General features: G+C 34.9%; 8 protein-coding genes and 1 long non-coding RNA gene across 12 annotated transcripts; 7 read left to right on the forward strand and 2 right to left on the reverse strand.

Annotated features, from left to right (window-relative positions):
• Positions 1-4657: 4657 nt before the first annotated feature.
• LOC130723473 (uncharacterized) lies at positions 4658-5931 on the reverse strand. Its single transcript, XM_057574544.1, has one exon. It carries the CDS (start codon positions 5875-5877, stop codon positions 4807-4809), a length of 1071 nt encoding a protein of 356 aa, XP_057430527.1. The 5' UTR covers positions 5878-5931; the 3' UTR covers positions 4658-4806.
• A 12939-nt stretch (positions 5932-18870) lies between these two features.
• Positions 18871-21238, reverse strand: LOC130726880 (uncharacterized). 2 transcript variants are annotated; one of them, XR_009015036.1, is made up of 4 exons: positions 21042-21238; positions 20806-20929; positions 20622-20692; positions 18871-19232 (listed from the first exon to the last, which is right to left on the reverse strand). It is a non-coding gene; the product is annotated as an uncharacterized LOC130726880 (long non-coding RNA). The 2 variants fall into 2 exon arrangements; XR_009015035.1 differs by having other exon boundaries at positions 20796-20929.
• A 2661-nt stretch (positions 21239-23899) lies between these two features.
• LOC130724263 (probable purine permease 4) lies at positions 23900-25495 on the forward strand. Its single transcript, XM_057575457.1, has one exon. The coding sequence runs from the start codon at positions 24036-24038 to the stop codon at positions 25281-25283; it is 1248 nt and encodes a 415-aa protein (XP_057431440.1). The 5' UTR covers positions 23900-24035; the 3' UTR covers positions 25284-25495.
• A 2632-nt stretch (positions 25496-28127) lies between these two features.
• LOC130724590 (probable purine permease 4) lies at positions 28128-29456 on the forward strand. The gene has a single exon (XM_057575862.1). It carries the CDS (start codon positions 28187-28189, stop codon positions 29363-29365), a length of 1179 nt encoding a protein of 392 aa, XP_057431845.1. The 5' UTR covers positions 28128-28186; the 3' UTR covers positions 29366-29456.
• Positions 29457-32701: 3245 nt separating this feature from the next.
• Positions 32702-33671, forward strand: LOC130725605 (L10-interacting MYB domain-containing protein-like). The gene is made up of 2 exons (XM_057576820.1): positions 32702-33028; positions 33126-33671. Exons 1-2 carry the CDS (start codon positions 32702-32704, stop codon positions 33669-33671), a joined length of 873 nt encoding a protein of 290 aa, XP_057432803.1.
• Positions 33672-36043: 2372 nt separating this feature from the next.
• Positions 36044-41540, forward strand: LOC130725848 (DNA replication licensing factor MCM6). The gene is made up of 18 exons (XM_057577039.1): positions 36044-36236; positions 36317-36463; positions 36571-36696; positions 36813-36975; positions 37142-37335; positions 37450-37645; positions 37733-37807; positions 38275-38504; positions 38580-38694; positions 39359-39433; positions 39514-39654; positions 39748-39951; positions 40052-40213; positions 40290-40345; positions 40432-40586; positions 40672-40797; positions 40948-41078; positions 41159-41540. The coding sequence occupies exons 1-18, from the start codon at positions 36160-36162 to the stop codon at positions 41285-41287; spliced, it is 2502 nt and encodes an 833-aa protein (XP_057433022.1). The 5' UTR covers positions 36044-36159; the 3' UTR covers positions 41288-41540.
• A 2303-nt stretch (positions 41541-43843) lies between these two features.
• LOC130722934 (plasma membrane-associated cation-binding protein 1-like) lies at positions 43844-45464 on the forward strand. Its single transcript, XM_057573823.1, has 4 exons — positions 43844-44165; positions 44271-44360; positions 44446-44530; positions 44780-45464. The coding sequence occupies exons 1-4, from the start codon at positions 44055-44057 to the stop codon at positions 45163-45165; spliced, it is 672 nt and encodes a 223-aa protein (XP_057429806.1). The 5' UTR covers positions 43844-44054; the 3' UTR covers positions 45166-45464.
• A 1-nt stretch (position 45465) lies between these two features.
• On the forward strand, positions 45466-51769 carry LOC130722933 (transcription factor GTE1-like). Of its 2 annotated transcripts, none has more exons than XM_057573821.1 (9): positions 45466-45590; positions 48236-48467; positions 48841-49026; positions 49253-49330; positions 49568-49792; positions 49954-50043; positions 50144-50202; positions 51010-51160; positions 51281-51769. In XM_057573821.1, exons 1-9 carry the CDS (start codon positions 45520-45522, stop codon positions 51419-51421), a joined length of 1233 nt encoding a protein of 410 aa, XP_057429804.1. In that variant the 5' UTR covers positions 45466-45519; the 3' UTR covers positions 51422-51769. The 2 variants fall into 2 exon arrangements, with proteins under 2 accessions (XP_057429804.1, XP_057429805.1); XM_057573822.1 differs by lacking the exon at positions 45466-45590 and adding an exon at positions 46124-46281 and having other exon boundaries at positions 51281-51766.
• An 801-nt stretch (positions 51770-52570) lies between these two features.
• Positions 52571-60740, forward strand: LOC130723284 (uncharacterized). 2 transcript variants are annotated; one of them, XM_057574272.1, is made up of 17 exons: positions 52571-52734; positions 52851-52995; positions 53079-53177; positions 53384-53475; positions 54370-54470; positions 54668-54758; positions 55074-55132; positions 55248-55368; positions 55634-55702; positions 57386-57438; positions 57530-57638; positions 57872-58039; positions 58117-58275; positions 58878-58970; positions 59078-59260; positions 59703-59902; positions 60098-60740. In XM_057574272.1, the coding sequence occupies exons 2-17, from the start codon at positions 52863-52865 to the stop codon at positions 60465-60467; spliced, it is 2100 nt and encodes a 699-aa protein (XP_057430255.1). In that variant the 5' UTR covers positions 52571-52734; positions 52851-52862; the 3' UTR covers positions 60468-60740. The 2 variants fall into 2 exon arrangements, with proteins under 2 accessions (XP_057430255.1, XP_057430256.1); XM_057574273.1 differs by having other exon boundaries at positions 52854-52995.
• Positions 60741-60948: the final 208 nt, after the last annotated feature.

Raw genomic sequence — 60948 nt, forward strand, 5'->3', positions numbered from 1 at the left:
AACTGCACCAGTTGCATAAATTGCATTATCTATGTGAAAATTCCAATCGCAACAAGGGCTAAGCTATCTTCATTTTGAGCTATTGCAGTACCTAATAAATTGGGATTATTATTTTTGTTTAAATATAGACATTTACAAGCATTTTCGTCTATTTGTTTCAGAGTCAACGGGTCAGCAGTGTCACAATAAACTTAGTGCATGTTTGGTTTCTCATTCATCCATTTGACGCTTCATAACTAAGAATTGGGAGTTCTAAGAGACCAGACGTAAAAGAGGCTTCCTAGCTACCTCTGTCCACTCACTTGGCATCAACAGAAATCCACACATTGATGATTATAAAAAGATGAATTATATTCTTCCAAGTTCTTCTTTCTCAAAATCTGATGCCATGTGACAAAGGATTAATAATATGCACAAATTGATAAAAATAAATTATATGAACCCTCCATGTTTCTTTAGTTTATAAACAATGGCTTTAGATTTAGCATAAAGTTAAGCGTAAGACACTATGAGAAACCTGAACTTGGATACCACCTTTCCCTGTTAGGACCTCCTCAAGACCTTCAATCATTCAAGCAAAGAAAATGGACTGTTAAAATAAACACTTAAACAGTACTAATTGACTATACCTAGAAAGACGGAAGAAGATTTTTAGTATTGTTTTAGGAAACCAAATTGGTCCTACACGTGTCCTTTCATCGACACAATTTGATTCCCATAACACAATATTTTTTTCTTGATCAATCAAGTGAATAATTCAACTGGCCAACCAGATAATCCTTTCTAGCTTTATTTATTTTGGTTGTTATAATAAGACCATTTTGCCACAATTATGTATCTTTGGCTGCTACAATAATCGAAGAGGAGGTTTGTTTTTCATGTTCATGTGGAGGGTTGTTCTTCTTTGCTTTTGATGCTCTCCTTTCAGTCGCTTATTTTATTATGTATCCGTAACCAATTCTCATAATGTATATGTATGTGTTGCCAAAGAACAAGGCCAAGAACAATACTAGTCATGAGTCATAATAGGTGAAAGGGAAATATACAATAGATTGGAATTAATTAGAAAGCTGGTTTATGTCATGCTTTGCTGTTTCTGTAATAAAACATAATCATAATTTGTGAAAGGGAAATAACATGGAAGTCAAAGACTTCACCTTCGAAGAAATTTACTCCCGGGAATTTGAGCTTGGGTAAAATAATCCCTCTAAGGTCTATAAACAAGCTATGAAGCATGGTGTCATGCTAGATTGCTAGGTGATTGTGCATTTGTGCAATTGTGCTTATATCATTCACCAAGTTTTTCAAATTTCAGTAGGTGGTGTTGCGCTTAGTTACCAAACAAAAGTACGTAGGTGGTGAAAGGAAGCTCATGGTGATTTTATTTTTATTTTTGTTAATACATGAAATTTTAGCTTTCTATTGTGCTTTATTTTTTTGACAATACTTCCTAATGTGACTTGGTAGGTCTGAATTTGCTGTGGTGATTTTTTCGCCTAATTGTTTTTTTGTTGTTGTCAAATAGTCTAATTGTAATTCTTCTTGTTTTTTTCTTTATGGGTCACAATTTCTGTTCAAACATACTTTTGTGTCATACTTGGTTTGTACTTAGGTTCTACTTACTGAGCCCATCTCAGAAATGAGGCCCAGGTTTGTGAATAACTGGAACTCGGACTGTGTGAGAAGCCCATTTGAGGGTTTATTTTCTGAAACCTTATGGATAAAGGAATTAGCAGGGGTATCATTTATATTACTTGCTAAAAAAAAAAGTAAATAGAAAATAAAAAGAAAACAATCACATAGCACAGTAGTATAATAATGATGATCACAATTGTAACACATATATGTCGAATAAAAGGAAAAAAAAACTTCCACACAATGCAAAACTATTGAAGTATTGAACCACTATAATGTCCTTGCTGAGGAGAATGGCTGGGAATTGATCACATTACAACATGGTAGAAGGAAGTTCAAAGTAGGAACTGAGTGACTCATCTTCATTGTTTCTACCTTGTGTTGTGACTCCTGAATTAAATTCAAAGGAAAATGCACTAGACACCACAGGATACACCGAATGATCCATTTCAATATTTCCTCTTATTTTTCTTGCTTTAACTTGCTTTGCTTTACCAAATCCTGGAAAACAGCATTTGAATCCACCATCCTCCATTCTCTTCCCACCTTTAGAACCCTCTTTGATAAATTTTTCAGTTTTGGAGAAGTTTTCATTTTGCCTGTTGTTAGATTGTTCACTCAGCCTCAGATCAAATTCATCTGGGATTGCATGTGTTTTCCCTTGGTTACTAGTTAACAATGATATGCTCCTCTTTTGCATATGTTGATTCTTGAGGGCCAAGTCACTAGCCATACTTGGTGGTAATTCTAGGCTCTGGGACATTGAGGTTGCTGAACCTGGTAGCGTGGGACTCAAGAATCTCTGCTTTGAAGGTTGAAGTGTGTTGTTTTTCAGTGATTGTGGGTCAACCACAATCTGCACTTCTTTTTGAAACCTCATGTTTGATTTGTCCACCATTCTGCTTCAGCTTTCTCTACAATGCTTGCTTCAATTTGGTTTTTAGTGGTTTTTTTCTCACTGTATATGAAAATGGGGAATGTGGCTGACATGACTATTTATAGAAGAAACATGTTTGGAGTGATGATGATCTTTCTGTCTCTAACATTCTGATTTGGACTTTGATTTAGTATCTTCATTTAGATTAATTAATATGATTTTGGTTAATTCTTGGGGTCAGTTGACTTTTGTACTTGGCCGGCAATGTACTTGGATGATTGACTTTATGAGATATCGATGAGGGATTACACACCTTACAAAATGTATATTTTTAGGAATTGGACGTGTGTTTTGATTGAACTTTTCATTTCTTTTTCTATTTTAATTAGTGATGGTGGCAGTTGAATCTATGGTGCATGCGCAACATTCACAAATTAAACACAACTTGTGACGTGCTGATATCAAAGTGATGATACTCATGGTAGGAAGCAGACAAATCTTAGAATCTACGGCCAACCATAACAATTAACAAGTATCTAATGGCATCATCATGCCTTTGTTAGCAAGATGTGAGACAGAGGCACAACGAAATGCTAGAATTATTTGTGCAAACACTAGCTGTTTCTAAGAAACTTTGATGTTGAGAAGCAGCACATTGACCAAAGATATAGTCAAATAAGTTAAAATATAGCAGGATTGAGCAATCCTCACCTTAAGCTAGCTCACAATTCGGTTTAGACCTAACTTTACCTCAGCAGCTAGATTAAAGATTAGGGTTGTTCTAAACCTATATACAAGTTATTTCGCCATATCTCTGGTCAATGTAGACTTTAATATCATCTTAGAATTTGGGTTTAGGCCTACTAACTCTACCCAATAGCTAGCTTAGGGGTGAAGATTGTTTTAACATTTGACAATGATGCATTTACATTGAGCATTTGCTTACATTTTTCCAAGCACTCAAAGGTCTTGGATTCTGTTATTGCTGTTGAATTGTTGATCAGTCATCCTTCACTAGTAGGCAGTTAGGCACCCCTCTAATTGTGGTGCACCTTGCCTTGGTGGAACAACTTATCTACCTCCTAAACTTATATTTCTGCCCAAAAATGGGAAAGATTTATATTTGCAGCCATATGAGAATTGATTCCAGAGGCTAGTGGCAACTACATAGAGGGATGAAGCCAAGCTAATTATTTCATAAACATGTACCTGAAGCAGATGTATCTTTACAATCAGCACTCGGCTGAAGTTTTCTGTGTATACTAACAAACATTCTGTTTATTATAGTCTTTTCTTCTCTATCCCTTAGGCTCTCTGTCCTGCTATCCGGCGAAGCAGAAATTGAATAGGAAGAAAGCTGGTAGTGTAGATTCAGGCTCCCTAGTAAGACCTTAATAATGCTTTATTAGTATCATTCCGCCGCATGTATAGAATATCAATGCTATCTGATCATTGATTGCTTTCTCAGGCTTGTGAAAAATTGCATGACAATAAGACTAACTTCATGATACAGACTTACGGATAGAACAGTTGGCATTAATATCCTTTGCATGGTCAATTTGTGACTTACCATATTTATTCTGTTGATCAAATTTCAAATCAGTTTAGATCACAGTGTTTGGTTATCAACTAACCTAAAGTTTGCCTTTTTGTTAGAATTTGTTGGTAAGCAAAAAATAGCTACAAAACCACCCTTTACCTTTCAGGCTTCTTTCAGATGGTATTCTGCTTGCATCTAATAAGGTCACTTCCCCTAAGAGTGATAACTTTTGTATTTGGGCCTTATGAATCTGAAGTGGGGAAGTTGTTTTGACATTTTGTTTAAAGGTAGCATTCAGTGAAAATCAATTCAAGTTGCTCATTGATTGTATTCATCATTGTAAATAAGTTTCTTTGTGGTTCCTAAACTGCAACTCTCCCTGCTTTTCATACTTTATACAAATAATGAAATACAATTTTGACTGATAGTGGAAGAGATTTTCTGTTTTATTGGTGTATAAAAATTATATAAAACAATCAGGACAAAATATAAAAAGGTACCACTTTGATTCCTCATATTGCTTCTGTAACCCAAATGTGTGCAAAAATAAGTTGTCTCTAGTTTGAGATTACAGACTTCAGATAACCAGATTACTAACTTGAATACAGTTTAAACATGGTAAATAGACTAGCTCTTGCAAAACATTATGCAGGCAGGTGAATACTAAGGTAACATAACCAGCTACAAATGAAGTTTTTGAATACATATTAAGTCTAAATTCAACATATTTCCATAGGTTCAATCTCCATCACTCTCATGCACTTTGTGCTGCTGCTAAAAAGGAATTAAAATCATCCCTCGCTTTTCGCAAACGAGGAGTGATGCAAGATGCTGGAGAGGCAGGGTATGATCCAGAAGAAGATGATGTAGTAAACCGAACGTGGTGGCGAGGCGATGATGTGTCTGATTTTCTAGCACTGCCTCTTGAAGAACTATTCTTCAGGACCCCTTTAACAGGAGAACATTCTTCACTGGCACTGTTGTGTTTCATCAGTTCAATTGGCAGATCAAAGTAGTAATTATTAACCGAGTCTCCTTCAATCTCATGGAACATTGCTGCAGAAGCCCAAGAACCACATTCAAAATTCTCCAAGGAAACTGTCCTAGACATCACAGCTTCCCTTTTTGACCCTTCCTTTCTTGTTTTAACTGGCTTCACTTTACTACCACCAAAGCCTGGTAGATAGAGGCAAAGAGCACTGCATTTCAATCCATCATTCTCTGGTGTTTTCATGTGCTTAATGCTCTTATTACTCTTTGGACTTTCTTTAACAGCTTCAGTTTTGGAGATTTTGCCATCATGGTGCAATTTAACTTGCTCCACTGCACTTGTTTTTGACAACCAGTGATCAAATGATACAAATTCTTCAAAGGGTGTCAATGATCTTGCTTCACCACATGACTTGCTCTTACCTAAATGGACTTCATGAAGCAGATCCTGAAGCTTGTTATCAAACTTACTAGCTTCACATTTTGGTTCAGGACTCCCACTTTTTGATTTCTTCTTGGAAAGAGCCGAACCGAACCGCGGGGATGAGTTTGCTGAATTTGGAAGACTCAGGCTTAAAAATCTTTCCGTTGGAGGTTGAAGTGGTGGAGGGTGGAAAAGGGTGGCGGCGGTTCCAGAATTTGTGATTACAGTTGGAAGCATGAGATGTTTGGTAGGAGAATGAGAATCTTTCAAGGAAAGTGGATCCACCATGATCTGCTTTTCTTTTTGGAAGCTCTCCATGATTGAGATGATGGGGTAGTCCATGTCCAACATCCATGTAGAAAAATCACCTTGTTCCATGATTTTGTGTAGTTCTTGCAGGGAATTAGACATGGTTTTTTATGATAGAGATTTGTGTATCAGAATCAAGACATAGACTTGTGGAACTCCAAGAGTTGCTCACTACTTATAAAGAAGTGGCATACAATGTAAGGAAAATGTGTAGCACATCTTAGTCGTGAAGACCATGTTCTATGTCCACTATGGTTTATTTTATCATATGTTTTTTCCGTAGGTATGATCTGATTGAGAACATTGAGGATTTTTTATATTTTGTTGTAAATCACCCGTTGTTGTCACATTTGGATACCGACTATTCCAGTTTCAGAATTTAATCATATTTAAGGCTCTTCATCCCTCTTCATGGGTGTATTATAAGATCGAATTCGAAAGTTCTTCCAGCACACTCGATCTGTGTTGCCAACTTAGCTACCCCGTTGTACATTTAGGATGATAATTATGGTACATTGTACCTTCTATTCTAAAATATATGGTACATGAATGACTTGAAAATAAACTATATGAGCACGTCCTAAGATGAAATTGTATACGTGCTGGGATCAATCAGGAAAAAAAAAATCATGTCAAAGCATATAAAAGAAGGTAGGTCAAGTATAATATGAATAATTGATGTCAACATATAAGATACAAAACTACAGTTGCAGCAAACATAAGCCTTTCTTTCATCAGCATCTTTTCTCAAAATGACACATTTTATGTTTTAATACATTGATGTACTTATTCATGTTCAAATGTTGCAATTGTTATACACGCTGAATTTGGATGAAAAGTCAGCTCCAAGTGGGGGAATTGTAAAATAGAACCAAAAGTCAAAACTTCTGAAGTCTGAACTCTGAAATACCAATCCTAGAAATCAGCCGTGGGTATATTACTGTCAAAATTGCAACTGGTTCAACTGAATTGTTTCATTTTGATGGGTTAGAAGTTAGAACCAATGTATAATGTTTTCAGTCTTCAATGCTTATTTATAACCTAGCTCTCCATGCTGTCTGTGGTTGTTGCCTATGTAAGAAATATCCAATATGCATTAACCATCCTTGTATTCTGAATGTGTATAGGGGATGATTTTCAAGTTATTAGTTCTAGGCTCCTTCTAGCAGTTTTTTAGGTTTAGCTAGTGAAGTGAATTTTCTTTTTCAGTGCTTTTATGTTTTTGGTCATTGGGCTCAATAATAAAAGAGACATAAGCAAAGTTATCTACCTCATATATATGATAGCTGCAGAAGTTCTGGGCCATTGGCGGGCAACACATCTAGGCCCAAGAGGATAAAAAAAACTTTTTTTGGCTGAAAGACTTATTTTTATTAAGTTTTTTTATATATGATATGATGTGCTATTCTAGAATCGTCCTAATTCCAATAAAGTGTTGAGTATCCCATGATTAGTAACAAAGTGTAACAACTATTTAGAAATGAATATAAAAAAAAATTCAGCTTTGCTCCTAATTGAGTATCCCATGAATGTTATTGATCCGAAATTTCTCTTGACAACTCTCGATGAAAATAAAAAAAATTCTTGTCAATAGATATCAAATGTGTATTAGTTTCACTTTGAATTATAAAGACAATTTCGAGTAGTTTGTGATGATCCATAAACTTAATACCTTAAGGTTTTGAGTGAAAAATGTGACGTCCAACTCACTTGTGGTTTGCTCTTTAAACTAATGTGATGATACTCCGTGGTTTAAATCATCTCCTTTTCTTGACCAAAAAAAATCATCTCCTTTAGTCCAACAGTGTTATCAAAGTCAATGGTTGTTTGGCGAAGATGACCGACTCCTTGTGTCGAAAGTCTTCGTAGCAATGTTGTTACTAGGTGGCGTGTCTTGTCGATCAGCCTAACGACGAGGTAAGTATTTGAAGGCTTCCGTTTTCCTTTGAGATAAACTCACAATTGAGAGAGAGAGAGAGAGAGAGAGAGAGAGAGAGAGAGAGAGAGAGAGAGAGAGAGAGAGAGAGAGAGGAGAGAGAGAGAGAGAGAGAGAGAGAGAGAGAGAGAGAGAGAGAGAGAGAGAGAGAGAGAGAGAGAGAGAGAGAGAGAGAGAGAGAGAGAGAGAGAGAGAGAGAGAGATTGTTGTGATATCACATATGAGTAAGTCTTGATGACCCGGGATTTAAGACTATTTTCCTAGTTTATTTGCATGCTTTATAATATATTATTTAGATCATTTTAGTCTTTTTAGGCCACCTTAGGATTATTTCATGTATTTTATTATTATTTATGTGTTTTTAGTATTTTTCTATAATTTTTATGATTTTTATTATATTTTTATTAGGATTTTCGGATTAATAAAGGGAGCTAATATGTTACTGATGGTCCATGGAAATTACAGTGCACAAGCGGAGATGGACGGCTGCTGTTCCGCTCGTTGACACATGGCTCAATCATGCTGAAGGTCCACCATAAGGCCGTAGTTCGTGACACAATAGATTTCAACCTTAAAGCTAGGACCAATTGCTTGCTGACACATGGCATAAGTAAAATATAGTTTGTTTTAGCTAGTCTGATGCACAAGTCACGTGATTTGAAAACAAAAAGAGCAAAAGGATATATAACAGAGGTTTCTGTAGCGTTAGGAAGGATATATATATATTAGGGTACAGGCTACAGCAACAGATAGAGGGGACGGGAGAAAAAGCAGAAACGGCGTGAATAGAGAAGGAGGGAGACACGACGGTCAAAGGTTCTTCTTCTCCTTCCTTGTAATTTTTATGGCCATGTTAGGCTAACTCCCTCTTTTTAGCACTTGAGGTGTGAATCCTTTTTATTTTTATGTCTTAATATTTCAGTACTTTGTATGACTATTGGGTTTTCAATCTATGTATTCGTTTCAGTTAATTTGTGCTTGAATCGATGCGAGTTTTTTACTAATTCTTATAGGAACGAAAGTTATATTAAGAATTAGGGAACCACCGTAGCGCGAATTTATTAGACCTTCCCTACTGCTTAGGAATAAGAGTAGAATCTAATAGTGGTGGCTAGTATATGAAATTTTAATCTTCAATTCAAGGGTCTAAGTGCTCGTAACACAGACGTAGTAATTGAATTGAAAGTCTTGCTTAGCTATTAATTTAGTAAGTAAGAATATAGGCTAAATCACCATAGAGAGGACTCTAAATTTCATACAAACACTGTTTTGTTTAAGGCAAAGATTAAATTGGTGAAACTATACTCAGGTGCTATCTTTCTCATCTAAATTAAAAAATCTTTTTAATTGCTTTAGTTTATTTCTGCGAAATTGAACAACTGAATCAAACCACCCCAATCGTATTTACTTTTATTCTCTAAATCATAGAATTAGTTTGAATCGACAATTGAACACAATCCCTTGGGTACGATATCTTTTATATTACTTCGGGCAAATTTGTATACTTGCAAATTGGCTTATCAAGTCTCACATTGGAAGATAAAGACAAAAGTGTGATAACCCATAAACTCAATGCCTTTTGGTTTCTGGTGAAAGATTTGGAGTACAACTCACTTGTGGTTTGTTTTTTAGTCCAATTTGATGATCCCTTGTAGTTTAAATCATCTCCTTTGCCCTAACAGTCTCAACATCAAGACTCTCTAAAAGCGCACATTGACGCTAGAGAACAAGTCATAACCTTTGCTCTGGCTGACCTAATGGATAAGGTAAACATGATCTTCCTTCGGCCATCATCCATCCCTCCCAACCTCCTTCTTATATGTTTCCCATCTCTTCCTCCCACCTTCGCCCTCTTTATGACTAAACCCAACCTCACACTCCCAAACCCCACCAAAAATACATAAATTATAATTAAACCCTTTTGAGGGGATCGGTCTCTTGAACCGGATCTTCCAAACTTATTAGTTCTTCCCTTTCCACTAAACCCCACCGGCATGACGCCTTGAGCTAGTTTCTTTTTATATGAAAGTGAAGTCCTAACTGGTTCAAGTGGATGCAAATGAACAACCAGCTAGCTTAACACGTAGAAGGAGTTTTCCATGGAACCTTCTATTCGTTTTAGACCTTCTTCGTACGAGAACCATCAACAAGAGCTATTTGAATTGCCGAAAAATAAAAGGGTATTGTGATCCCATCATATTTCTAAAAGGGTCAATATTAGATTCACTAGATGGTAGACCTTATGTTTAGATCAAATTAACCATACCTTGGGCTAAACCTAAGGTCTACCATCCAATGTTGATGGTGCATTATGTCGATTGACCCATTTTTGAAATTTGATTGAAACATTCGACTCGATTCATATTTGATTGAGTTAACTGATTGATCTGTAAAAAACTTTAAAAACTATAATTTGTTCTCTAATTTGAAGCCTCGTGGGTGTACTTACAACACACATTTTTAGAAAAGAAGGTGGTGGTGGCCTGGGTCACAACAATTTGGATTTTTATTGAACTTAATTAACGATTCACATTAAAACAAAAATCTAGCATGTTAGATTCTATCTTATCCATATTGGTGTATTGAGACATCTTTAAAGAGTTTAATCGAAGCAGTCATGTTGTTCCTGTCCGCGTGACAAGTACATACCATACAGAAGGAAAGACGAGGATATATATATATATATATATTGCCGGAAATACTAGGCCCACTAAAGGCACAAAAATAGAAGGTAAGTTTGTCATAAAATGGATTCCGTGGACGAGCCTCGATTGGGCCAGCATTGATGGGAAAAAAAAAACTTATCCCATCGCATCATTAACCGGTGTAGGATTAAAGATCAGGTCCAGGATTTTCCAGATATATTACTCAAAAGAATCGACACAATACGCCCAGTCGATTAGAATTAAGAAAATTATGTCCTTGTTGTCGCAAACATATGATTCACGCAGAGATAAAGAAATAGCTATTTTCTAGGTTTGGAAAAGTGCGGATTTTCAAGAAAGGGAATCATATGATATGTTAGGAATCTCGTATGATAATCATCCTCGTCTGAAACGTATTTTAATGCCCGAAAGCTGGATAGGGTGGCATTTGCGTAAAGATTATATATATGTGCACATTGAATGAATATGTCATCAATGTCGTCCAAACCCTGACAGAAGCGGCCTGCACATTCCCATGTTGAAGTACAAGCTTGTAAAATAAGCCTCATAAATCACCAACATCAGGAGCTAGACATACTGCCTTATCCAGCAAAGTCTAGGCTTTGCCCGCCTCCCCGTCATGCCAATACAATTTGGCCCTCGCAGCAATAACACGTGGACCATGACCACATTTTTCAAGTGCATCACTAAGCTTGGATTTACGGTTGGGTTAGGGAACCATTTCAATATAAGTTGCCCATAGAATACCACTTCGAGGACACTCTTGTAGTGCTTCTTCCATCAACTTATATGCTTCTTCCTTAAATCCATGCTTTAATTTTGAGAGAACTTCCCTAGCTTCACTTAGTCCACTCTCCCTTACAAGTAGCTTAGCAAGAGAGAGTCAAAGTGGGATACACGTAGGACATTTTTCTGGTCCAGTACGATATGTTTTTTTAACCTCATTCGAGTGACAAAGCTGATTCTCAATATACTAAGCCATTTGGCATCCTCAGCAAGTCATTCTTTGAATTGCCCAATCATCAAGCAAAATTTAAAGGGAAATGACTCAATCCACAAAAAACCAATTCTCCTCCACCTGAAACCATTTCTTCTCCTCAGTAATCATCCCCATTGCTCTCGTAAAATTTATTGCTTTCATCCAGACTCTTGGCGGGAAACTTGTTTCCTATAGGGTAAATTTAGACAGCGCTTCAACCCTCTTATAGTCCTTAAATTCAAATTCTAGGTCGAAAGCTTCAAGGAGTATGTCAACAGATTTGGAAAACATAAGCAAAGCTGCTTCGAGTGCAGTACGAGTTTTAGGCAGATCTCCAACAAGTCGGTTCGCTTTGGCATACATTAGCTGGATAGCTTCAGATTCCGGTAGGAGGATAATAGCTTTGGAAAGTATATTGTCAAGTATTCCTTTGGTACCATATCTCTTTTCGAGATGCGCAGCTTGGATCCATAAGCATTCCTTCGCCCGGGTTTGCAAGGCATGAAGATATATAGCTTTGCCATTATTCATATAACCTCTTTTCATGCAGTATTCCACATCAGCAAACCAGGTATTTTCTACAACTTTGATTTCAAAATTTTGGAAAATTATCAATCTGCAAGTTTGAGTGAACCTGATGACAACCAAAGGGGGGCACTTGAAGATTGAAGAAAAATTCATCAAGAAGTCCAAGAACATTAGAATTTTCCAAAGGGGCACTTGAAGATTGAAGAAAAATTCATCAAGAAGTCACTAAGTGTATAAATATTAAATAGGAAACCATATGCCTTTGAAAATCATATTTTGAAGATTAATCAAATTGAAACTTTGTTTCGTTGTGAGAGTGGATTCTCACTTAGGTTCTTGAGTGAACCACTTATCGATGTTATCAAGAAATGTTTTTCTTGTGGCGATCCTCATTTGACTTATCAATATTTGATTGTGGGGCCTTCCTCCATCCCTTGTCTATCCATCTTTTTGTCTTTAATTTCTCATTGTCCTTGTTAAATTTTAGATCAGCGTTGACCAAACAATTTTGTGCCAGTTTCCAACCTAGATAGATCCAAAAATTGAATCTCAGATAAAATTTGTGGTCAGCGTTGACCAAACAATCTAACGATAAAATTTGTTACTAGAAAATGAACGCACAAACAGCCACTGGGTTGAGAAATATCGCCTCAATTCCAACACTAGAACAAAGCTCTGAATACCAAATGATAGGAACCTCAAATCTAAGATTCAATTTTTGGATCTATCTAGGTTGGAAACTTGCATCATTATGCCCAGAAAGATAACAAGAAAAATGAGAAGTTAAAAATTAAAAGATGGAAAGACAAGGTGACAATAAAAAAATATTTGATTTTTAATTTACTTTAATTAATTACTTAAAAAAAATTAAACATCTGAATAAAACCGAGAAACTTAGGGTAGGAGGTAGAAAGGGGTTTGTGTAAGGTTGCCGAAAATGAAAATTGTGCATATTAGATTTTCCCTATCCTTAGTGGCTTCTATACATTTCACCAAGTATTAGTTTTCCCACTTGCAACACTCCCCTAGTATTCTACCCTTAAGTAAAAATTCACTATCATAATGATAACTTAATGACTCTTAAAAGACACTAAAAACCAACTTGGGGAATACAAAACTCATCAGAAAAATCACCACAAAATTACATACGAAAATAAAAATAGAAAATAGAAAATTATAATGTTCTTGGACTTCTTGATGATTTTTCTTCAATCTTCAAGTGCCCATTTTGGTTGTCATCAGGTTCACTCAAACTTGCAGATTGATAATTTTCCAAAATGGTGAAACCATAGTTGTAGAAAATACCTAGTATGCTGATGCGGAACACTGCATGAAAAAAGGTTATATGAATACAGGCAGAGTTATATATCTTCATGCCTTGCAAACCCTGGCGAAGGAGTTCTTATGGATCCAAGCTGCGCATCTCGAAAAGAGATATGGTACTTGACGGTATACTTTCTAAAGCTATTATCCCTCTACCAGAATCTGAAGCTTTCCGGCTAATGTATGCCAAAGCGAACCGACTTGCTAGAGATCTGCTAAAACTCATACTACACTTGAAGCAGCTCTGCTTATGTTTCCCAAATCTGTTGACATACTCCTTGAAGCTTCCGACCTAGCATTTAAAGTTAACTGAAGCACTGTCTAAATTTACCCTAAAGGAAACAAATTCCCACCAAGAGTTTGGATGAAAGCATTAATTTTTGCAAGAGCAATGGGGATGATTATCGAGGAGAAGAAATTGTTTTGGGTGGAGGAGAATTGGTTATTTTGTTGATTGGGTCATTTCCCATTCTCGTTTGGTTTATGTGGAGTACTGGTCTGGTTTGGTGCCAATAGCTTTTATGAGCATAAAGGTGGAGGATTCTCATTTTCTCGAAAACACCACTTTTGTATTTTTGTATTTCCATTCCCTTTCTATTTATTTTTTTCATGTACTTCTTGTTTTAGCTCTTGTTCTTTTTTACTAGTCCCTTCCTCTATTCATTGTATTCGGGTTAGCACTCCTTGTACTGTTTTGAATGCAATGACTTGACTTATAAAAAAAACAGATATGAGTAGTTCAAATCAGATAAGCACCACAAACCATGAAAAATTGAAACTTTAAGGTGTAGAAAAAATTGAACCAAAGCTTCGATCTCCTTTTTGGGTTGCTGGTGCTGGGAACCTTCAATCTTGGAGCTTTTGTTCGAAGCTCCTTCATATCAAAGAAGCAAAACCCCCAAAAAGGGGAGAAGAGAGGTGGTTGAGTCAGAGGATGCAGGGGATGGCGAATTTGTGTAACTTGCTTGTGGTTGTGCAGCGTGATGAGAAGAGAGGGAGAAGTGATCGAAGAGAAACAAGAAGAACGAGAAAGAAGAGACATGGGTGAAGTTGTGATATTTAGGTTTTGTGCTACAGATTGAAGGGTGTAATTTGTACGAAAGTTCGGTGCTACACATTAAAGAGTATAGATGAAGAATGATGAATTTAATTTGGGTTTATTGCTTTTTTTTGAACGTATTGTTGGAGCAGCAAAAGTATTGTAGTGGAAAATATAAGAGAATGACTTGCACTTTTTATTTTTCTAATTTTCTTGATGAGGAACTTACAATGTTTCTCTATTAATACTAGTGAATAGAAAAGACAAAAGGATGTAACTTATGCAACTACATAAAAGACATTAACCTCTAGCATTATTATGTTTGTAACCACTAAGCATTAATATGCTTGTAACCCCTAAGAAATGCAGAAAGACACTTAAACAAAATGTAACCAACAATTGCAAATTAACATTTCATTTAACACCCCCTCTTAATTTGTAATCATCATAGCATCCTTGAATTTCTGAAGCTTCTCAAAAGACACCGGTTTGGTAAGGATATCTGCAGGTTGTTCTTCGGTATTAATAAAATCCAGGTAAATTTTCTTCTTTAGCACCATGTCACGAGTGTAATTGTGACGCAACTCAATGTGATTTGACCTTTCATGAAAAACAGGGTTCTTTGACGTTGCTATTGCAGATTGGTTGTCACAAAAGATATGAGTAGGATCTTCAATCATTTGCTGCAAGTCACACAAAATTCTTCTTAGCCAAATAGCCTCACTGGTGGCTTCATTTGCTGATATAAATTCAGCTTCAGCTGATGATAAAGCAATTGAGTTTTGCTTTTTAGAACTCGATGAGATAGGCTTAGAGCCGAGACAAAAAAACATAGGCTGATGTGCTCTTTCGGTCATCAAGACTTCCGGCCGAATCACTATCTGTATATCCAACAAGCTTGTTGTCTTCTTCTTTCACATATTTGATCCCAAGCTTCTTAGTTCTTCGAAGTTAGCGAAGAATCCTCTTGGCTGCTGCAAAATGAAGCTTACTTGGTTCATTCATAAATCTAGAAACCAAACTAACTGAATGCACTATATTTGGCCTTGTATTAGTGAGATAAACTAAGGAACCAACAAGACTTCTATAGATTTTGAGATCTGATTTTTATGCACCATCATCCAGCTGAAGTTTCTCATTCGAGGCCATGAGAGTTGGAGCTGGATTAGAATTCTCCATTCTGAATTTTTTAAGCATGTCTGAAACATACTTCTCTTGAGTGATAAAGATCTCCCATTTTGATTGCTTCACTTGGATTCCACCATGTTAGATCATTACCTCCTTAAAAGAGTCCACCATGTTAGCATTGGTCCCTGCATAAATCAAGTCATCAACATAGAGACAAACCATTAAAAAATCTTCTCCATTTTTCTTCACATAAATAGATGGTTCAGATGGACTTCTCATGAATCAACTTCGCAATAAATAAGCATCAATTTTGCAATTTCATGCTCTTGGCACTTGTTTGAGGTCATAAAGTGCTTTCTTCAATTTGTAAACCTTTCCTTCTCCCCCCTTGCTTCAAAACCTTGAGGTTGTATCTGAAAAGAAACTGGTTGAGAAGATTCTTCGGAGTCTTCCTAAAAAATTTGAACACATTATTGTTGTTATTGAAGAAACAAAAGATCTTTCAAAGCTCACTCAATATGAGCTTATGGGGTCTTTAGAGGCTCATGAACAAAGAGTGAACAAATACAACAACCAGACTCTGGTACCAAACTTGTTGGAGCAGCGGAAGTATTGTAGTGGAAAATATAAGAGAATTACTTGAACTTTTTATTTTTCTGATTTTCTTGATGAGAGAACTTATAATGTTTCTCTATTTTTTTTTTTGAAAGTAGTTTCTCTATTAATACTAGTGAATAGAGAAGACAAAATGATGTAACTTATGCAACTACATAAAAGACATTAACCTTTAGCATTATTATGTTTGTAACCACTAAGCATTAATATGCTTGTAACCCCTAAGAAATGCAGAAAGACACTTAAACAAAATGTAACCAACAATTGCAAATTAACATTTCATTTAACACCCCCCTCTTAATTTGTAATCATCATAGCATCCTTGAATTTCTGAAGCTTCTCAAAAGACACCGGTTTGGTAAGGATATCTGCAGGTTGTTCTTCGGTATTAATAAAATCCAGGTAAATTTTCTTCTTTAGCACCATGTCACGAGTGTAATTGTGACGCAACTCAATGTGCTTTGACCTTTCATGAAAAACAGGGTTCTTTGACATTGCTATTGCAGATTGGTTGTCACAAAAGATATGAGTAGGATCTTCAATCATTTGCTGCAAGTCACACAAAATTCTTCTTAGCCAAATAGCCTCACTGGTGGCTTCATTTGCTGATATAAATTCAGCTTCAGCTGATGATAAAGCAATTGAGTTTTGCTTTTTAGAACTCGATGAGATAGGCTTAGAGCCGAGACAAAAAAACATAGGCTGATGTGCTCTTTCGGTCATCAAGACTTCCGGCCGAATCACTATCTGTATATCCAACAAGCTTGTTGTCTTCTTCTTTCACATATTTGATCCCAAGCTTCTTAGTTCTTCGAAGTTAGCGAAGAATCCTCTTGGCTGCTGCAAAATGAAGCTTACTTGGTTCATTCATAAATCTAGAAACCAAACTAACTGAATGCACTATATTTGGCCTTGTATTAGTGAGATAAACTAAGGAACCAACAAGACTTCTATAGATTTTGAGATCTGATTTTTATGCACCATCATCCAGCTGAAGTTTCTCATTCGAGGCCATGAGAGTTGGAGCTGGATTAGAATTCTCCATTCTGAATTTTTTAAGCATGTCTGAAACATACTTCTCTTGAGTGATAAAGATCTCCCATTTTGATTGCTTCACTTGGATTCCACCATGTTAGATCATTGCCTCCTTAAAAGAGTCCACCATGTTAGCATTGGTCCCTGCATAAATCAAGTCATCAACATAGAGACAAACCATTAAAAAATCTTCTCCATTTTTCTTCACATAAATAGATGGTTCAGATGGACTTCTCATGAATCAACTTCGCAATAAATAAGCATCAATTTTGCAATTTCATGCTCTTGGCACTTGTTTGAGGTCATAAAGTGCTTTCTTCAATTTGTAAACCTTTCCTTCTCCCCCCTTGCTTCAAAACCTTGAGGTTGTATCTGAAAAGAAACTGGTTGAGAAGATTCTTCGGAGTCTTCCTAAAAAATTTGAACACATTATTGTTGTTATTGAAGAAACAAAAGATCTCTCAAAGCTCACTCAATATGAGCTTATGGGGTCTTTAGAGGCTCATGAACAAAGAGTGAACAAATACAACAACCAGACTCTGGTACCAAACTTGTTGGAGCAGTGGAAGTATTGTAGTGGAAAATATAAGAGAATTACTTGAACTTTTTATTTTTCTGATTTTCTTGATGAGAGAACTTATAATGTTTCTCTATTTTTTTTTTTGAAAGTAGTTTCTCTATTAATACTAGTGAATAGAGAAGACAAAATGATGTAACTTATGCAACTACATAAAAGACATTAACCTTTAGCATTATTATGTTTGTAACCACTAAGCATTAATATGCTTGTAACCCCTAAGAAATGCATAAAGACACTTAAACAAACTGTAATCAACAATTAGAAATTAACTTATCATTTAACACGTATTTGGGTTTATTGTTGAAGATTGGTTTATGGGTTTGGTGATGAATTTAATTTGGATTTTGGGATGAAAATTGATATTTGAGTTTTGTGTTACATATGGGTTTAATGTGAAATTTGACACAATTACGGTAGTTATTGTTATGTTGAAGAGGATCAACGAGGGTTGAAATGGAATTTTTTTTAGCGCATTTCAGCTACTACAAGTCAACAATTGTTGTGATGGTTAAAACTTAAAAGGCAACTAGTAAGTAGCCCGTGCAATGCACGGGTGATTTTAAGATTAAAAAATTCAATAAAGGGTTTTAATTATTGTGTAGTGGTTTAATATTTTATTGTATGTTTAACTTGAAATTTAGTACAATAAGATTTTAAAATTTTCACTATTTAGATTATTAACATTTAATTATCATTTTAGGTTATAAGTGGTACATGTTTGATTTTCTTTAGCAAGATCTCGAGTTCAATGTGTAGTTCTTTCAATGAAATATAATAAATATAGTGAATATTGATGGCATGTTGTAGCAGTTTTCAATGTGTAGTTCTTTCAATGAGATGAAATGAGAAACTGAAACTTTCTTTGACACACTACTACAGCCTACTTTTATACAAAATAAGTATACAAAGTTAATTTAAACATAGATAAATTCAAAAAAAAAACATAGATACTTCAAAGTCTGCAATGTTCCATCTATAGGAGCAGCACGAAGATATCAATGGGAGCATTGGATTAGCTAGTAACTTTCAATTTATTAAGAGAAATGTGCTAACTTAGTGTTAGACAATTCAAGTTTAAAAAGTCAAGCGTTAAAGAAAGTTCAATTGGGATCAAATCAACTTATCAAAAACTTCAATCCAACTTATCGTGTATTAAGGAAATGAGATCCTGTAAAAGTTGTATATTTTTTAAATAAATGAAGAAGTATATAATCAGACTTGAGCTAACAAATAAACAGAAAAAAAAAGGCAATACAACAAATCAGGAACAATATAATCAAAACTGATACCAAGCACAAAATATAAAAAAAAATCCCCTTAATTTTGAGCCTTCAAATTTCAGCTTGAGAACAAATCAACTATGCTAAAAACCTTATCAATGGAAGAAATAGTTGTACAGTCAACCACATTTTCGCTTTAAATTGTATCCCAATAAGCATCAAAGATAGATTGCTTATTCAATTCTTCCACATCTCCAAGTTCTTAACTCATTCATTGGTTGAAACTATCAATCTTCTTTAGACCTCTTGTGTGACATTGCCACCTAACAGAGCCGTCTTAAGAGTAAGAGCCGTGTCCTCTATTCCATACACGAGAGGTAGCTAATTCATTTGCATATTGAGAGATACCTAAGGAGAAAAAAGAAAAAACAGGATGAGCAAAAGTGAGCCAAGGTAAGGATTAGATAAAGCAGTTTAATAACACTTCTTTTGAAACTAAAAATTTGTAAAATTGAAATTGTGATAAAATAGAGAACAACACTTTTCTCCAAGGCAGTGTATAGCATTTTTCATATAACCAAGGCTTCAAATCAGTCTAATTATTTCATTCCAAAGTATGCTGAAGTTTGCACCACCAAGAAAATGACATCAGCCAGAAATAATCAAAATGTAGATACAAATAAATGAACAATGGATATTCTGTGTGTATCACAAGTGCATATAAACATGTAAGTCTTTATCTTGAGAACAAACACAAAATAAGAGGCAGTAAAATTTCACGGTTTGCCTATCTTAGACACATCAACCAACTTATAACTAAGAAAATTAAAGAGAATCTTTTTTTACCAAATCTTTCAAATTGCAATTAAATAACAGAAAAAAAGTATATGTTTGAACCTTGCCATAACAGAATGGAAGAATTAAAGTAGCAAAAAGGACTTAACTTCATCCACCAACAATTAAACATTCCAAACAATACCAAGCATTCATTCTCTAGAATCAGCAGAAAAAACATGGATTAAAATTCAAAAATTTCACATAAAATACAGCCATAGCAACCAGTAAAAAGAAAAACCAACAATGAACATTCCAGCCAGACAGCCATACCCAATTAAGGAAAGACACATTAGTATGCATCAGATCAAACTATAGCTACAATACATTCACACCTTTTGTCATATTAATCTATGCCATAAACAGCAAGCATTGAACTTTTACATCTTAAAGAAATTAATACATATTTCTGCCTGACTGCCATAATTGAAACATTTTGTTAAGATGCTCAAGGCCATCATTTGTTCCAGAAGGTTCAATCAAGAAATCTATTGAATCCAATCCTAAAAATTGCAACTAATAAAAATCAAGTCAATAGTAAAGACAATTGACACACAACTCAATATCACAGTAATTGTATGTAGTTATCTCATATAAGTTTAGTCATAGTACTAAACTCTCGTGAAATCATGTTGGCAAACATGATTTTTTAAAGTAAAAAAAGTTTGAGCTATAAACAATGTCCGGGCAGAATTGAAGAGAGATAATTAATATTTTACAGAAAAGATTAGGTGGAAATTTGTGAATAGGGTGTGTTTTTTTGAGTGCCTCACTTTTGAGAATGAGGTCTAAAAAATATTAGATAACAGGGTAGATACCACAGAAGCACTGGTTCTATCTCACAATTTGTATTCAGATCTGAAAAGCCATCCAAGATAATGGTGCATTTAGACCTCATCCAGATATAAACTTTATCAGAAGCAAATTTCAAATTAAAAAAAAAAAAATTGAATTGTCACTCACCTTGACTTTAATTCTTTTTGCAGTCTAATCTCATTGATCATGAAGCTCGATTAACACAAGCTATTACTCACCTGAAATACCAGATGAATGGTTAAGAATTGTTTCAAACAAAAAGGTTCAACAAAGTCATTATCTCATTTTCAACGTCATTCATAAGAAATTTAGTATACATACTTGCCTTCACCTCTATTTTCATAGTATCAATTGGAATTGGGTATAAATCTCTATCAATAACAACAACTCCATGTGTCCCCTTGTAATAGCACCCTCCGTAGATCTCATCAGAAACATTGAAATAATATAAACTCCTGAAACATACAGAAACACATGGACTGAGGACAGAGCTTGGAACTACAGAGAAGTGAGTTCTCATATTAAAATAGGACCATTGAGAAGAACAAATACACCAAGAAAACATACCTGATCGACGGAACCATTGAGAATATGTTTGAACCCTAATCACGAAATCCCCATTTTTGAGTGATGATTCAGGGATTTGATTCGGGAAAGTGAAATTGATGAGTAAAATGAGGGATTTCAACATGAGAGAGTGAGAGAGTTGAGGAAAGTAACAAACAGAGTCTTGAATCAGAGGAAAACCAACAACAGCCTAGCCTTAGCGCGTGATAAACACGTCTTCAAGAAATAAGAGAGAGAATGAGTATTTGTTATTAAAAAGCTGACGTGGAATTTCCTGATAGAGTGTGTGTGGTTTGAGTGTCTCACTCTCCAGAGTCAGAGTGAGGTCTCAAAATTATTAGATAACAGGGTGGATAAATGAAATACAATTAGGCGGTTTAAATTGCCATCCTAGATTATATTTTTTTTTTTTGAAATCGCCATCCTAGAATATACTATAGAATAAATTTGAACAATATGATGAATTTCTCTAAGATATGTCATTATCATTTTGAAAATTGGAGAAAGAAATATAGACGCGCGGATCAATTTTCTGCCAACAACATGATGTTCAAAAAAAAAAATATCTGCCAACAACAAATAAATGTTGACTATACATTTTTTTATAAGAAAAAAATGTTAATTTTCCTATGTAACAAAAAAAAAAAGCAAAAAATGTTGACTATACATACACATTATTTTCTAATCCTCGTACAAACATATTTTTACAACTAAATTTTCATGCTTTTTACATATACTTTATTTAAAAATAGCAACGATGGGGAGAAAACATGATTAGAAAAAAGAATTAGAATACCAATCAAATGTAATGAAAGACTTCCGCATAAATTAACCAAATTCGTTGTAGTGTTTGAAAGCTCTCCTTCTTCATCTATAAATCAATATGAAATAGTGACTGATCCTAGCTGACTTTTGCTTATACTCATTGCATAACATAGAAATATATGGAATTGTCTATTTGTCTTCTTTAAAACTTAAATGGTGAATTGTCTATTTGTCTTCTTTAAAACTTAAATGGTATATCAGTTTTAGAAGGAGTTACTTTCAAAAAAAGTTTTAGAAGGAGTTATATCCAACCTGGGGATAAAATCTTTTTCCCCAAGTATTATTTATGTAACAACCACTGCTCCAATAACATTTGGTGCATTATTGGTGATAATGAGTCGAGTACGTACCATTACAAAGACATTTTTTGCATTATCAATATTATATCTAAGACGCATATTTGGTATTCTTAAAATTATGAAAAATATACTTAAAGCATATGAAATTTTATTTCTATAGTTGTTTTAACTTGAAAGTATTTTTTTGTATAATATTACTCCCCATTGGACCATTTAATTTAAACATAAACAAATGTTGACTATGAATACACATATTATTTTCTAATCCTCGTACAAACATATTTTCCCAATTCATTTTTCAGGCTTTTAAATATACTTTACTTTAAAATTATGATAAAAGTTCTGAAATTATATCAGGTTTTAGGTTTTTATATTTAGATTTGGATTTTTTTTAAATTATATATGATTCAAATATATATTGTTGTTAACTTTTTTTCGTCTTTTGACAAAAAAAAAATTGTTGTTAAAATTTATTACTGTTGGTGGCAAATTATTAGAATTTATAACTTATATGATTTTTTTTGAAAGATATATGATTTCTAAGTAGCCTTAATTTATAAGGGCTTGTCTACATAAAAGAAATTAATTTTATGTTATTTAAATTAAAGCTTTAAGGATTGTCAAATTTACTTCTATAGATGTTATATATAATTTTATTTTATTTCATTTCTCTTCTTTTGTTTTGTTAATTTAACAAATTGTTTTCCCTTCTAATATAAAATAATCAGTGTTTAAATTCATGGATTCCTTAAAAAATATATGGATGGTTCATAGGATCGGAAGTGGATATTCTCTTTATGTTCCATTGCTATATATGTTATGCATGCAGTAGCAGATAAGTTGCATTAGCTGCATTGGCTCACCAATCTGCTAATTTTAATCAGATTTGGATCACACTCCTGATTTAATGTTCTTATTCATTTGCTTTCAGTAGATACTAGATAGTGCAGTGCTAGGCTTTACTCTCCTTTGTTTTCCTTTCCTGTACAAAAAAAAATATTCATGGATGGTTCAATGCTTATCTGATTTCTATAAATTTGGTATGACGTCCAATACTTAAATGCTCATAAATGAATAAATGTCATTGTTATTATATCTGGATTGTCATTTGGTTTAATCAATGTTTTTGGTATGACGTCCAACACTTTAATGTCCATAAATGTTGAATTTTAATTATACTTAAAGAAAACGTCCAACGTATACATTTTTCTTTAAAAAGATAGTATATTGTTATTATGATAATATATTGCATTTACCAAAAATTGCACTCCCTCAATTTCAAAATAATATTTTTTTACACACTTTCAAAATAATTATTGAGAACGAGAAAAAACACACACATATTAAGAAATGCAATTAATATTATTAATTATTATTTTTATTTTTTATTTTTTATTTTATCCTTTAAAGTGTACTTTAATTTCTTTTTTATTTTTTAAAGGGACATTATATGAAAAAATATTAATTATTACTTTTTGGAATTGTAGACAACTGTTTTTTTCTCAAAATAGACAATTATTTTTGAAATAGAGGGATTATTTGAGGTGTCTATTAATTATTTCTTAATTAATGGCCATAAATATTGCCATTGTAGTATTTATGTACTATATCAGTTGAATTCAAAAATTAAAATGATGTATCACTACACTAAATTTTTGTTCTCAAGAAAATGTATTTAAATATATTGATAATCAGTTATCTACTACTTAATACGAACAATTGGATGTACCGGAGGATTAATCATTCTTGTGGCCAGATATGTAATTACCCTGACTTCACACAATATCAGCTTATGACTAACTAACAGAGAGATCTACTCTGCAAATCAAATCTCTCTCCACTATAAAGTATAAACCTCTCTTCCATTTCCATGGCACAAGCCCCACCAAATCCAATTCATCATCAATCTCTCAGCAGCATGGCCCCTCCCAAGACCAACGAAAACGACATTGAAATTGAATCCACTGATCATGAAAGCAGAGCATTTCAATCACTTCCAAATCCCCCATTATCCATGGCCAACAACAAAAAGCACCTGAAAGAAGAAGATCAAAAGTCCTTCACTAACAAGAGGTACATACCCCTTTTGATCATCAATTACCTAATGCTCTTTGTTGGTTCCCTCTCTGGTAGTTTGCTATCCAAGTACTATTTCATCCACAAAGGTTCAAGCAAATGGGTCTCAACTTGGGTCCAATGTGCAGGCTTTCCCCTTCTAATCATCCCAATTTTTCTCCTTTATCCTCTCAATTTAACCAAGAGAAAACCCTTCACTGATTTCACCCCAAGGTTGTTAACTCTATCAATTTTTGTTGGTTTCATGTTAGGGGTTAACAATCTTTTAATCTCATGGGGGGTTGCATATCTCCCTGTCTCAACCTCAAGCCTTCTGTTATCATCTCAGCTTGTTTTCAACCTCATCCTCTCTGCCATCATTGTGAAACACAAAATCACATTTTCTAATCTCAACACTGTGATCCTTCTCACTTTAAGCTCCATCATCCTTGCATTGAATTCCAGCAATGAAAAACCAGAGGGGGTCACTAGAAAAAATTACTTTGTTGGATTCTTCTGCACCATTGGTGCAGGGTTGCTGTTTTCTCTGTATTTGCCAGTGGCGGAGAAGATTTACAAGAAGGTTTACTGCTATGAAATGGTGATTGAAATGCAGCTTGTGATGGAGATTGCAGCAACAGCATTGGCTACATTGGGAATGGCAATTGATGGTGGATTTTCTCAGATGAAGGAAGAGGGACAGAGATTGTTTGATAAAGGGCCCAGAGTTTACATTGTGACTGTGATGGCTAATGTGGTGGCATGGCAACTCTGTTTCATGGGAACTGCAGGGATGGTGTTTATGACATCTTCGTTAACCGGAGGGATTTGTGCAACGGCATTGTTGTCCATGAATGTGTTGGGAGGGGTTGTTGTTTACAGAGATGCTTTTGGGGGTCTTAAGGCTGTGTCAACTGTTCTGTGCATTTGGGGATTCTGTTCTTATGTTTTTGGATTGTATGTTAAGATGGTGAAGGAGAAAGCTAGAATGATGAGGAACAATAGTACTGGTTCATCCATGGAGTTGATCACTATTGAGAATCATGGTGGGAGTACTCATTGAACTAAGTGTGCATGTTTGGATACACAATCGGTATGGCCAAAATCATTAGTGAACTATTATTAAAGTTAAGAAAAATTGCTTATATCCGCTTCTGACTTTAGCTGTAATTTTACTGTGTATTTAAAGATGGATTATTTAGAATTGGATAAGATTATATATTGCAGTGAAGTTGTTGAGTTTGCATGATGGTGTAATTAATCAATTAGTGGCAATTAGACTCAGAAAAATTACTTGAGTTATTGTTTTCAATGTTAACATTTGCCTAATTGTATCTCTATTGAGTCAAATAGTTGGTTATCATTGAAAATAAGAGATATGCTAACTAAACTAACCTTCTTTTTTTAAGATTTTTGGCGAGGAGATGATGCTCGAGTTCAAGACAATAAAAAAATGTCATTGTTTGATATAAAAGACTTATGTTTATCTTATTAGAGGAAGATAAGTAAGGGCTCAAACCTAATTTGTTAGATACAATCTCAGATCATGTTCTACTAAATTAAATCCTTGAGGTTACCTAACAACACTAACTCTAATACTCTCTTTTCATACTAATTTTTCATTGTATTGAATTCATGTGAGGTTGATTGAATTACATGTATCTCACTCCTAATTTGATGTAACTCACATGAAATTTGAATTATAATTAACAAAGAGATTATTCAAATCAAAGTGTTAAAGTAGGTGTTTTTAACCCTTCTCATGAAATAATGCTTCAATTATTACTCCTTGCTAATCATCTTAATGCTTGCAATGTACCGTGAACCAGACAGTTGGTAACTTTGCTATCACTAATTCCAAGCAGGTAATTAAGTTGACCTTGTGTTAGGTACAACTTTTTATCTACACCTCTTTTTATCACAAGAAATCTGTTCTTATACTTATAGTTAGCTGGGAGCTTAAATTGATTCACGTATAATACGTGCTGAACCTTTGTCAAGAGTTCTCTGCAAGAGAATAATTGCTCAGATTTTTTTACCCAATTGAAGAACAAATCATTAACACTTTATTCCGGTTAAATAATTAAATTCGTAATTTTTGCAATTGTTTTTACTTCAAATTCAAATTTTTATCCTGTTTTTTTATATCTGCGCTCTCATACCCAGGTATTAACTGCAGTCTGCAGATACATGAACTAGGATAGTGCATGTCCTCCCAAAGTAGACATTGAATTATACCACATGTGGACTTTTTTCTTCTGATGTCAACATGTAAACCCACGTGTCTTTTATGCATAAATGTAGGTTCGAAAATATATGAAATTTATTACTCATTTGATATGAACATAAAAATAATTCAAGCTAAGCTCAGCTACGGTGTAAACCATTCATGACACATACGTTTGTAACGATTTAGGGCCGCTATAAAATGTGTTCTATCAAGCTTTCTACTTAAACCGCCACAAAATAGGTATCTTTACACCTTTTAGTGGTTCATGTTTTAGTGCTCATATGAAAATTATAGAATTTTTTTAATGAGACAGACCCCACCTACAACTTAGCTACTCAATTCTACTTTTTTTTTCTTTAAGTTTAGTGCATAAGAGTGTCTTGCAATTTTCTACTTCATTTCTCATCTCGTTGTTGGATATAAGAAGAATACTTTGTTTGGGATGTGACGTCGGCCATTAGATTCTTTTGGTATTTTTGATGTTGGCGCATGGGTCTCTTGTTTTTCTAGCGAGTGGTATCAGATTTGATAGTTGACGTAGCCATGGTGATGCCGTCTTATATCAAAAGTTTACCTAACGACGTGATCAAGCGACGTGTCCTGTTGACGCGGTAGGGTTAACTACGACGCAAGGGTCAATGGCTTCCGCTGAAGAGGAACATCATAATATGCTGATGACTTACACTTGATAAGAAAAATGTTGAGAATTCAAATGTGATCATCATTAGAGTCTTATATTGCTTAAATTAAAATGAGGCAAAGACTTTATAATATGTGACTCATATATCTAATGACTAAGATTTTAATTAAGTAACGATGTGACATCAAATTCTCTTATTTTATTTTCTTGACCCATAAGCTCGCTTAGTCTCTTCAACACACTCTACTACGAAGAACATTCTAGAATTCAAGTCCTACTATGTTTGGTTGGAGGAATGGGAAATGAGAAAGAAAGAAAACACGAAAATTGAGGAATGAATTTGAACTAATGTTAAAACCGAATTCATTCATCGATTTTCGTGTTTTTTTTTTTCATTTTCTCTTCCATTCCCTCCAACCAAACAAAACATACCAACTTTGTTTACACTTTGTTTGATTTGGAGGGAAAAGAATGGGAAGAAAAGAAAACATAAAAATCAATGAATGAATTTGGACTAAGGTGTAGTCCAATTTCATTTCCCGAATTATGTGTTTTTTTTTTTCCTTCACCTTTCTTTCATCCAAACCAAACAAAAATTAAAGTCTCATATTTGGTCTTCCCTTACTCGAATAAAACTGTTTGATTAAGTGATTCAAAAATGCTAATCAGATAATGACAAAGTAATTATTCAGGTAAAAACATGTTAGATTAATAATAAGAACTCAAAAAAAAAATTACACATTTTCTTCTGATGTTTATCCTAAAACATTAATTTTAGGTAACAATAAAGTCATAGTCAGTAGTCAGTATTCACTGCAGAATTTAACTTTCCAATGTGGTCAACAGAGATTTCAATACACTTTGCACACGTAAGAGTTTCATCAAATCCAACTTCAATTACAAAGATGACAGATGCTTCTCATTGAGGCTGACAAGTAACCAAGGAAAGTAACACAACAACCTGAAACTGATCGGTTTAAGATTACACCGAACCACTCTCATCTCTGCTCTCTTTTCAATCTCTCTCAAGTCTCATCCATAGAGCTTACATCACTGGCCCCCACCACATCATCATCATCATCATCAATCTCTCAGCATGATGAAGAATAACCATGGTGACATTGAATCCTTTGATCAAGAAGGTGGAGAGGAAGCACATCTTGATCCACCATCAATGCACCTCCATGAAAAAGATGAAAAGTCCATCAAGAACAAGAGGTACATGCTCCTTTTAGTGATCAATTACATTTCTCTCTTTGTGGGCTCTGTTTCTTCAAGTTTGCTCTCCAAATACTACTTCATCCACAAAGGTTCTAGCAGATGGGTCTCAACTTGGGTCCAATCTGCAGGCTTTCCTCTCTTAATCATCCCAATTTATCTCCCTTATCTCCTGAAATTCAACCAGAGAAAACCCTTCTCTGATTTCAACAAAAAGATGCTAACATTATCAATCTCAATTGGTGTCATGTTAGGATTCAACAACCTTCTATTCTCTTGGGGAAACTCATATCTCCCTGTTTCAACCTCTGCCCTTTTGCTATCCACCCAACTAGTTTTCACTCTTATTCTCTCTGCCATCATGGTGAATCAAAAAATCACATTCTTAAACCTTAACTGTGTGATTCTTCTCACCTTAGGCTCTGTCCTTCTAGCATTAGATTCCAGTCATAATGTGAAACCAAATGAGGTAACAAAAAAGGAGTATTTTGTTGGGTTCATTTGCACAATTGGTGCAGGGTTGTTGTTTGCTCTGTATTTACCAGTGATGGAGAAGATTTACAAGGAGGTGCATTGTTATGAGATGGTGATGGAAATGCAGCTTGTGATGGAGATTACAGCAACAGCATTGGCCACATTGGGAATGGCATTTAATGGTGGATTTTCTCAGATGAAAGAAGAGGGACATAGAGTGTTTGATAAGGGGAACTCTGTTTACTGGGTGAGTGTGGTGGCTAATGTGGTTACATGGCAGTTTTGCTTCATGGGGGCTGCAGGGATGGTGTTCCTGACATCTGCGTTGACCGGAGGGATATGCACGACGGCGTTGATATCGATGAATGTGTTCGGAGGGGTGGTGGTGTTCAGAGAAGGGTTTAGTGGTGTGAAGGGTGTGTCCACTGTTCTGTGCTTGTGGGGGTTCTGCTCTTATGTTTATGGCATGTATGTTAAGATGGTGCTGCAACAGAGAGATCAAGTGAGGAAGAACATGAATGGGTTGTCATCCACTGAAATGATCCATATCGTTAATCATCCAGTTACTACTGAAATGTATTAGTCATTTCACTCATTCATATGAAGTAGCCAAAGCTGATGATGTAAACAACAATTACAGTTTATGATTATGATTGACTTTAGTAAAGATAAGTTTGTATTAACACCTCTATATCACCTTCACATCCACCTGATATAGAAATAAAGAAATGAGAGAAATGAGAGACAAATATGAGACATGTGAGGTGATGCAATAGATAGGAAAAATGGAATAATGTTTCATTCACTTGGAGATGAAATGAAAAGAGATAAGAAGAAAAGGAAAATTAAGGGAGAGAAAGTATGAGATGTGGTAGATGATAAAATGAGAGAGATGGAAATGAAAATAGGTGGAAATGAAGTGTTTTGAAAATGAGGTGTGTATATAACTATATATCATTGTTGGGAAAAATGAGTGGAAAATAGTTCAAAGAGAAAGAGGAGTGTGAAAGAATTAAAACTCATAAGATGATACTAGAACATAAGATACAACTTATACTTAGTTTGTATATCTTATTTTTACCATATATCGCATCAATTACTCATCTCTTTTTTTAATATCTCACTAAGATGTATGCACTCTGCCAATGTGTACAATTCATTTTCCTATTGATATGATACGAAATTATTTTCCCGGTATGTGGTGGTCTCCTTCTTTGCTGAAGGAGGGAGTGTTCTATTTGACATTTCTACACACTCCTTTAGATGTGTCAGCTCCTTCGCCCTCGGGTGTGGGTTCTTTCTGCGAGTGTTTTACTAGAGTGAAGAAGTTGTGCCTTTTTGAAAATGTCTTGGTTTTTTAATACAACAACAGTGACTTAAAAGTTATTCGCGGGGTGAGGAAAAAACTTAGGGTGATGTTCACTTCTTAGCATTTTGGTGGTGTTGGTTTGAGTTCTTGTTTTCTGGCATTTTTTAGCCTTTTTGTGTGCAAGTTTTGTAGGTATTTTTTGATTGAGTTTTGGTGTTGTTGGTAATTTTTTGTTTATGCTATTTGCAGGTTGGGTTTGCCTTCCTTTTTTTTTTTCTTGAGAAAGGTTTATCATTTTTTTTTGATGATATATCCGTTTTTTTTTTCTTGAGAAAGATTTATCAGATTTTTAGATGATATATAATTAAAAAGAAATGAGGGTAACAAAAATCAAAATTCCTTACCTGAACCAAAAATTGAAAGGAGGATAAATACTTAAAATTAGACAGAAACTGAAAAAATTGAAGTGTATCTGCCATGTAACACAACATGCTCATTTCATTTGTGAGATGTATAATTTTGATGTGGGTATACATAACTTTGAGAAAAAAAAAGTGGGCTTAACCCCAAGTGTAATAATTTTTATCATCATATTAGCATTTTTGAGAAATGAAAATATATTTTTGAAATTAATACAGTGTTAAAAGAAGTGAAATTTAGAAGAAAAGGAGATTGTTTATTTGTGTAACCATTTTAATCAACTAAACATACATATAGATGCAATCAAGTGTGGTACTCCTTCTTGAGATTCACTCTTGGTTCGCAATTGGAAAGCTCGTCTTTCCTAGAGAAACTAACGCCCCATTTTTTGTCTTGCTCAAATTGGATCGGCTTTGCAGTGTGGTATCACTTATTGTGGATGAGGTTTTGTTAGGTCTTATTTTTATTGTTTATGTTGATGCAACTATTTTATTAATGAAACCGTGTTAAAAAAAGATGTAACTTCTAATTGAAATTAGTTATTATTGAATATTTAATCATGGAACCAAACATGCTATGGTGTAAAATTCTTGAACCCCGTATGCTGATAGAAAAAACAAAAGAAACTTAGTGATTGCACTAGATTTTGGTTGAGAGTACTCAGTCACCTTAAGTTATTTTCAAACACATCCACAACATCTTCCCTCTTTCACCATCTTCCTCCTCTTTCCCACCACCACAGTCACCGCCACTCACTACCACAACTGAAATAGCACTATTGAAAAAGTTACTTATATTTTTACAAAAAAAAACATTTTTAAGTAAAATGTTAATTCAAGGGGCATTTTTTAATGATAAAAAAGTCATAGTTTTTTCGTTCAATCCCCCTCTCTCTCATTCTCTAAACATCGACATTAGGTTGACACCGAAACGAGGGCTACCCTCTTCGAGTGTAATAAATTAGTTGAGTTCATACTGCAAAAAGTCATTCTTTTTTATCAAAGTACGGTTTGAGATAAATTATTGTAAGCCTTTTCTGTGTGTGGACTTCTATTGGTCAGTGGATTTTGGGTTTGCAAAACAGGTGGAATGAATAATTTGATATTTCTCTAAGAGGTTGTGAGTTTAGGAATTACAGTGCTTATTGGGCTTAAGCCCAATTGGTAAGTGTGTTGGGCTATGTTGTAGGTCAACTAATCTAAGGCCCATGATTTTGACCAAAAAAAAAGGCCCGTGATGGACAGAAGCTAGGGTTACTGTTATTATATATACATATGCGTATGGTATGGTTTCCCCTTTCTTGAATTGCAGCTGCGCAGTCTTCTCACCAAGAGTTTAGTTGTGACGATAGAGAATAAGAGGAAGATCGTGATCTAGAATGCGCGCTTGTGCAAGACATCACATCGCATCGCATCGCATGTAGCTTCTTAAAGCCGTCAAACTTCTCATAGTGTTTTCTTCAAAAGATATGTAATTTATATGATTAAATTGATATTCAAAATCCTAGCATAAATTCAATTTAAGTTATTGCTACAATCATACCATAGAAGTTTCATTTTAATAGTTATTCCTATATGTTTTATTTCTGGTTGTTGGCTCCTAATATTTTAACCTTTTGCCTATAGGAATCAAGAAATCTTGCAATAGAATAAACGTTTTTTTTTTCATTTTGAATAACCTTAGTCTGTTCATTTCAATCTTAATGTGGCTTTTTAGATATTTATGTATATTTTGTGTAAGAGATTGTACTATCTCTATCCTTTTTGCATATGTTGTAGGAAACCATTGTTGATTTGCTATTTTATTCTCTTACATTGTTATGAAAAGGGTGATTGAAAAAGTTATTTCTTTGTAAGGGAGTAGTGAAGTCTTATGAATTGTCCATTTTTTTTCTTTCTTTGAACAACACTATTTCTTTAGTCAATTTTTAACTAAGGTTTTGTTCTTTCAAGGACTAATGACAACTTAGCAAATAGTATAAAATATAGAGATCAACATTTCGTATAACATGTAAATTAATCTTTATTACAATAAATATCTTCCCCAAATGAACCTATAGTATGTAAATCATTCATTAACTATTTTTCATGGAAGAAAAATGAATATTATTGGTTTATGGTTAGTATTTTAATTTGAAAGTTGGATGATTAGTTCATTTTTAATACATTGCACTTGCAGGCTATAGATACCATGAGTAATTCTGAATCTAGTCGGAAAAATGCTAAGTGGGAACCAAATAGTACCAAAGTAATACTTGACATTTGTATGGAAGAGGTTCGTAAACGTGGAAAACCGGGCATAAAATTTAAGAGTGAGAAATGGGAAGATATACGTGAAGAATTTGAAAGACAGACAAATAAAAGCTATACTCAAAAGCAGTTGAAGAGCAAGATGTACAATTTAAGGACTGATTTGGTTACTTGGAAACAACTTGTGGGTAAAGAAACATACTTAACAATGAACAATCAGACAGGAACTATTGAAGCTGATGCTGCATGGTGGGATGCTAAGATAAGGGTGAGTTTTATGAATATCTTTTACATTCACATCAATTGAAATGTACCTGGTATAATTTCGTTTATATAAATATTATTTCTTTTTCATGGTTATGCAGGAGAATGCAAAATATGGGAAATTTCGACATCGAGGACTGAAATTCCTTAATGATTTGGAATTCATTTTTGGAGAGATAGTGGAAACAAGTCAAGATGCATCGACACCAACTAGGAGTGTAACTATTGAAACTAGTGGGATAAACACAACTCCAAATGTGTCCAATACTGAATCTGATAATGACGATTTCAATGCTGAAGATGGTTCTAGCCCGTCAAAAAGCACTCAACCCAAAAGGAAAAGAAATGCGCCACAAGATATCAACAACAGAGTGACAAAGGCTAGGGGTGAAGTCCAAGTAATAGAGAATCACAATGAAGCTGACAAAGATGAAATTGCAGTCACATCTTATTTCCATGGTCAGTACTCCATCTCGAATTGCACTCAAGTATTGAATATTCTAAAGGAAGGAGGGCGTTTGGATGGACAACAATTTTGCTATGCTCTAGAATTACTTAGAGATAGCTTTAATAGAGCCATACTTATATCCTTAAAAGATTCGGAGGATTCTTTGGTGGAATGGATTTTATACAAGTATAAGTCATAGGAAAACCTCTAGTCAGTTGGTTAAGATTTGACTTTATGTTTGTTATTCACATTTTAAACATCAAGACCTATGGATTGTAATATGTATTTTTAGTATGCTTTGTTTGGTTCCTATTAATGAGTACTCTTTTTCCTTCCCTAAGGTTTTTCCTACTGGGTTTTTCTTAGGGAAGGTTTTAATGAGACTCGTTCTTAGGGTCGAAATCAACAAAGCTTGGATGGTTAGAAACATTTGCCTGACCAATTTGATCTCATTTAATGAGAGGGTTGTTCTCATGGCTTCTTTATCATTAATAATACATGTTTTTTGTTTTCAAAAAAAAAAAACATCAAGACCTTACATTGCATTGAAATTTATGTTTATGCTTTTGGATTATTGATATGAATATGTATGCATTTGGTGATGCTATTAATACCTTACTTTCAAATTGTTCTAGAGATGACTTATATTTCTTTTTTTTATGGAGATGTAGCTTATATTCAAACAAGTGAATATTCAAGAAAGTGAACATTTAAATAAATTTATATTAATTAAAATACTTTATGATTTTTAAAATTGTAAGAAATAGAAAATATATGATTTTTTTACGAGAGGAAGATATGAATTTTCTCATTTATTAACATTAAACTAATTTATGTCAATTAAATTAATTTCATAGTTTTTCAGTTTACTAGTTTCAGATAAAAATTAAATAAATATTTGGTATGATGTATAGTATAAGACTTGATAGTATAAGCCTCAATATTATTAAGTCTGATAGTATTAGGCATGATAAATTTTTAATACTATGCAGTGTTTAGTGACATACCGTATAACTTATCATTTCGTTTAAATTCAATTTATGTTTTGTGAAATACTGAATAATAATATGTATTATAAAAATGAAGATTGTGGTGTTAGTGGGTGGTAGAGATGACGGTCGCGACCAAGATGACCGCGATAATGGTGGTGGCGGTGATGGAAGGTGGTCGTTGCAGTGGTGGTTGTAGAGGTGGCAATGGTAATGCTAAGTGGTGGTTAGGTGGTGGTGGCAGCGACGGTGGTGGTGTTTGAAGTGATGGTGATGATGGTGGTGATGGTGGCAGTGGTGGTCGTGGCGGCAGAGGGAGATGATTGTGGCAATAGTGGTGGTGCTGGGTCATGGAGGCGGTGGTGAGGGTGGTAGTGGAAGGTGATGGTGATGGTGATGATGGTGGTGGCAGTGGTGGGGGCAGCGATAACGATAGAGATGATGACAACGACTGTGATGGCAGTGGTGTGGCAGAGGTGGTGGAGGCGGCAACAGTGGTGGTGGTGAAGGGCGGTGGTGGTAGCAATGGTGGAGGGTGGTGTGGTGCTGATGGTGGAGGGTTGTGGTTGTGACTTATACATCACACTCTTATCATGTCTTATCCATCATTTATAAGGTGGATTAGATAATCCATCATTTTAATGTATAAGAGGGGATTGATGTATAAGCTCATACAGTACAATGTTAGCACCAAACAATGAATAAGTTCATGGGAAAATCGAATATGCACAAAATAAACTTGCGCAACCTTGCACAAGGGCTTCCTGACCCACTATAGGAGGCTTTTAGGTTTTTTTCATTTTCTGATTAATAAATTAAAAAAAAAATTATCATCCTCTTCTAGAAACACATATCCTTCCTCTCTAAGAAAAACCCTAAAACCTCTCTACCCAATCCAACGATGCGGCTGCCGAGACCACTTCCTCTCCTCTTATTCCTCCCCGCCGCCACCCCCTCATTTCCTGACGAGGGATTGAAGAACAAAAAGAAATGACAACTTTGCTTCAATTGATGCATCTCAACTGAAACTAGATTCAAATCAACGAAGATGAGACCAAATCTAGAAATGACACCTCCTTTAGGTGTTCAAATTGATGTAAATCGATTCAAAGTGGAGATTTAAAACTAGATTCAAATTGCCACCTCCTTTACCCAACCAGATCTGGAAATGAAAAACCTAGATCTATCTTTGTAAGGGAGCAATGAAGCCTTACAAATTATCTTTTTTTTTAACAACACTATTTCTTTAGTCAAGCTTTAAGTAAGGTTTTGTTTTTTCAAGGACTAACGAGTTTGCAAATAGCTTTCCATGTATTTGGGTCTTATTTTGTCCAGGACCAATAACATAGCAAATAATAGAAAATATAAAATTCAACCCTCATATAACATGTAAATTAATCCTTATTACAATAAATACCTTCCCCAAATGAACCTCATTCATTAACCAATTTTTTCAATGATGATTCAATGATAAGGGCCAAAGCCCAAGTTGGTGAGCCCAATATACAGGCCCAGAGATGTTAGGTTTTGGCGGGAAGACGTTGTTCCCTTTATCTCCATTTCCCGCCACAGAGAACACTGCAATCACTTTAGGGCTAAGCCAGAAGAAACCGAATCGCGCGCTCAAAACACGAATAGAGGAAACCAGGGTTCGATTTGGAGTGAGGAAGAAGAAGAACGCCGAAGCAGCAAGTGAAAATGGAAGCTTATGGCGGTTACATGGTGGACGAGAAAGCCGTTAGGGTTGAAAACGCTTTCTTAGAATTTCTCAAAAGGTTCTTCATCTTCTTCTTCTTCACTATCTTCTCTACAATAATTGATGAAGTAACTGTTTCTGTTTTCGTTGATTCAACAGTTTCAGGACGAATCGGAACGAGCTCTGCTACGAATCGGAGATTGAAGTGATGAAAGCCAATGAATCCAACACTATGTTCATCGATTTCGACCATGTCAGTAAATTCAGTAATCACCTTGGTGAAGCTATCTTCGATGAATATTTGAGGTGATTATGATTTGTTCTTATTGAAACCCTAAATTTTCTAATTGTTTTTGGAAGGCACTGGCACTGAGAGTTGTTTTTCTGTGTTGTTGTTTGATTGATGATGATAGGTTTGAGCCTTTTTTGAAGAATGCTTGTTTGAGATTCGTCATGGAGCTGAAGCCGACGTTCATTTCTGATGATAACCCTAACAAGGACATCAATATTGCTTTCTACAACCTTCCACATGTCAAGCGGTATCTCCATTTCTTTTGTCAATTGTGATGATATATTTAATTTTAATTTGGAAATTGAGGATTTGGAGTGTTTCAGTTAGCTATCAGTTTGTTGACCGGCGAATTTACACATTCAGGTTAAGGGAATTGGCTACATCAGAAATCGGGAAGCTTGTATCGGTGACCGGAGTGGTAACAAGGACAAGCGAGGTTCGACCGGAGCTTCTCCAAGGGACTTTCAAGTGCCTGGAATGTGGTGGTGTTATCAAGAATGTTGAGCAGCAATTCAAATACTCTGAGGTGGTTAACTGATGATTATTGTTGTTTGTTTATTCAATTCTTGTCATATTTAGCAGTATCATGTTACCTGCTTGGAATTGGATTACAATTCATTGTCATTATCTGTGTGAATTTTGATTTTTATTTGAGTATTATGGTTCTGATGTTATGATGCCACTCACTGCAGCCAACTATATGTGTTAATGCGACTTGTAACAACAGAACTAAGTGGGCGCTGCTGCGCCAGGAGAGCAAATTTGCTGACTGGCAAAGGGTCAGAATGCAGGAGACATCCAAAGAGATACCTGCAGGCTCTTTGCCGAGGTCACTGGATGTTATTCTTCGTCATGAGATTGTGGAACAAGCTAGGGCTGGTGACACGTGAGTCTTACTCTTGCCCCAAATTTGCTTGCACTAGTCAAAATATTGTAAGAATTTTACTTGTCAAATTAATCTGAAGGTCAAAATAACAATTCACTTACTGTCTCCCTGCAGGGTGATTTTCACTGGTACTGTAGTTGTTATACCTGATATAATGGCATTGGCATCCCCTGGAGAAAGATCAGAGTGCCGGAGGGAAGCTTCTCAACGCAAGGGGTCTGCTGTTGGAAATGATGGTGTGAGGGGCCTCAGGGCTTTGGGAGTCAGAGACCTCTCCTATCGTCTAGCTTTTATTGCGAACTCTGTTCAGGTTGGTTATTTTGGCCTGTTATTGTAATGTACATGTAATGTGATATTGACCATGTTAGAGATGTGATTTTGGAATTGTTTGTTTCAGATTTGTGATGGAAGAAGTGAAACAGACATCAGAAATAGAAAGAAGGATACAGATGAAGATGATCAGCAGTTTTCTGTAAGTTCATGATGCACTCCATATATTTGCTTTATGTCACCATCTAGTTTTGGTTTGTTGTTGTCAGCTGTTGTGACCGTGCTACCTCTATTGTGAAACTTGTTGAGTTGATATAAAGAGCATCATTTGCTATTTCTATTTACTTTAATCAGGTTACATATTTTAGGTTGATCAGTATTCTCCCTATCCTTCCCCAATTTTAAAAGAAGGGCAATCTGGTGCTGTAGAGCCCCCAATGTGGTGGGGTCTAGGGAAGAGTTGTACTGGGGCTCTATTGTGGGCAGCCTTATTTTCCATGTAATCCTGTATGGATTTTTTTGTTCATTTGCTTTTCTTTGTCATGTTTGCTGCAGATCTTAATCTCATAAGTTTTCTCCAATGCATGACATACACAATGTAATTGTTCAGTCTTCTATTTTATATCTGAGAGAATATTTTTCCAATATATTTGGCTGGTTGATTTGCAGGAACAGGAACGGGCTGAAGTTCAACGAATGAGGAACACTCCAGATTTCTTCAACAAACTTGTTGGGAGCATTTCTCCAGCTGTTTATGGTCATGCAGATATTAAGCGAGCAATCCTTTTTATGCTTATGGGCGGTGTCCACAAAGTAACTCATGAAGGAATCAACCTCAGAGGCGATATAAACGTTTGTATTGTTGGAGATCCCAGCTGTGCAAAGTCTCAATTTCTCAAGTACTCTCTCCGTTGGTTACTTTATCCTGGTTTATGCAAATTGAATGGCTTATATATGATAGTTCATCATTTCAGGTATACTTCAGGCATTGTTCCAAGATCTGTGTATACATCTGGGAAATCATCATCTGCTGCTGGTTTGACTGCAACTGTTGCAAAGGAACCCGAAACTGGAGAGTTTTGTATTGAGGTTAATAATCTTCAGCTCTTTTATACTAAGTGTAAAATTTGGTTGGGCTGTCAATTAAGGCAGGGGATGGGGCTGCCCTGGGAGATATTAAGTATTTAAGTTCCCAACTATTTGCAAACTTTCATTGTTTATTTTTCGTATGTGTTTTATTATGTTATATAGTTTCTTCTTTGTATGTTTTAGTAAAAACAATGTATAGAATTTCCTACTTCATGTTAGATTAAAATAGTCTAAAATCATCTCTAATTCTCTATTAATCGATAAAGCATGTTAAGAGGACTGGAACTGCTTTAAGTTGAAATTACTCTCGGGAAAAAAGTGAATCAAGAAATAATAAATGTTACACACACTTACGAAGAATAGAGACAGGAGGTATTTTTGTTTCTCATCAATATGTTCTGCACATTATAGGCATCTCTACCCATCATCTTTGATTGGGAATTCTAATCATTGCACGTTGTTTGCATTTTTTCAATTCAGAATTTTATGTTTAGTCCCCATTTAAAGTGTAGTATAAAAACTATTTATGATACTTGACTTAGTATTGCCTGAGTAGTGAGTAGGCAATAAAAAAACTGCAAAGGAGAGAGGGTTTTAATATCTCCAGTCATTATAATATTCGCCACTGTCTTGTTTAAGTATACAATAAAGATCTTGTTTTCAGGCTGGTGCTTTGATGCTTGCGGACAATGGCATTTGCTGCATCGATGAATTTGACAAGATGGATATCAGAGATCAGGTAAGAGGCATGTGTATTATTTTGAGTTGGCATCTCATGTTCATGGATTGGCAAGTATCTCATATTTGATTGGATTGAAGGTCGCAATTCATGAGGCCATGGAACAGCAGACTATTAGTATCACAAAAGCAGGAATACAAGCTACTCTTAATGCCCGTACTTCCATTCTTGCTGCTGCCAACCCCGCTGGTGGACGCTATGATAAGTCTAAACCACTAAAGGTAACATGTCCTGGTACCTGGTTATTGATTGCCTTGCCGTTATCAAGTTCAACATGGCCTAATTGTCTTAGTTTTTCCCTTTTCTTATTTCAGTATAATGTGGCTCTTCCACCGGCTATACTTTCAAGGTTTGATCTTGTATATGTCATGATTGATGACCCAGACGATGAAACAGACCACTGCATAGCTGATCACATTGTGAGAGTTCATCAAAAGCGTGAAAGTGCTCTTACTCCAGAATTCACTACTGCACAACTGAAGCGCTATATAGCATATGCAAAAACTCTTAAACCCAAGGTTTGATACTAGGATTTTGTCTTTTGGACCAAGTACTTTCCTCCTGAATGAGGATAATTCTGCCCTTATGCTTCTTTCTTATTAAGCCTCGTTATTGTAGCTCACATCGGAGGCCAGAAAAGTACTGGTCGATTCTTATGTTGCTCTCCGTCGAAGTGATTCAAATCCTGGGACCAGGGTTGCATATCGTATGACAGTTAGGCAGTTGGAGGCATTAATCAGGCTGTCTGAGGCCATTGCACGGTGTCATTTGGAAGATCAGGTGCTTTAAGTTTTCAGCCTTATCAATATGCATTTATGATATGTTTTCCTTGTCTGATCCAAAGAATTTGTGACAGGTACAAGCTCGACATGTTCGTTTAGCAGTTACACTTCTGAAAACATCCGTCATAAAGTAAGACAAATATTTCTTGTTGATATTTTTTCAATTTTTATTTTGAGAGGCTTCCGGTGATAACTGCATTTTACTTTTTCCTGCAGTGTGCAGTCCAGCGAGATCGATCTATCTGAGTTTCAAGAAGCAGATAGGGATGAAGGGGCAGGTAATGGTGATGGAAATGATTCAAATGGCAATGCTAGAGATGCTGATGATCAAGCGGGAAACACTACTGCTCAGCAAGCTGCTGGAACTGATGGTGAGGTGTCTCTAACCAATTTTACCTTGAAATCATCTATCTTGATAAAGAAACTTAATTATGCAACGGTTCAATTATCTTGCAGAAAACCCAGCAGATGGAGTTCAATCCCAGGCGAAGAAACTTATTATAAGTGATGAATATTTTCAGAGAGTTACCAGGGCCCTTATCATGCGTCTTAGACAGCACGAAGAGACTGTTACACAAGATGGTAATCACTTGAAACTTTTCTGAAGCTTTGAATACCCTTTGTCTAGTGTCCATCAAGATTTATTTACTACTATATGTCAGGGATGCTTCAAAGTGTCCGACGTGATCACCATATTGAAAAGTGAATTTTCTGTGGGCTCACTAATTGCAGGAACCGGTTTGGCTGGGATGAGGCAACGAGATTTGATTCAATGGTATGCAAACCAGCAAAATGAGAAAAACAACTACAGTTCCATGGAGGAGGCAGCAGCAGAAGTTTCCAAAATTAAAGCTATTATAGAGGTATATATTTTACCTCCTTCGAAAGAGTTTAGCATATTATTGTCAGTCATGTTAACTAATATCAAAAACTTGTTTTGCAGAGTTTAATTCGAAGGGAGGGTCATTTGATAGTAGTAGATGATGGTAGGCAAGCAGGGGCGGAAGCTGGTGGTGCAGTCTCTAGAAACGATCGAATTTTAGCCGTGGCTCCCAATTATGTTATTGATTGATAGCCAAATAGTGATCAAAGAAATTGCAAGTCACCTCATTTCACAATGATAAGGTTTCAGTTACCTGATGTTTCACTTTGTCTTGTCTTGAGCTGCAATTTGGTGTGTTCCTTATTTGGTGACAATAGAAATGCATTTGTCATAGTTTGACGATCATATTAGACTGTATTTAGAATTTACATGACCCTTATTTTGGAGTTGTATGGTCTATACTTTTCAAGGATCAATTGAATATATTTTTAGCCAGGAACAATATTTTAATAATGAATAGATTAGCCTGTTTAACTGTTTTGACAGTTCAATTCTATTTGAAATGAAATCAAGGTAAAATTTCTGATTGCATACAAAGGGTAACATCTAAAAATGAAGGATTTGTTTGACAAGGTTTTCTCTCTATTTACATCACTCCAAAATAATAAACACCATTTAAAATATAATCCAGCTGTAAGTATTTACGTCATCTAAGCTCATTTGTTATAGAATCTTGAAAGAACAACTTCATTAAAAAACATGTTAAGTGTAAGAAATCATATACAACTAAAACAAGTAACATGATAATCATTATCTTTATATATTCATTATAGCGTAGTCAATAAAAATGTCACCCATAATATTAATGGAGGCCTACCAAATAGATAAATAACTTTTGGATATATAAACAAAACCTGTTATTGTGCAACCTGTCAATCTAAATGGAAAAATCGGAAATGAGCGAGTCATGGAGACTTGACAAGACATGATAGACTACTGTATGTTTAGAAATTCATTGAAAACCATGATAAAACTAAAATTATAGTGTCATGTTAAGATTTCACAATATTGTATAAAAAATTTATATTTTAACTTTTTTCCACACAAAAACTTCTAGACGGCATGAGAAAATATGAACCATACCTGGCACAATATTAGATCATTTTATTCCTATTCTTTACTCTGACCATCGCATTCTCACCAATTACCTTGTTTTTTTTTTAACGTACCAATTACCTTGTTGATCTCAAAAATATTTCGCTGCTTTCATATTCGTCACTTCATAAATATTCATTCATATAATTGGTTCCATCATCCAAATTCATATTTTATTTTATTTGACTTTTATGTAACATAACAATTAAGAAGCAAGCAAACGTTGGCTATATTTTTCAGAAAAAAAGAAAGGGAAAGCAAAAGATGTAACAAGATTGATCGGTTCATATGATACATGTTTGATTTTTTAAAATTTCTTTCAACATAATTGTCTCTGTAGGTGACACACTGTGATTTGGACTTACCGACTTTGTATTTTTTTTTTCAAATATGCACTAAGAACTTCCTTACCCTACAAGACATAGATACCTTCAAGTCCAGTTTAAATTTTGCTTCAAAACATTGTTGTCCACACCACAAAATGCTCTGTTTTTGCTTGTTATGTTGGTCAAGATAGTTTCAAGTTTCAACTCCTAACCCACCAATTCCAAGCCTTAATCTACAAACAACTCTCACTTCTATTTTGTTCACCGAAAAGGGTGTAAATAGAGATGAATTCATTGAAGGGTGTAATGATAGTACCAGCGAAGCCATGTGCCAAGTTTCATTTGGGAGACCAATATGTACAGAGACGCATTTTTGTCCTCAACAACACACTATAATTGATAAGTACAAATTATATGAAGTTTACAGATCAACATCATAGGTATTAAAATCAGCAAAATAAAATGATAGATGACATAAATACAAATTGGAATGGACCCACCTATGATATTTGCCACCTATGGAGTGAGTTGATTGCCAACTGTCATCCCCCCCCCCCCCCACAAGAGTTTTGCTCCCTTTAATGCCCCTCTGGCACCCTACATAATTACAAGCAACACCTTGCCATGGAAGCATCTTAAATATATCTGTCACACCTAACCCTCATTTTGAAATACTTGTGTGCATTTGCTGTTTTGTCCTTGCATCATCTTTGACGTGAACACCTCATACTAGTTGCATGGGCACACATCATAGGGGCTAGGGGCTGTGAAGTCATTTGAGCAATAGCAGCCCAAATCCTCCCATATCACACAACAATGTAATGAGAAATTTTGCTTAATTTCTCTTTTTATATAACAAGTCTCCGCCTATTTAATATATATGAAGATCATAGAAATATGTTTTGTTTAAAAAAGATTATTTAAATAACTTATAACCTGTCTATAAGTTGTTTTTAACTTATTTTCATAAGTTGCTTAAATATTTGACCCGTGAAAAGTCACTTAATAAAGTAAAATAAGCCATTACAATTGTTGATCGTGAAATCAATAGTTGAGATTTAAATAACACTAGTTTTTTATTCATGTTCAAGAATATGATCACATCAACCATTGATATGTGACTAATAAGCTTCTTAAATTAGCTTTTTTTATTATTTTTTTAGTATGCATCAAGATATCTACACAACCGTCAGCTATGTGACTAATAATCTCGACTTATTATTATAAACGCTAAGTAAGGTTATTACATAGGCACACCCAAAAACAAAAACAACTTAGGATATAATTGGGTATGCACGTAATTTGGTTGGAATATGAAGGTTTGATTGGTTGGAGCCTTGGAATTATGCATGGTGTGTGTGCTGGAATGGTGCCTGCAGAGTAATAAAAACTTTATTTATATGTGTGGAGCTTAATTTGGAGAGACAAGTGGCTGGGTCAGTTGCATTGAGTTCGACTTTGATAGTTTGATTAGTTAAGGTTAAGGAGCATACCAGAGAGACAGAGAGCACTGATACTTGCATAACACAAGAGACATGGGGTACTGGAAATCTAAGGTTCTTCCCAAAATCAAGAAGGTTTTTGAGAAAAACGGTGCAAAGAAAACTGCTGCTGCTGAGGCCACCAAGTCCTTTGATGAGTCAAAGGTATGTTGTGTACATATTCAGTGTTTGTTTTATGTTTAAACTTCTTTATATCTGTTGAAAACAAACAGCATCTCATGATGTGTTCTTGTATGGTGTTTGGTTTAGGAGGAGTACAATAAAGTGTTTGAAGAGAAGAAGGTTGAACTTCAAACAAAAGTAATTGAAATATATGAGGCTTCACCAGCTGAAATCAAGGTGAGAATACATATATTATCTACTAGAATTGCTAGAAAAAGAATCACAATTATTGATTTACAAGGCTCCTGTTTAAAATTTTCAGAGTTTGGTTAAGGAACAAAAGGAAGCAGGGCTAAAGAAGAACCCCACAGAAGTTCACAAGTTCCTAGAAGAGCTTGCTAAAATTGGTAACAATTTTTGTAGCCTTTTTTTCCTTCCTCTTGTTGATATTTGTACTATACTTTTTATTTACATGATGTTTCAACTTGGATCTCTAGTATTGATTAAGTGCGTGTTTGTAAATCATTCTATAACTGATTTTAATTAAAGTCAAAATTAATTCTCGAGAACAGCTTCTTTAAGTAGCTTCTCGGTGTTAGAATTGAATCTGAGGAAAAATAAACTTATACATCTTATTGGCTTCAAATATATTTCAGAATTCCCTGGATCAAAGGTAGTATCTGAAGCATCATCCAAGTTTGGACCAGCCTTGGTTCCAGGTCCAGTTCTCTTTGTTTTTGAGAAGGTGTCCACTTTCATAGTTACAGAAGAGAAAGTTGAGGCCCCTCCTGCAGAAACTAAAACAGAAGAAGAAGCAAGCACTACCAAAGACAGAGAGATAGTGGTTGAAGAGGAGAAAAAGGAAGAGGAGAAACCACAAGTAGCAGAAGAGACAACTGAGAAAGTTGAATCAGAGCCACCTAAAGAGGAAGAGAAACCTGCTGAACCAGTTGTAGCTGAGGCTCCTCCAGCTGCTAAAGAGGAAGAGAAACCTGTTGAACCAGTTGCTGAAGTTGAGAAAACAGAACCACCAAAGCCTTGAAAATCTCCTTCATAAGTTTGATGCAGATACATATATATGTGTATTAGTTTGCATATACTCATAAATTGTTACATACCAATCTCTCATTCTTTTATAATTTATTTGAGTTGCTTAGTTTGATGTTGGAATTAATGTGCATGTGAATGTGAATGTTTACCTTAAAGACATGAATCATATTGTAATTTTCATATTCTTTTTTATGTCAAGGAAGTGACTTGGATTGGATCATTTGGTTCATCCAATCTTTCCTCTTGTTGTTTCAATTAAAAGTGATCAATTTCATATCCTGTTTGGCTGGATTTTATTCCTTTTGCTAATTTGCTGCAATGCAAGGTTTCATTTCACAATACATTCATGTACACTGGACATACAGAACACAGTAATATGTGCATAAATGGATGGAAAGCTCAACAAATTTGCAAAAGGTGAGTAGCAGATTTTTTTTTTTAATTCATAGGAACAGCAAGCATTAATTTTGAAAAGTTGATGGTCAAATCTGTTGCGTCAGTGACTCAGTTTTGGAGACGTGTTAATTGAGCTAACAGAATAAATAAGTGGATAATATCAAAATCAATATCAATCCAAAGGAGTCTTAGAACAAAACTCTTTTGACATAACATTTTAATTAGAAAAACAACCCTTTCATTTTACTAAAATAGAATCCTAAATTTCTAAGACAGTGCAAATGTGCAATGTTGGATTTCCAAAGAGATAGTTTTTTTTCAAGTTTCAATCAAATCATTAACAATAAAGTTTGGTTCATTAAACGTCTGGGAATTTAGAAATCATGATATTGTTGGATATTTTATGGATTAGCATTAATCATTTAATTAGAATGTGTAATTATTAAATTATTAATATATCAATTATTAGAAATTAATATTAATTATAACGCTTAACCACCTGATGAATATTATTATTGAGCTTTTCTGATGAGTAACCCGTAATGGGTTGGGTTATTTATTTAAGCCTTGTGAGAAGCCCCTGCTCTCATCTGATAGGTTATAAACTTGTCTCCCTATTAGACAGTTAACCTAATCAGACTTATAAGAATAGAGAGCAGTTTTTCTCACCTAGGCTCAAAACACAAAAGGACTGATTCTTCGCTCATATCAGGTACGCAAATTATATATGTATAAATTATTGAACATGCTATAATTTTGTATCTACCTCCTATCTAGGCTACCCTTATAAATTTCCTGCAATGGGTATCAGAGCCTAGTAGATACAGATTATGGCTGTTTTTCTCATCAAACATCGTACACGTTCAATTTCGATCTAGAAAATCATGTGTGCGTCTTTTTTGAAATTGTTTGAGGGGTTTTGTTCCTCTATGGTGTGCAAATAGTATACTGAAAATTCATGAGATTTTGTTATATGATTTGCGAGAATTTAGAATTTTTTGTTCTGGGTTTCAAAAGTCCTAGAATTTTGATCTGCTAATGCTCTCTGTAGTACATGATCCCGAGAATTTCTTGAGGGATTTTACTCCTTATACCCTTGTGCCCAATATGCCTTAAAAACTCTCCCTGCCATAATCTATATAGAGAGATCGAATTGAGCACTCTTTCTGGGTTAATTGCAATCCGGTTGCATACTGATATTATCATTACTGTATCCATTGACTTGGACAAGTTCAGATCTTCAATTACAATAATAAGGGCTATAAGGTGCCTTCAAATCTTTAATCCATACGTCCCTGTGCGAGTACCTGACTTGTATTCCATGTGTGGCTATATGATGTATGCTAGATGGGATGTGACATGTATATGGTAATGTCATTTATGTATGATAATTTGAAATTGTAATTTATTATAATTATAAATTATTTTTAATATGAATTTATTAAGTTTCAATATACATTCTCACAAAATTGTCGAATTTCATTGGGTTTAGTCAGAAGGATAATGTCAGATTCTTTACAATAAGTTATTAAATCTTTTCTATTTATTTATTATATAATTGCATATATGGGGATTTTTTTTTAATTAGATATATTCTCCTATTATGTTTATATTATTTAGCTGTGCAATTATGTATGAATGTGATATTCTCCCAAAATACTTTGGAACTCTATAATTAACTCATTATTATTTAAGCATTGTAATACTTTGTTATTACTTTTTTTTTATATTAAAGTGGTAGTTAAATTTGAATATATGATATGACTACCACATTCTTATAAATCTTACTATGTGAGTTTCATGTTGGGAATTAAAATTTCCTCATATGCATTTAAATAAATAAAAAAATAAAATAAACAATGAGCTTAGTTACAGGCTTATAAACCTAAAATTTTAGACAATGAAGTTCCTTTGCTAGCAATACTTTTTACTATATATAATTTTTTTTTGCTAGTATACTCTATTTGAGTTTCCTCCTTTCGCAGAACAATACACTACTAGTACTCTTTGTACCCTAATTTTTTCTTTAACAAATGTATTTTCACAGTCGATAATTGTGAAATTAAATTCTCATTTTACCGTTAATGTATTAAGCAGTAGAAAACTAACCAATGAGTTTTTTTCATTTATATATGTTTCACCCCAAATTAATTTTTTTTATAAGAGTTGATTTAAACTCCAACCAATACCCCTTATATACCTTATGATTGAATTTTTTTGCTGACAAGAAAAAGTACCATATTTTTTCTTAATTGATTATTAATTAATGGAGATTTACATTTTACTTAATTTCTGTAGTCAATATTACAAAATGTATTTAATCAAAGTGGGATACTTTAAAACAATTAACTCAGTGGTAAGAGCATATGACATATGAATTGTGGGAGGTCCAAGGTTCAAACTTTGGAGAATGGAGGGTGTCATTCATCTTTCAATGTAAAAAAAAAACAATTTGTTATTAGCAATATAATTTTTTGTGAAGATATTCCCAAACAAAAAATTATAAAAATCTGGATGGTAATCTAGAAATATCATAATAAAATATTATAGATCTATATTTGATATTGATTGCTTTAATAAAACACCAAATATTAAAAACCAAAAGAACAGGTTAATTTTATAATCCTGATTGACCCAAGCCCACTATCACTTTTTTGTTTCATTAGAAATTGTCGAAGTCCTTCCATCGTCCACGGGATTTTATTTTGCTTCTTCAAGAAACCGTTACTACAAAGTCGCATACATTGGAAAGCGACATCACTAGAAGAGAACAAAAATTCACTTCAACAATTATTATCAATGGATCCAAATTTTGGTGCATCTTGTTCCAATGTCACGGAGGAAAATTTGAACCGTTACAGGCATTTTGTCAATGAAATTCTCACCAAAGTTCAAAGGGTGAGTTCTTGTTCTTGTTACATAATTCAAAACTCTATATTCTTGAGATTATATTGTGTTCATAATGTCCAATTTGATAGTTTTATTATCTTTTGTCAATTTGTCATTAACCTTTTCTGATTGTAATTAATTGTGCTGTCAAAATTCAATTGGGGGACTAAGGAAATATTTGAATTGAATGAAGACAAAAAAATAATGGATTGTTGGAAAGTTTAATTTTTTTGTTTTCTTTAAAACAAGATACAGATTAATCAAGTATGGCACTTTCTCTTCCTCTCCAATTTGAGTGGAATGAGACTTGTTTCTTGATTCTAGTAATTAAATTTTTGAATAGTAGAATGATAAGTTTATTTGTGTTTGGTGTTGAATGCAGCTTGAGAAGCAAGTTAATGAGGTTGAACAGTTCTACAATCCCACTGATGGTGTTCAAGTTAATCATTACAAAGGGAGGGGGATGCATCTTTCTGGCACCAAGAAGTCAATTTTACAAGGTGGATCAAGTAGGGAAGTTCTGGGAATGCAAGAGCTCATGCACCGGTTTGAAACAATATTGGATGAGGTACATGCAAGTACCTTGCAGCTATTTTTAGTATTTAAGATGCACTTGCGGCTGCGTTGCGTAATTGCGGGTTGATGCAGTCCCAATTGCGGTTACAATACCGTTGCGGGGACTCCAAAAGCATTTACGTTGCATTCGCAGTTGCGCTTGCAGACCGCAATTTAAAATCTTAATGGCTTCCCTTTTGCGTCGAGTCTTGTGGATTGAATCATGTCTTTCTTCTCAGATAACTCAGGATAGATGGGCTGAACCCTTCTTGGAACCTGTAGATGTTAAGGGTCTTGACTTGTATGACTATTATGAGGTACTCTCTTTTTTTCTTTTTTCATTCTAAAGATTTTTACAGTCTTTATTTTATCTTAATTACTCAAGTGACATTTGAAATCAATCTGCTATACTTCAGGAAAATAAAAATGGTCTACATATTTGTTTTGTCAGTATTTCTGCTCAGCCTTTTTTGGCTTGCTAACCATCTATCTTATATATCAGAGTTCTTTTTGCTGTTTTCTTCTAAAAATAATGTCTTTTTAACTTCCCCTAGATTATTGAGAAGCCTATGGATTTCAGCACAATAAGAAGAAAAATGGATGCCAAGGATGGCTCTGGTTATAAGAACGTGCGGGAGATATATTCTGATGTCCGGTTGATTTTTAAGAATGCAATGAAATATAATGACAGAAAACATGATATCCATGTTATGGCGAAGAACTTGCTGGAGAAATTTGAGAAGAAATGGCTGCAACTTTTGCCTAAAGTTGTTGAGGCGGTAATTTTTTTTCCCTCTCAAAATATTTTTCATTTAGGATAAATGAAACTTTCTGATATATGATTTCTGTTGCTGCATTAATAGAAATATGTGTAGTTTCAGTCACCTTATGTAATATTTTACCATATATCCTTGGTCTTTCTGTATTTGGTTACACTCAGGAGAGTGAAAGATTAGCGGAAGAACGGTTGAATGCACACATTGCCCAAGAAGCCAATTGTGCCAATATGGCTAGGGAAATAAGCTTTGAGGTTGGTTGATTATTTTATTGCTAGAATTGTTTTTAAAAATCACTTGCATTACATTACTTGGAAAGTATATTAATGCTTTTATGGTAACCTGATGTTTCAGCTAGGTGAGGTTGACACAGATTTAAAGAATCTCAAAGCAATGGTGATTGAAAATTGCAGGTTTGAAAGAACCATCCTATATTATTTAGTGATCAAGTCAAATTGCAATAAGCAAATGTTACATGCCATCTATTTGCTTGCTATCCTGTCTTTAACACTGAAGTTTAAATCTTATTAGAATCTTGAGACTTTGTGATTGAGATTGAACTCAAAAGATGTTCAATCTAATTAACATTTCACAGCGATGAAGCAAACAAATTTTGTCTTCTAGACAGTATTTTTAGGAACTTTAATTTCTCATGGAGTTTATTGAATTTTTAAGTGCATTAATTAGCTTGGTGTGCAAACTAATGGGGGTGTAATAGAAAAAAATTCATGTAACTAGATTTGGACAACAGGTCAACAAGTTTTGGATGTAAGTATTGACAAGTTTTCCTATTGTGGCATGTATTAACAATCCATTCGACGCTAAAAAGGTAAAAGTCGAAGCTACAGTTGATTTAGTTATGGCTTAGCGCTGGCGTCATGACTCACATTAAATTGCTTGAAGGTAGTATTTCAGCTTCGGTCCAATAGACCGACGCTCTCGCTCTTCACTTGTGCGAACGGCCGACGGTAATGATTTAAAGTTATAGCTAATCGGCTAATGAGGTAAAAGCCGACGGCCATAGCTGATTTAGTTAGGGCTTAGCGTCGGCGTCATGGAATTTTAGGGAGAGTGTTGGTTCTCTTGATTAACCAGTAATTGTGGTTCATAATTGTGGTTCATTGCTTATTCTTGAATAACAAAACATTTTTCTTCTCATTCACCGCTGTCCCTATCAGTTTTGGTGACTCATTTTTCTTCTGTTGTTGACAATATCATAGGAAACTGTCAGCTCAAGAGAAAGTAACGCTTGGGACAGCTCTCACCAAATTGTCTCATGAAAACCTCATGAGGGCAATGCAGATAATTTCTGAGAACAACCCAAACTTCCAGCCAGATGTTGAAGAGGTGAACCTTGACATTGATGCTCAGGTTTGTGATCTAATTGTTACCTATAGCTACTAATGCAGATAGTTTCTGTTGTTGAATTTTTTTGTTTTGTTTTGCAAGTATCTTCTAGCTACTCACCAATTTTACTACTACTATATACAGAGTGATTACACACTGTGGAGATTAAATATTTTTGCTAAAAGTGCACTAGAGGTTCAAGGAAGAACACATGCAGACACAGTTGCTAACCATAACAGTAATGTTGAGGAGGAGGAGAGAAGCAACAAAAGGAGGAGAGTTTAATGGTTCCTGTGTCAAAGACACAATTTTGATCTGGAGCATTCTGATATACTTTTATGTGTTTTTACTTGGTGGTGATTGTTGGTGGTGATATGATTTTTGTTCTTCAGTTTTTTGTGATATAGAGTATGCAAGTCTGGATTTTTTTTTGCACAGGTGGTGCTTTGTTATATTGTTCTGATTAGGATTTGATTATACTTGGTTTATAGATGTCATTTGGCTTGGTTTCAGCCATTAGTTTAATCTCTTTTAGTGGTAATAAAAAACCATCTTCTGCAAATTATCCCTTCTTTTGTACAGCCATAAAAATGATCAACCATATATCTTAGTTGCTCAATTCATGACCAATTTTGTCCAACTTGACTTAGCATATCTATGTTTTTCACTATTTTTCATTGACCAACCTTGAGCATCAGATAAAATTTTGCCAAAAAGTCATGTAAAGGGATTAAAAACTATCTGATTTATGATTTGCTATTGCTTGTACAACACAAGACATAATTGTTTTAATTTGAATTTTGATCAATTGCACTTTTTGTCCACTAGTTTTGACGATGGATGAATATAATCCCCTGAATTTTTTTTAGCATATTTAGTTCCTTAACTTTTCAATTATTGCAAATCAAATCCTCTATCATTATTATTTTACTTAATACTCTCAAACTCGCGTTTTTAAAAGAAAGATATTTACAAATTAAATCAATTTAATCATTGTAGATGTTATTCAAGTCAAAATTTACTAATCAAAACATTAAATTTCAATTTCCCCTCTTCTTCCTCTTCGTCAAAATAAAATAAAATAATAATCACATGTTCGAGGGTCTTAGTACGAAGATTAAAAACGAGTATGAGGAAAAAAAATCACCAATTGTGAAAATTGAGGAAGGAGGTGAGGATAAATGAGTGATGCGAGAACGAGGACCCATAAAATACCCTCAACCGCCGCTCAGTTGTCATCCTTGCCCATATCCCTATTAAAAACAAAAAGAATTATAAAGACCATTTTCAATGCAACAATATAAGTTGGAAACATATTTTTTTTATATTTATATATATAGATATATATTTTAACTTGGAAATAAAGTCATCTTAAACCCTACACCTATAATTTTATTTTATTTATTTATTACAAATAAACCTATAAATCCTGGTCTGGTACAGGCACAGCGCGCGTTCCTTCAACCACAACCCCATTCGGCCGCCCCCTACCTTGCCGCCGCTCGCACCAATCTCCCCCACACCGGGACACTTCCGCAACGCCGTGCTCCGCCGCAGCACCTGAAAACTCACAACCGCTCTAACTCGCGCTCACTCAGGTCAGTTTCCGCAACTCCAACTAACAATTCCAGGTTCACAAAACCAACTCCGATTACGCTTTTGGTGTCTGTTACCAGTGTTGAAGTTCGAGAACTTTCTATCTCTCTGTGTGTAGCAGCTAGCAACAATGGCGACTCATGATGGTGGAATCAAATCAACGACGATAAATGGGGTGAAGATGTATACAATAGCATCACAGCAACCCTCACGCGCTTCTTGGCTTCCCACTAAGAAGGAGAGATCTCATCGCAAAATCAAAAGTACCTTGCTCTTTGCTTTTTGCTTTTTGTTTCGTTTTCCTTTGTTTCTCTTCTGTTTCTAACTTGTTTGCTTTGCTTGTTAGGTTACACTGAAAATGTGCAGTTGCTTGAAGACTTGAGGTTCACCACCGCCACCACCAAGATTAAGGCGACTCCGGATGGCGAGTATATCATAGCATCAGGTAAACTCATGATGAAGATGACTTAATTTTGTGTAGAATAGGGATAGGGATGATTGATGACTCATGATATGGATTATGCAAGGTTTAGGTGGAGATAGAATATTGATGAGTTTTTTAGGTTTGATTATGCATTCTATAGAATGTAGGCTAGGAAAGATAGATATTAATTCAAAAGTGTAAGAACTCGTTTTGATTTAATTTTGAAGGTATATATCCGCCGCAAGTAAAAGTGTATGAGGTCAGGGAGCTAGGATTGAAGTTTGAAAGGCACTTGGATTCAGAGATTATTGATTTTCAGGTAATTTAACAGGTTTAATTGAAAACAGTTTGGTAGCTTGCTTCTTATCAGTTCTTCATCTATGTATTTTAAGCTGTATTTTTTTATCTGAGCTTCCATGTAAACTTTGGAGTTATATATCTGAGGCTTTAACTTCTTTTATGTTAAAATCTGATAGGTACCGCATATCACATGGTTTAGTTAGTTGAGGACTTGAGGGAGTTATCCCATAGGTTATTAGTTAGTTGAGGGAGTTTCACTTAGTTGGTGAGTTAGTTAGAGAGTGAGACTATAAGATAGTAAGATAGAGTATTATCATCTTTTTGTTCATTTGGGATTGGTGTTTCGGGAGGGGAGTGCGACTCTTGGTTTACTCAGCAACTTTTTAATTCTGTTCTTGAATAATATCAGTTTTACTTCTTATTCTTGGCTGGGTTCTATCATTGGTATCAGAGCAGCGATTCCGGTGCCCCGGATGCTATTTTGTTTTTGGGAAGGAGAGGAATTAGGGGAATGATTTGATCTATCTCTCTGTTGTTCTATAATACAGTACAGATTGCTTGCTGAAAGGTATATGATAATAGGTGGTTGTTTCTCAAGAAACTTTCAGATGTTTCATTTCCAACATCATCTTCGAATCACTTTATCTATCAGATGAAAGCTTTCCAATAGATAATAGGTGTTTAGATTTCATCTTAGGAAGAATTTAAGCTCGATTATACTAAACTACAGTAAAAATTCCTTCATGAGATTGAACAAACTTAAACTCATTCATATTTATATTAACATTTTCATTTATCTTTATATTAATATTTACTGTGTTCTTTTACAAAGGAATTAGATGGATGAGTTTATCTACATATTTTCATAATCGTTCTGTTGATAACTATGATAACTGAATATTTTTGGGTGTAGGTTTTAACAGATGATTATTCAAAACTTGCATTTTTGTGTGCTGATCGCTCTGTTTATCTGCATGCAAAATATGGAAAGCACTACAGTCTGCGAATACCAAGGTTTCTTCTTTGAGCTTTATGTTTGTTACTTATGAAGTATAAAGTATAAACTTTGATTTTTGACGAAAAAGTTATTTATCATATTAATACGTGTTGTGTAGCATCTAACCATTTATACTCCGTAACTAACTGTGGTGTTGGTATTATTAATATTAAAGTCACTTTTCTTATTTGAGCTTGGTGTTATCTTATGACAGGATGGGAAGGGATATTACTTATGACTGCTGGTCTTGTGACTTGCTTTGTGCCGCCTCTTCCCCGGAATTGTACAGAATCAACTTAGAGCAGGTTTTTTGCTAACTGGCTGTTATGATAGCACCCTTAGTAGCATAAAGACGCCTTTTCAAATTAACTGAATTTCAGAGAAAAATAAATTCTTCAATTGGAAAACTGTTGTATAATCCTGAAAATCTAACTCCAGAGTTTTAATTACCTTTTTTTATTGGTATTTTGGAGTGGACCTTTATTAAGCATTGTTTGATTGGGATATCTGGTATAAACATCTTTTGTTGGCTGTTTTGTAATTTCTATCTCTCTTTATAAATCAAAATGGGCTGGGATTTCATGAAAGCGTTATGAGCTTGCTTTTCTCTGACTTGTCAGGGGCGATTTCTCTCCTCCCTTAACACACAATCCCCTGCGTTGAATGTAGTTTCTCGAAGGTAATTACTGGAACTTAAATACCGATTTGCCTACTTTATTTTCTTCATTTATAAGAGCTTTGTATATTTCTTTATATACCTTGTATTAAATTAATGGAAGTTATCGAAATTTTAGCAAGCGTCATGGATTAGTTGCCTGTGGTGGTGAAGACGGTGCTGTGGAATGTTTTGACATGCGTGTGAGATCTTCAGTTGGTAGAATTGATGCGGTTGGACCTAGTGGTGATGTCGGCCAGGTAGCATTTCTTCTCTCTCACAGTATCGTATGTCAGGGCATTGGAATTGATTTTTCATGTCGAAGGCTGAAACTTCTGTTGTAAGGGAAATGTCATGGATCCTGCTGCCTGTGCCAATATATGTGCCTCTACAAGTTTTAAAATGGCGGGAGACATTTATCCTTCTCATGTTTCCATGTCATAACTTAAAATTGTGGTTATAAATTTCTTTGTAAATTTTGTTGTGCAATTGATCTCTTTATTGTTAATATTTCTATATCTGTAGGAGGTCACTGCGTTGGAGTTTGATGGAGATGGGGGTTTATTAATGGCTGTTGGAAGTAGTGCAGGAAAGGTAAAATTCTACTTTAGTTAATCTGTTATAATTCAACTGCTCAATAGCCTAAGAGAAACTGAAAGTAAATGATAGAAAGAGAAGGCAAGTTTTGTATGATATGATTCAAGAGAGAGGAAATATTCTGAAACTGCAATTGGACAAGCATTCTCATGACTATTACAAGGTGAGTTGAGGAACTGACTTACCATACTAAAGAGAAAAAATCATACTTGGCTTGGGTGTAGTGAAATAATTTAATTTTCACATCAATCTTGGGTGTTTGCCTGATCCTCAATATGACCTCCAGTTAGTAAAAACTTCATATTGGGGGGAGGGGGGTCCATAGGAGTATAACCCAATAGTCTAGCAATCTAGCAATCTTTCTTTTCTAAAATCTCAAGTGTATACTTCTCTAAGAAATAGTAATAACTGTCTATGATGGTGCACTTCAATTTTGAGGAAGTATCTTAATCGGCCTTAGTCTTTGGTATAAAGTATCTTGATCATCACCCATAATATCAATATCATTTATGTCCACCACGGCACCACCTAATAAGTACCTTTTTGCAGTGGTGATCAGGTACAAAATATTGAATGATCTACTTCATGACTAGTCTTGTAAATATGAGGAGTATATTAGACGATATAAGGACTTCTGTTTTTCAAACTAGGCTTGACTCCCCATAAGCAACAAAAACCCTGATGGCTAGTCCGTATAAATCTCCTCCTTGGCTCCTCCAACTCACATAGTAAAAAGGCCTTTTTAATGTCAACTTGGTATATAAGCTAGTCTTTCATGGCAGCCAATAGATAAGATATGATGAACAACAACCATTTTAGCTACCAGGGAGAAGGTATCACTATGGTCCATGCCATAAATTTGAATATAACCTTTGCCACAAGACAAGCTTTCAATCAGTCCACTTGTCCATGGAGACCTAGAAAATCCATTGACAACCAACTGTAGACTTACCTCTCGGAGGGGGGATAAGATTTCATGTGTAACTTTACTATGTTGGAAATATAATAAAGACCATTCATATGTCCTTTACCCAATAGCTTAAGCTTTTAAGATAATTGGTTCATGTCATGGAATCAGAGCCTCTATGACCAAGTTGCCTAGAGTTTGATCCCTGTTGCTCCCATTATTCTAATAACAAGTTGAATTTAATCACATGGTAGGTGGGCCTATGCATTGTCCACGTTTCAAGCCCAATAGGATCTTGCATGAGGGGGTGTATTGGAAATCCATAATATAAGACCATTCATGTGTCATCTACCCAACAGCTTATGCTTTTTGGGATAATTGGTTCACGACAGACTCCAAAACAAACATTGCTACTTTGAACTACATGACACTAAGTTCTGCCCAAAGAAAATGCAAGAGCCTGAGGGGGCCATACAATCATCAAATCCGAGCCCAATCGGCTTCATAAAAGTTTTGTGTTGTCATAGGTTTCGTTAAAGAACACCTGTTTGGTAGCAACCCATAATGGATGGTTCTTTTACCGGAATATTCTCTTTACTGCCTTCCTGTGCTCCTCCAAGGGTTGAGACAAAACTGACACACTTCATTCATTGCAAGGCCTTTGTTGGGGGAACTGGGTGGGAACATGATTTTACTTTCTCAGCTGAATATCCACATGTATATTTCTCCCATTTAACATGAATATCTCTTTACATTTAATATTGCATATGCAGGTTCTCATCTATGACCTGCGCTCAGCACATCCTCTAAGAATACAGGATCATATGTAAGTTGACATCCTCATTCTAGAGATTTATGTTGGTATGTTGGTATTAACAATGTGTTTTCATTAACGGTTGGTTAAAATTGTCTTACAGGTATGGCAGTCCTATATTGGACATTAAGTGGCATGGTACTCTTAATTATGAAAAACAGATGTTGATTAGCAGTGATAATCATGTTGTTAGGATATGGGATCCTGAAACGGTACAGGAATTTGTTCTTTGCTCTCATATTTTCTGATTAACAATTCAACTCTATCTCTGAATTGATATACCTTGACATTGGGCATGATTATTTTCATTCATTTAATTTGTGTGCGTAGTATCTTTTTTTGTTATGACTTTGGGAAATATTTTGTTAGGAGAAAGAAAGATATGAGTCTGGTATGCTTTGCTCAACATTGGGTTGTCATATGATAGATTATTACCTGTTTTCAGGGAGAGGGCTTGACCAGCATTGAACCAACAGGAGCAATAAATGATGTTTGTACATTTCCCGGCAGTGGTTTGATCTTGCTGGCATTGGACGCTTGCCAAATACCATCGTACTTCATTCCGTCCCTTGGACCTGCTCCCAAGTGGTGTTCTCATCTAGAAAATTTCACTGTATGTTCTTAATATTTTGATTATTAAAATATTTAATTTAGTTATCTTTGTTTCTGACACTAGCACTATTTTTCCAGGAAGAGTTAGACACTGGTGGACAAACTACTATTTATGATCATTACAAATTTTTGACAAAGGAGGAACTTGAGAGGTTAAATTTGACGAGCCTGGTTGGGACCAATCTACTTAGAGCCTACATGCATGGCTTTTTTATTAATCATGCATTATACAAGAAGGTGGGTTGTAGTTAACATTTTTTCTTTTTCCGTTTAGACTAACATGATGAAATACTGAGAATTTAAACCATTTTCCGCAGATTTTTGTGTGTTAACTTGGCAATAGTAAACATTTTATTTACAAGCTCAATGGAACGAGATACGTTTGTTGGCATCCATGTGAAAGCATGTAACTAAAAACTTAAGCAAGCTTCATGTGGTCTAGAACATTTCTAAAATAGTATACTTTATTTCTTCTAGTTTGGTTGATCAATTGTGCCACATGTTGTGAGGAGAAGTTAAAGAGAATTGACATTCCTAAAAACCTTGAGGGAAGTTGTTAGGGCAGTTACGGAGAAGAGGCAGGGTGCTATGATATGTCATGCAATGGAGGGAGTCTCGTGTACTAGGCTTTCCTCCATTTGTATTTTTTCATGTTTAGGAAAATATAGGATCCTGTGCTTAGTTGTACTTTCCCTCCTGTCACTAATAAATCTTTACTTTATTGAAAGCTATTGTGTCATGACTGATTAAGACAGTTAGGTTGGCATTATTTTTCCTAGATGTTGCTAGACCTATGTTCTGTTTTTATTCTATTATATCATGTATCCATTATTTTGTAGGCAAAAGCATTGGCGGATCCTTTCGAATATGAAACTTATATTGAACAGCAGAAGCGAGAAAAAATGGAAGCTGAACGGGCCTCACGAATTACGGTTGACTCCTCTCTGAACATTTTAGTTTTGTGTTCATATTTTACTTAATTAAATGGTTTAGATTAAAATGTTAATCCATGGGCATGCCTCAACCGTTTTCCTTGCAGATCAAGAAAAGATTACCCAAAGTTAACCGGACCCTTGCAGCTCGTCTCCTTGAAAATGAAGAAGCTGAAAATGAGAAGGGAGATGCCGGTGAAGATAGAATTAAAAAGGCATCTAAGAAAAAGAAAACGCTTAACATTCATGATCTTGAAGATGAGCGATTTAAATCTATATTTACAGACAAGGTACTGTGATCTAAAACGTGCCAGTTTCAGTTTTTTAATGACTTCATTCTCTCTCCTCGGCCCTTTTTATCCTAACGAGCAAAGCTTCATACTTCTCCTGATTGGCTACATTAATAACTTCCCACTGTCGTAATGGGCTGAATTGGATTTAAATCTTGTATTTGTCATGTTTAATGATGTTTCGAAATCTTGGCATACAAAAAATATCATGTTTGCACTTATTTGTTTCCCTTCAGTTTCATTGTTAAATTTCTTATGGGCGCTCAATGTATGTTTGTGCTTAAAAGTTGTAATGAAAATTTCAAATTTAACTGGAGCATAAAATAGTTGAATGCGTATGATTGAAAATTTGGTAATATTTCCATGTAGTTTTTTATTTAATTCTGCTGTCTTTAAATCAGACATATTTCTCATTCTCACTACTATTCTTATTTGGTTCCAGGAGTTTGAGATTAAGGAGACCTCCGAAGAATATCTGGCTTTACATCCCATGGGTTCTTCTAAAAAACAGACATCTCTGTTGGATGAACATTTTGAACCTGTCATGTCGGATGATGATCAGAGTCTAAATGACTCTGATGCACCAGAATCATCTGAAGATGAACCTGCAAATACAATGAATGAAAAAACTCGGGTTCCAAGGTAGAATTTCTGACCAAGTTGCACGGTTTTTGTCCTTTTATGGTAGATAAATAGGTTGATCCATCAGTATTAACTATTTACTATCTGTGAGATTTTGTAGAGTACTGACTGCATGTTTCTGAAATATGGATTTCTTTATTTTTGTTTCATATGCTTTGATTCTTAATTACTGAAACATTTTCACATAATATGCAGGATGTATGAAATTAAGGATGAGCAGCATGCAGAGGCATTCTGGAGCCAAAAATCACTTGCAACAGAGGACTCTCTTCCTATGGGAGATAGAGTGGCTTCTCTCAAAGATGGCCGACATTCACGTGTTCCAGATGGTGTTAAGCAGGGTCCAGGAGGATCACGGCAAATCACTTTCACCTCGAGAAGCTCAGCCAGGTATAAGGAAGATGATGACGATGATGAAATGCCAAACCGGAAAAGGAGGGGAGTGCAATCCGTCGAGCCTAAGCCCCACAGATCAAATTTTAATGGTAGAGGAAGAGGAAGAGGGGGGAGAGGAAGAGGGAGAGGGGGAGGAGGACGTGGGAGTGGCAGAAGAGGACGGCGATGATGACCTTATATACAATGTTGATGGCATTTGATTCTCAGATCTTGGGCTGAAGGCACAATGAACATGGTTGTAGGGTCACGTGATCATATATCAGATGTAGCATAGCATCTCAACTATTTAATTATGTTTAGGGTTTTGATTTACTTGCATTTTAGTATTTAGAGTTTGAGTTGCAGGTCACGTGTAGCCTAGCATCAAAATGGTTTACTTACTATTTCGTTGTTTAGCCTCATTTTTGGATGCTCTCTATGAAAGATTATTTTGTGTGTTAAACCTACTTACTTACCTTGTTTTGTTTTTCAATGTTAAACAAATAGTAGTTCCAATCTGATATGTATTTTAAAATTATCGTCTTAAAATAGGCAGACCTTAAAGGGAATAATCACTGGATTCATAGTGTTTCGACTGCTTTCTTGCTCAAAGGAAAATGACTTATAAACTTATACTGAATATTAGTATTGGAAAAGTGTTCTTCTTGGAC

Source organism: Lotus japonicus, chromosome 6 (genome assembly GCF_012489685.1).
Source record: "Lotus japonicus ecotype B-129 chromosome 6, LjGifu_v1.2".
In the NCBI taxonomy this organism is placed as follows: Eukaryota; Viridiplantae; Streptophyta; class Magnoliopsida; order Fabales; family Fabaceae; genus Lotus; species Lotus japonicus.

Coding starts and splice junctions, on each gene's coding strand:
- LOC130723284 (XM_057574272.1), top strand. CDS start 52,863: ATGGCGACTCATGATGGTGGAATCAAATCAACGACGATAAATGGGGTG. Junction 52,996..53,078: donor ATCTCATCGCAAAATCAAAA/GTACCTTGCTCT, acceptor TTTGCTTGTTAG/GTTACACTGAAAATGTGCAG. Junction 58,040..58,116: donor CTCATCTAGAAAATTTCACT/GTATGTTCTTAA, acceptor CTATTTTTCCAG/GAAGAGTTAGACACTGGTGG.
- LOC130722933 (XM_057573821.1), top strand. CDS start 45,520: ATGTACACTGGACATACAGAACACAGTAATATGTGCATAAATGGATGG. Junction 45,591..48,235: donor GCTCAACAAATTTGCAAAAG/GTGAGTAGCAGA, acceptor TTGTTTCATTAG/AAATTGTCGAAGTCCTTCCA. Junction 49,331..49,567: donor ACTTGTATGACTATTATGAG/GTACTCTCTTTT, acceptor AACTTCCCCTAG/ATTATTGAGAAGCCTATGGA.
- LOC130725605 (XM_057576820.1), top strand. CDS start 32,702: ATGAGTAATTCTGAATCTAGTCGGAAAAATGCTAAGTGGGAACCAAAT. Junction 33,029..33,125: donor GGTGGGATGCTAAGATAAGG/GTGAGTTTTATG, acceptor ATGGTTATGCAG/GAGAATGCAAAATATGGGAA.
- LOC130724263 (XM_057575457.1), top strand. CDS start 24,036: ATGGCACAAGCCCCACCAAATCCAATTCATCATCAATCTCTCAGCAGC.
- LOC130725848 (XM_057577039.1), top strand. CDS start 36,160: ATGGAAGCTTATGGCGGTTACATGGTGGACGAGAAAGCCGTTAGGGTT. Junction 39,655..39,747: donor ATAAGTCTAAACCACTAAAG/GTAACATGTCCT, acceptor TTCTTATTTCAG/TATAATGTGGCTCTTCCACC. Junction 40,346..40,431: donor CTGAAAACATCCGTCATAAA/GTAAGACAAATA, acceptor TTTTTCCTGCAG/TGTGCAGTCCAGCGAGATCG.
- LOC130724590 (XM_057575862.1), top strand. CDS start 28,187: ATGATGAAGAATAACCATGGTGACATTGAATCCTTTGATCAAGAAGGT.
- LOC130722934 (XM_057573823.1), top strand. CDS start 44,055: ATGGGGTACTGGAAATCTAAGGTTCTTCCCAAAATCAAGAAGGTTTTT. Junction 44,361..44,445: donor CTTCACCAGCTGAAATCAAG/GTGAGAATACAT, acceptor TAAAATTTTCAG/AGTTTGGTTAAGGAACAAAA. Junction 44,531..44,779: donor AGAAGAGCTTGCTAAAATTG/GTAACAATTTTT, acceptor AATATATTTCAG/AATTCCCTGGATCAAAGGTA.
- LOC130723473 (XM_057574544.1), bottom strand. CDS start 5,877: ATGTCTAATTCCCTGCAAGAACTACACAAAATCATGGAACAAGGTGAT.